We start from the raw sequence: 72,089 nt of genomic DNA, 5'->3' as shown, positions 1-72,089 counted from the left end.
CACTGTTATTGCTATCGATTTCCTTGTCAGAGATCTCATAATTCGTCGCTGCAAGTGGAGATTACCAAGTTGCCGAAGATTGTGACTTCCTTCGCAACACTGATTGGGAACCAGCAAAGCATTCTTTGGCAACTCCGACATCTCTAGCAACTCCGACGGCAATGTCGAACAGGGTGTTCGTTGCGGGCCATTTCTCCTCGTATTCATCGCACTGTGTATTCCTCCACTACCCAAACCCTCAACCAATCAAGCACACTAGCAATCGCCATGAGCATTTGCTCTGCATTTCCTCATTTCCGGCAAAGCCATTATTGGAACGGATAAGGTCCTTCCACTTCTTTCCCTCTGTTACGATTTCCTTTTTTGTTGGTTTGCACTTTGCTCTGATCATTAGGTTAATTATGGCTGAATGTAATATTGAGTGTGCTCTGTTACATTTGGTTGAGATTGAAAATATCAATTGGGAAGTCTAATTTTTGTTTTCTGTTATTACAATCCCCGATTCCTACTTATTCAGTTATGGAAGAGATAGGGAGAACGGTGAGAGGGACGAACCTGCGTCTGACATACTAAATGACTAGTTTCAGTATGCTCTATTGTAAATTTCATTAGTGCTTATACAACAATATTTTTTATGTGGTCAGGTTGGGTCGAGTTCATCGAGTTTGAAATTCATGAACTTGTTACCTATCCCAATTCTAATTGGGTGTACTAAATAAAACTGTTGAGAATAAAGAAAATAGGGATTGAGATTAATCTTCCTTGTGTATAAACCACACATAGGGTAATCTATTTATAATAGAGAGAGGTACAAGTAAAAAGAGTAACTGAAAATAAAAAAGATTAAATAGAAGATATTGTTTGATATTGTGGTTATCAATATCTAACAATATCTTAATAATATCAAACAATATCTAACATTCCCCCTCAAGCTAGAGCATACAAATCGTATGTGCCAAGCTTGTTACAAATATAATCAATTCTAGGCCCCTGTAAAGACTTAGTAAAAATATCTGCTAACTGATCACTTGAGTTAACAAACTCAGTCTTGATGTCTCCAGACATAACCTTTTCCCGAACGAAATGACAATCAATCTCAATGTGTTTGGTCCTCTCATGAAAGACAAGATTAGAGCTAATATGAAGAGCAGCCTGATTGTCACACACAAGTGTCATTTGAGTAACATCTCCAAATTGTAGCTCTTGAAGCAATTGCTTGAGCCAAACAAGTTCACAAGCAGTTGAGGCCATAGCTCTATACTCTGCTTATGCACTGGATCTTGCTACAACACTCTGTTTCTTACTTTTCCACGAGATCAAGTTACCACCAATGGAGACACAGTACCCAGATGTAGATATTCTATCAGAAGAAGATCCTGCCCAATCAGTATCTGAATAGCAAACAACTCTTGTATGGTTATTAGAACCATATAACAATCCTTTTCCAGGAGATTTTTTAATATACTTCAAGATGCGAATGACTACATTCCAATGATCTTCACATGGAGAATTAAGAAATTGGCTTACCACACTGACTGCAAAGGAAATGTCAGGACGAGTAATGGTAGGATAATTCAATTTCCCAACCAATCGTCTATACTACTCAGGATCAGATATAGGCTCCCCCTGATTTGGTAGAAGTTTAGTATTGGGATCCATGGGTGTATCAACAGACTTTGAACTCATCAACCCAGTTTTCTCCAGAATATCCATGGCATACTTTCTCTGAGATATAACAATACCATCATTAGACTATGCCACCTCAATACCCAAGAAATATCTGAGTTTGCCAAGATCTTTGGTCTGAAAATGGTGACAGATATGTTGTTTCAACTAAGAGATGCCATGGTTGTTACTCCCTGTAAGAACGATGTCATCAACATATACTATCAAGTAAACACATCCAGCACTCGAGTGTTAATAAAAGACAGAATGATCTGCTTCACACCGAGTCATACCAAATTGCTGAACAACATTGCTAAACTTTCTAAACCAAGCCCTAGGAGATTGTTTTAGGCCGTATAGGGATTTGCGAAGACGACATACCATCCTAGAAGACTCCCCCTGAGCAACAAATCCAAGAGGTTGCTTCATATAAATTTCTTCTTGCAAATCACCATTGAGGAAAGCATTTTTAACATCTAGTTGATAAAGAGACCATTGTTGAAGAGCAGCCATGGTGATAAATAAACGAATAGAAGCCATCTTTGCCACGGTGGAAAAAGTATCTCCATAATACAACCCAAAAATTTGAGTATAACCTTTGGCCATAAGACGAGCTTTGAGGTGATCAATAGTACCATCAGGTCCAACTTTGATAATAAACACCCACCTACAACCAAACACAGATTTCCCAGACGGCAACGGGACCAGTTCCCAAGTTCCATTGTTATGAAGAGCACTTAATTCTTCTGTCATGGCTTGACGCCAACCAGGATGGGCTAAAGCGTCACAAACAGTTTTTGGAATGGTCATAGAAGAAAGAGAGGAAAGGCATGTATAAAAAGGTAATGACAATCGATGATAACTCAAAGCAATATAATGGAGAGAGGGATTACGGATAGAACGCATACCTTTTCGGAGGGCAATGGGCAGGTCAAACTCATGTGTCAAAGCCGGAGGAGATAGAGTAGTTGGCACTAGAGTGGAGTCACATGGTGGTGGTTATGATCGATATGGCGACTATAAACCTGAAGAGGTGGTGGAGGAGCAGGTGACTGTGGAGCAGGAACCAAGGGTAAAGAAGACACAGTAAGAGGGTCACAAACAATAAGAACATTAAAGGTATTAGAAGAGTTGTCAGGATTGGATGGAGTCAGAGGTGAAGATTGACTCTTAAAATAAAGGGAGAACTCATTAAAAGTGACATCTGCAGACACAAAATAACAGTTAAGAAAAGGAGAAAAACATTTGTATCCTCTTTGTGATCTTGTAAACCCTAAGAAAACACAGTTATGTGATCTAGGAGAAAGCTTGTCAAGACTAGGAATAAAATTATAAACAAAACATGTAGACCCGAAAACTCTTAAAGGTAAGGGATGAAGAGGGTCATGAGGGAATAAAATGGAATGAGGTATGTTATTCTTTAAAACCGAAGAAGGCATACGATTAATGAGATAACAGGCAGTAAGAATGGCATCACCCCAGAAATGTTCAGGAACCTCGCCATGAATTAAAAGAGTGCGAGTGGTTTCCATAAGATGTCTATTTTTACGTTCAGCTACACCATTTTGTTGAGGGGTATAAGCACAAGAAGTTTGATGCAGAATGCTGTGAGAAGCCATAAATTGTTTGAAAGAATGAGAAAGATATTCACGGCCATTATCACTACGCAAAACTCTAATAGAAACACCAAACTGAGTTCTAATTTCAATAAAAAAAGATTGAAAGATATGAAATAATTTTGAACGATGTTTCATTAAAAATAACCAAGTGCATATGGAATAATAATCAATGAAAGTAACAAAGTATTGAAAACCTAAAGTAGACTTAACGCGGCTAGGACCCCAAATGTCAAAGTGAACCAAGGCGAAAGGGGACGAACCATCACGTGTGACACTACGAGGAAAAGAAGTACGAGTATGCTTGTCTAATTGCCTAATTGGACAAGGCAGGGACCAGTTGTTGTAACTTGGCAAGGCTTGGATGACCTAACTGAGGATGAATAAGAGAGGGAGACTCCATAACTGCATCAACGTGTGTAGAGGGACGGAGATGATAAAGATCATGAGACTCATATCCTGTGCCAATCACCTGTTTCGAACTCCGATCCTGTAAACAGACAAAATTGTTGGTAAAAGAAACAACACAATCAAGAGAACGAGTTAGGCGACTGATGGACAACAAGTTAAAAGGAGACCCACGAACATAAAGAACATTATCAATGGTTAAAGAAGGAAAAAGTTTAACAGTACCAACACCATGAGATGAGACTCTAGAACCATCAGCCAATGTAACAGAAGGTAAAGGATTAGTAGAGGATAAAGAAGAGAACAAAGATTTGTTACCAGTAATATGATCAGTGGCTCCTGAATCAAAAACCCATGGACCAGGAGAAGAAGATTGAGTCAGACCAACAAAAGATGTACCTGTGTGAGCAACAAATGCAGTGGAACTAGAAAACTGTTGATCCTTATACCATTTGAGAAAGTTGTTGAACATAACAAGTATATCGGATGAAACAGAAGAGATTTCAGAACTGAAAGAGGCAGCGAAAGACGCCATGGAGGAACTAGAAGAGACGCGACTTCGAATGGCGCGTGAGGGATGATCAGAACTACATGGTCGCCGATCGGAACTAACACTTCGGCAACGACGACTCGGCGGCGACGGTGGTGGCGGCTCCGGCGATGGTTCCGGCAGCGTCTCCGGCGACGACAGTGGCGTCGGCGGCTCCGGTGGCAGCAGAGGCGGATGCAGTGGTAGCAAAAAAAAAAACCTTAAGCTCTAGATACCATGTTGAGAATAAAGAAAATAGGGATTGAGATTAATCTCCCTTGTGTATAAACCACACATAGGGTAATCTATTTATAATCTATTTATAATAGAGAGAGGTACAAGTAAAAAGAGTAACTGAAAATAAAAAGATTAAATAGAAGATATTGTTTGATATCATGGTTATCAATATCTGACAATATCTTAATAGTATCAAACAATATCTAAGAAAAACCAACCTAAGTCACAAAAATGTAGTTGAGTTGGGCGGTTTCTCAAAGTTGGGTACAACCTTCTTACATCCCTGTTAATCATAACAATAGAGCTAATAGTTAGATGTGTTTACTTTGGTTATATCACAATATCTCCCCGTTTTAATATGTTCCAGAATTATTTATATATTTTTCCAACACATGCTAGAATGCCACAAAATATTAGTCTTGTTCAAATGAAGTATTGGATCTATATAATTGCTTAATATTTGATATAGCCTTAAGGGTACAGAGGAAAAGATAAATCTAACATAATTTGATTCCTATTTAAAGTATTGGACTTGTATTCCAAATGTTTTAAATTTCTAAATACATGATGGAAAATTTGATGATAATCCTTGAAACATCCGTAAATTTATAAAATCATAGTAGGAAATTGGAAGGTAATTGTTAGGTATGATAGGAATCTAGGAATGTCAAACATTTATCGGTACAAACTGGTACTTTTCCATTTTTGGAATATCAGTGCGCAGTGCTTCTAAGTGGGAATGGGTGGGGTTGGTTTCCTGCTTATTTGTTTTAAGTATAGTCTGAACAGAATGTTAGTTTGTTTGTGAAGCCAACACGTGGTCAGTTATGGTTAGCCGAGTTCAAGATTGGGTCCACTTTGGACTGGTCAAAACTCGTCAATAATAACTGGTTGAACTTGCTTATTTACACAATCTGGTTTGCTTTTAGATTTTCTTAGATAAAAAAGTTGTTTGCTCTGCATTCAAGATGTGTTGGATGGAAGTATTTAAAAAAATGAACTTTGAGTGGCTCAATCATCCAATACACACGCACATATGTTGTTGCATGAGGATTGTTTCTATGGCTCTTAATCCAGTTCAACCAAGCACTTTAAATGGTTGAACCAGAACCAGAAATATTGCCAGTCCTCTGTCTGGCATGGTTTATAAATTTTGCTTTTAAGAATCTCTTATAAACTTTCAAACTTAAATTAAGAGCTTGGGTTGAGAGTAATACACTGATTAGCTAGAGTTTTATAAATAATCTCTATCCATTACAGGATTTTTGGATTCTTGAAATTTGAGAATTGTTTTCTTGCTTATGAAATCCCATAAGATTGTCACCTTTTTGTGATTTTGGGTTCCTTGAGTGCAAGTGGTTTTCTATCCCAGTAATTTTCTTAAAGGTTTAGAATTAGATGTTCAATGACTTTCTATCACATGTATCATGACTTTGGCACCTTTCTGCAGAATGAATTGTGTCTTCTCCACTCCTGCTCAACTTTTGTTGATGATGATTTTGTGGATGTCCAAGCACAAGCTGCACATTCTGCTTGTTACATTCTGTGGTTGAAAGTGGTATGTAGATTATATGTCCATTAAGCTTTCCATTTTAAGATTGCTTAATTGAATTTCTTTCTCTGGTGTCTTCAATTTACTGTGTGCATCAGCAAGTCCCTGAGTCTCTGGTGAATCAGCTCCAAGAGAAGCTAAGAGATGATGATCTGAAGACCCTGCTGAATAAGTCATGCCTAGAGAGATCCTCAATGTTCAATTACTTCATGAACTAGAAGAAAGCGTATGAGCTACATGGGATGTAGTAGATCTTATTACTCATTCTAACAGTTAGTTTATCTTATTTTATGTCTGGTACATTTGTGTATGAATTTGGCTCCCGTGAGATGAACCTTGCACTTTGCAGGTTAAAAGCAGAGTTTAAATAACTCCATACATGTATTTGTAAGAACATCCATAGGAAGTTGCTTTCATAACAAGTGTTCTTGATGTGTTTCATATGAAACTATTTACAGTAACAATGTTAGTTTGAGGTCATATTTCATTCATTACTTGTGATTAAACACATTCGATAGTGACTCAACTGCACCTCAGACCCTTAATTTAAAATTTTACGCACTCCTACATATGGACTTGTAAAGAAGGGAACTATGCAGCCTATAACAAATTTGCCTACCTGGCAACAAGTGTGGGAAACATGTGATAAGGTTGGAGTCTACATGGGATCAAGGGAAAAGGGTTTGATGATCATTTGGGTAGTTGTGGGTAGCTGTTGCCACAAAGAAAAGTTTTCCTTCTCTGATTTGTTGTTTCATTCTCAATTTCTTATTTTCTGAACATTACCTTTGGCTTCTGTTTTCAATGTGAAAACTTTTGTATGGTGTTTCATGATATTAACTTTTTTAATATGAAATATGAATTATGAATGAAAGTATTAATGATAAGATGTTGTCTATGATTTTTTTTTAATTTTATGAAAATAGGTTCAATAATAATGGAAAACAGGTTACATAAAGATAATATATAAAAAAAATCACATTCAAATTATGGCAGTTGAAACATCGTATAACGCACCCGTACAGTTCAAATAATGATATTTGTAGGTGTTGCATTTCGCATTCTAATTCTTTAAAAATAAACAAATTAAGACAGTTTTCACTGTCTTTATTTGCGCACAAAATATGACGGTTCAAACTACCATTATTTGCACAATACATTAATTGCCGGGTGTTGCGGCGTTTTGTCCAAGATCGTCATATTATTCATTGTGGCGACAGGATATATGGCGGTACCTGTACCTGCCATACGCGCAAAATATGACAGTCAAAACCACCATTTTATACCCCAAATAATCGCCGTATTTAACATATTTTTTTGTAGTGTCTATTCTTTTTTTTTTAATTTAAATCTTTATTTAATTTTTAAATGCATTATTGAATTAAAAATATATGTACAATATGTAATGGACAAATAATATTCTTTTCAAAATTATTTAATTTTTTATTAGTATATGTTAACGATGTCCAACTCAATTCATTATTGACCGAGTTGTATTGATATTAAGTATATAAGGTGGCTAGCTTAGTGGTAAATTAGGAAGGAAGGGAAGAAGTTGTGGGTTCAATTCTCATACTAATATTTAGGAGTTATAACCTTGGTTTCAAGGTTTGGAAGGGAGGGTGAGAGAGGTTATGGGTTTAGCTCCCCCCACTAACAAATACTAACAACTAACAATTGTCGATAAAAAAAATAATATATATCCAATTTAAGTCAACTCAACAAAAGAATGCTCACAACCGGTATAGAAAGTGTTATCTTATTTAAAGTTATGGAACTTGGTCACTTATTATAGCAGGTGGATTATAACCGGTATAAAAAGTTGTTATAAAAATTTATTTTTGCACTATTGGTCAATTTTCAAGACTTCAATTCTAAATTAGCTGATACTCTTTAAAATATCTTCTATCCTTTTGTGATTGAGCTGAAACTTGATTTGAATTTTGATCTTTTCAATGTTCACAATTTGTTTTATTAAGGAAACTTTGTGCAACTTGATTTTGCATTTAATTTATTAGAGCAATATGACATTCAATCAATCAAACAATTCATTCATAGATTATGACTTTAATGCTTATATTTCTTAACCGTGTCATTTCAAAAACTTTCTTCTTGTAGAATGTAATTATCATAAGATAATTTTCTTGAACATTGTAATTCATAACATTTAATCTCTACTTCAAACAATTTGATCAATATATTAATTCACAAGAAGAACTAGAGATCAAAACAAATAACAGGCCATCAATGATGGAGCTCCAATGTGTGGTGGCTAGTAGGAACTCCATAGACAACGGAAAATGGCATGGAGACAAGTGTTTAAGGCTCTTGTAGCAATGGAATTTGGAGTGGTGAAAGGAGAACTAGACTAGAAACTAGACTAGTGGAAGGTGGCTAGAGGAAATGTTGTAAACCTCTAGCTTAGGTGCTCTCAAACATTCTATTAGAAATTTCAAGAGTGATTACAATAGCCTAAAATTTAGGCTTTTATATGAAACAAATACACATAAGCACTCTTAGCCCTTGGATGAGAAAGGCATTCAATCTTGGCCGTGGAAGATGACTTGGAGAAGGAGCAAGGCTCATAGCCATTGGATGATGCCTTGGAAAAGGACGAAACATTCCTAGCCCGTGGATGCATTGGATCCATGAGGTGTAGGAAGGAATGTTGACTTCCACTTAATCCACCTTGGACCTTTGGTAGCTCATGGCCAAATCTCCTATTGGGCTTAGTCAAGCCCAATTTTATCAATTCAACTACACATTGTTTGACTTATTATTCTAAAAAACAAGGCCTAAACAATGGGCTAATCTTATTGCTATTCTATTGTTCTATCTTCACATCTTCTTTGGCCCATGTGAAGAGTGTGAGAAGCCCATGTGGGTTTGCGCCATCTTGGATGAAGCCCAATTGGATCTCTTTTAGCATGCCCCTTGTTATTGGGCCTCTTGATGGGCTTGGGCTTGAAAGTGCATGTGGGCCATGGATTAGGCCTTGAGCATGATTTAGGCCTAGGCGTTGGCCCAAGCTATAAGCCTTGTTGGGATCACATCAATCAAAGTGCATTATAATTGTTTCAACATTAACATTGTTTGATACTTTTGTTTTAATGGGATAAGCTGCCTTAGGTCGTATATCCCTTGGTTGTGTAATGCATTAGTTAATGAAGGATTATCTTGTTTCTTTTTAGATTTTCGAATATGGTGAAGTTGATTAAGAAAGCTTTTTGAAAATTCCCACTAGACATTAAGATAACATGCTATCTAGATGTGAAGGTTCATTTCTCAAGCTCATGAAATGGAGAAGAGATTTGGATTCCAATTCAAATAACACACAAATTTAGCAACACTTAAAGAACAAAAATGAAAGAAGAAACAAATAAAATGGAAAGCATAGAAGGTGGTGCAATGGAGGAAGCACGCCACTCATAGGGGGGATCTAAGCCAACCAAACCCTAGAGATGAGTGATGGTGTCGCCACTTGCAAGCAAGATAAGGCAAAAGGTGAGTTCACTTCATGGAAGGATAGCTCACGGTTTTGGATGGTTGAAACACAAGTTTATAACATCAAAATGATCAACCCTTTTACAAGACAAGGAGCCCCCTTTAAATAGAAGCCCATAGGGGTCCTTTAGCAAAAACAACATGAAATGGATCAACTAGCAAACCCTAATTCCTAGACTAGGAATGCCAGACGGCCAAAATGAGAAGCATTGGTTGGTGGATAAATTTCTATGAGGATTCTAGGCCAAAAGAGGAAGGAGACCAAGTAGCCTTCAAAGGAATCAACCAAAAAGGCAAAAGGAGATAAGGTACATGTCTACTTTTGCTTTTACTTTATACTTTTTGCTTTCCTCTCTTTTCCACATGCTCCAATCACCATGCGTCACCTAGCATGCTCTACTTTCTTTTAATTACATACAAAAACAAGACAAACCAAGATTAGTATGTTGGTTTAAGTTAAGTTAATCTTGGTCAAAGGTCAACTTTGGGTCAAAGTCAACAAGTCAACCAAAATAAGTCAACTACAACCAACTTAGGGAATTCAAACTAAAGTAATGGAAAACAAAGATAAAGGTGATGGAATAGAAGACTCCCCTCTAGACATGCTTCTAGTGATCCTGATGGTGCTTCTATGGAGGTGTCATGGTTGGTCACACCTTCATCATTAGTCGTCTAATGCATTAGTCTTCTAACATAGTGACTTAGGTTGTCTGGAGACTTGGGTCGCCTAATTCCTTAACCAAATGATTGTTATTGTTAGACTCATCTAATACCTTAACTCGTCTAATGTTGAGACTTTGTGTTTGCATTAACCAGATTTCTTGCTTTCATTGTCACACACAATGTACGAATATCAAACATTTTAGCACATATAAGCAACAATGCATATCATATATTTTGATATTCAAACCACATTGATTAATTCCTTAATTATACTATCTTTATTAAACATTCTTTTTTAGTCTTCTAATCACAAATTCCCTTCTAACAAAAGACTTACTCATTTAGTAGAATTTTTTGTTATGATCTAAACCTTATTCATTGTTGGGGCTAGTTCACTTTAATAGATTTCTTCATAAAAAGTCTATAAAACATTGTGTGAGAGTCTTTGATGATTTTATGGAACATGTTCACAAGTCTTTTGAAAGGGATTTCAAGCACGAAACAAGATGTCTAACCTTAGAATAATAATAACACTATTTTTATACATGTTCACCCCAAGTTGGACTATGTCCAATTCTCTAATGCTAATAACAAAGGGTTTCACTAATCAAATAATAATGCAAGTGTTAGTATTGTAAAATCCGACTTACACCAAGTATAAAATGTCACTCTTGACTGTCTAAGTACAAGATGTCTGTAGTCTAAGTACACAAAGCTTTTCTAGGCTATCAACTTACACTCATATCGATTTTAACAAGTAGACAAGCTTTCTCGAGGCAAGCTACACAAATCCTCTAAAGTATACGACAATTAGTTGTTGGTTAACACAACTAATACTTATTAAAGTGTAATGCAAATTCTTTAAGAATATAGGAAATCCTAAGATAGAAGTATTGAAATGTAATGCAAATTCTAGAACATTGTAGATAATCCTAAGAAAGGTAGAAAATCGAGAACATTCCACATAAGTTGTGGTTGACATTTTCTAAAATAATCTATGAGTCTATAAATATCCATGTACACTAACATTTGATGTTTATAAGACGACACCTAACACAACTAAAACACACATCTACAAAATATACTTCTTTCAACTACTATTTCAACATTCTACTATCTCCACAATTTTCTCTATCCCATCAACTATTTCTTTCACAACCTCAAAATACTAATAGTGGTACCAAAACTACGTTTGATCATCTCTTGCGTGTAAATAATTTTTTCAACTACTTCAAAAAAATAATATATCTCCATTCTATACTACTTCCAAAGTATTTTCTCAATCCATGGCCATTACTAATCAAACATCATCAATTCTAATACCTATTTTCACGGGAGAAAATTATGATTTTTGAAGTGTCAAAATGAAGACATTCTTTTGCTCTTAAGATTTTTGGGATATTATAAAAGAGGGATTCATTATTCCAAAAGACAATTTCACTCTTACTACAACTCAGAAGGAGTTAAAGGAAAATAAGGGCTTTATTTTCTCTTCAACAAGTAGTTGATGACACAATCTATCCAAGAATAATAGGTGCCACAAGTACAAAGAAAGCTTGGAATACAATACAAGAGGAGTTTTAAGGAAGTAATGAGGTATGCAATGTTAAACTACATTATCTAAGATGAGAGTTTGAATTAATAAGAATGAAAGAAATTGAGAACCTTAAAGACTATTATTATAGAATAAAAGAAATAGTTAGTCAGATGAGAGCCAATGGGGAAAATATTCTTGACCAAAACATCGTTGAGAAAATTTTAATTTCTTTTCCCTAAAAATATGATGCAATCGCAATTGCGATTGAACAAACAAAAGATTTAGCTACATTTTTAGTAACACAATTAATGGGCTCTTTTGAAGCTTATGAACAAAGATTGAAAAGGTTTGAAGAAGACTCGGTCGAAAATGCATTTCAATCAAAACTAAAATTACAATTTCAGAATAAATAATATGAAGGAAATGAAAGTAGAGTAGAAATTTCAAGAAATAATGAAAATTCTATGACCCATCAAGGAAAATATCCTTCATGTGGCATTTGTAAAAGGACAAGTCACATGGAAAAAGATTGTTGGCATCATGAAAAACCTCAATGTCAGTACTGCAAGAAATTTGGCCACGTGAAGAAGTATTATTGTAATAAAAATAATCATCAAGCAAATTTTGCCAAAGAACTAATTAAGATTAACCTTTATTCTATGCTAATCAAGAATCTCCTAACGGAGAAGGAAGTTGCTACTTGGATAGTGGATGTAGTAATCACATGGCCAAAGATCAAAGCATCTTCAAAGACATTGATAAATCTGTCCATGTTAAAGTTCGGTTGGGAAATGGCACCACAATGGAGTCTCGAGGAAAGGAACCGTCATGGTGGAAACAAAGAAAGGTATGAAATTCATTAAAAGTGTGTTTGGATAGAGTATTTTAATGAAGCAATTCATTTTTTTGAAGAATTTAGATTTCTTTGTAATGAAATGCTTTGTTTGGATAGAGAAATTAAAAAGCATTTCAAATGCAAGTATTTTTTTGAAGGATTTCAATTAGCTAAATTAGTAGAAATTCAAATACCCTCAAAATAGGTGGCATTTGAAATTCTTCTCACTCAACCTCACATTCTAGACGATCTAGACGGGCACGATGACCCAGACGTGCCCGACGACCCGGACGGGCGCGATAACCTGAACGTGCCCGGCGACCCGGACGGGCCTGACGACCCGGACGTGTCTGAAATCCCAGACGTGCCTAACGATCCGGACGAGCCTGACGAACTAGACGTGTCCGATGACCTAAACGGGCCTGATGACCCAAAATGGTTTGACGACCCAAACGGGCTCGATGACTCGGACGGGCCTGATGACCTAGACGGGCCAAACAACCCGGATGAGCCCGACGACTCAAACGAGCCTGATGACTCAAAAGTGCGGGACAACGCGGACAAACCCAATGACCCGAACGAGCCCGACGAGCCTGACAGGCCCGATGACCAGGACGGAGACAATGACTCGGACAGTCCCGATGATCCAGACGGGCCCGATGACTCGTATGGGCCAAACTATCCGGACGTGCCCGACGACCCGGACGGACTCCAAGGTTGGAAAGGGCCCACACGAGTTGTCGAGCATGTTCGCATCTTGGGCCCGTCTAGGTCGTCAGGCCTGTGAAGGCTTCAGACGTGTCCAAGTCGTCGGGCACATCCAAGTCGTCGGCCCGTTCGGGTCCTCGGGCTTATCTGGGTCCTCAGGCCCATCCTAGTCGTCGGACCAGTCCGGGTCTTAAGGCCCATTTAGGTGTACGGGCTCGTATGGGTCGTCGAACCCGTCTTCATATTCGGACTCGTCCGAGTATTCGGTCCCGTCCAGATTGTCGAGATCGTCTAGGTCGTCGGGCCCGTCCAGGTCGTCAGGCCCGTCTTGATTGTCGAGCCCATTTGGGTCGTCAAACCCGTCTGGAGCATTGGGCCAATGACCTAGACGGGTTGGACCGGGCCATATTGACAAACTTGACGGCACAATCGTGTAGTATGGGCCATTAGGCCTCTAGATCATCAGGCCACCCAGCTTGTCTGGGCTTCCCAGTCGGTCCAGCTCGGATGGGTCGTCGGGTCTAACCAATCCGATTGCGTAGTTGGGTCTGCCCGACCCATCTGGGTTGTCGAGCATGTTTCCAAATTTATCATGAACTCAAAACATAATTAAGTGTAAAATAAATATTGTTAAAATTAAATTTTATCGTTAAAATTAAATTTTATCTCACAATAAATTCAAATTTTTTTCCCAAACAAGAAATTGAAATGTAAGGTATTTTAATTTCCTTATTCAAACAAGTTATTTAAAAAAATGAATGGAATTTAATTACAAGCAATTCAAATACAAAGCATTTCAATTTCTAAGCATTGTTGAAATGCTCCATCCAAACACAAGGTAAGGACATTTTACTAGTTCCCAATGCTAAAGATAATCTTTTTAAGTATTGGTCAAATGATGGAGAATGAGAATTCTCTTCACTTTTTTTAGAAAGATACAAGTAAAATCTATGACGGTAGAAGGTTAGAAACTGGCGAAGTAAAAATGGATGAGAGAAATAAAAGCTTTCCCATAAGCTTCAGACCTAAAACTAACATTTCCATAAAGGTAGAAGTTGGTAAGTTATGGTTTTGGCATACAAGATTTGGCCACTTCAATAAACATGCTTTAAAGCTTCTATATTAGAAAAAACATGATGAGAGATCTTCCATGCTTGAAAGAGAATAATGAATCATGTGAAATATGTCTCCTCAATAAACAACACTAATTACCATTTTCAACAAGAAAGCCATGAAGAGCATAAGAATAACTAGAGTTTATCCTTACCAATATTTGTGGACCAATGAGGACAACTTCACATCACAACAACAAGTTTGATAAATTCTGTGAAGATGAAGGCATACAGAGGCAACTCACGTCGCATATAATCCACAACAAAATGGTGTTTCAAAGAGAAATAATCTCATAGTCATTGAGAGGGCTAGATCCATCCTAAAAGAGAAAAGATAATATATTATTTCATCAATCAAACCACTACAAGCCAATAAGATAACAATATACATGCTCCAGAATCTCCTGCAACCCTAATATCAATTCAAACTCAAGAAGAATCATCCCTTGAACCCACTATAAGACGAGACAGATATCTGACAGACATATATGAATCTTGCAACTTGGTCATACAAGAGCCTACAAGCTTTGAAGAGGCCACAAAAAAAAAAGAATTAGTCAAGGCAATGGAGGAAGAAGATCAAACTACAGATATTTTCGTATAAGCATTACTAAGACAAAGGTTAGAACTACTACGTGTTATGCTTGGAGTTACAAAATTTGCATCAAGGAGGAGTATTAAAGTGTAATGCAAATTCTAGAAGAATATAGAAAATCCTAAGATAGAAGTATTGAAATGTAATCAAAATTCTAGAACAATGTAGAAAAACCTAAGATAAGAGGTAAATATCAAGAACATTCTACATATGCAAAAATATAGAACATTCCACATAAGTTGTGGCTAGCATTTTCTAGAATATTCTATGGGTCACAAATACCCATGTATATTAACATTTGATGTATGTAAGATAACATATAACACAACTGCAAACACACAACTATAAAATATACTTCTTACAACTAGTATTTCAACATTCTACTATCTCCACAATTTTCTCTATCTCATCAATTATTTCTTTCACAACCTCAAAATACTAACAATACTCAACTAAGTGAAGGATTTACCATATAGATCTCTTTCTAAGTTATCTAGAAGATGAACTACAACTCCAAGTCTCGATGGCAACCACGATGAAGAGGTTGAAGTGTTAAAGGTGAGTTTGGGGATGCATATATCATAGTGACACGATGACCCCAATCGGTGGAAACAACAGATGCATTCCAGTGGTGGTGCTACAATTCTACCCAATCATTTTTGAAGAAGAAAATTGGTGACTCTGATTAAAGGAAGATTGATGATGGTCTCGACATTGTCACAACGCTGCCCACTCTCATTTTCTCTCGTTGACTAAAGTAGCAACAGTTGCTGATGGCATAGGCGGTGCACTCGGTGGTAGACGATCTTTAGCAATGGCAGGGTGATCATGTTGAAGATCCACCATTATCCTTGCGTAAGAGCTATGGCACACAGTGGTTGTGAAAATCTCAGAGTTGCACTACAATCTCTCACACATTTGAGTAAGGCAACAATCTAGATTCAACAATGTGGAAACTTGTACAAGTAAGCCCATGCAATTCAAAAGAATATATTCAACATTCTAACCAAGTTATGCTATTATAAATGATGAAATTCATATCATTGGATGCACTTTAAGTATAATACTGAGGGAATGCACTATAACACCCATAACAACGATACCTTTCTTGTTCCCTGAGGGAATGTAGAATGTAGAAGGAAGATAGGAGTACATATACCCTTCTTCTTACAAGAATGCATTACCAATGGAGCCTACTATTGTAGCATGGAATTATTAGCATGGATTTGTGTGTATATATATCACACCTCTTGTAACATTTTATACACACTCAATAATACACAATCCCCTCTGTTATATTTATTTGTTTTCTACATGGTATCAAAAGCCCCAAATGATCCATGATTGAGAAGGGTTTCTTGCACTAGTTCCTCTTTTCTAAACCCTTAGCCCTAAGCTCTAAGCCTATTTCACAAATTTTATGATTGAGAAGGGATAATTGCAGTAATTCCTCTTTCCTAAACCCTAAGCCTTAAGCCTTTTTCAAAAATTTTACGATTGAGAAGGGATTCTTGCAATAGTTCCTGTTTCCTAAACCTTAACCCCTAAGCCTTTTTCCACAATTTTTCAAGTATTTCACCAGGTATTTACAATCCTCTAATATTGGGATCGTATTATGTTTTGTTTGTTACTTTCGCTGTGTGGTTTGCATTTCTATATCGTGTTTGATTTATTATGGCAACTCGTAAAGATTATTCTCTTCAAGCTATTAATGTGCAATTGGATGGTAAAATTATTCCTACTATAGTTATGTTATGAAAAGCTTTCTTCGTGGAATATGGATGTGAGGTTATATTTCAAGTGCTAAGGCAAAACCAATTTACACTAAAGTCAAAAATTATGTTTCTACTTTAGAGGCACAGGAAGTTAATAACTCTAAAATTATCACTTGGATAAATAATTCTGTCACACGCTCGATTGACGCTCAATTGGAAAAATATGATACTGCAAAGGAGGTATGGGATCACTTATCTTAATTGTATACACAGTCTATTTTTGCTAAACAGTATCAACTTGAGACAGATATTCATGCATTGAAGCAAAATCACATAAGCATTCAGGACTTTTATTCTGCCATGACAACCCTATGGGATCAACTTGCCTTGATTGAGCTTGCAGAATTGAATGCTTTTACACCATATATTGTTCGTAGGGAATCACAACGTTTGGTTCAATTTCTTATGGCCTTGCGTAATGATTTTGAAAGTTTGCATCGTTCAATTTTGTATCATAACCCTCTGCCTTCTGTTGATGATATTGTTAATGAATTATTAGGAGAGGAAATTAGACTTCAGACTGATGATAATCACAAGACCAGTCCTTCCTCTACTTCATCTAATTTTGCAACTTCAACATGTTAGTATGCTTTTGATAAGTGTGTTTACTGCAAACAGAATAATTATTAGAAATCTTAGTATGCTTTTGTTGCTAAATAAAGCTAGATGTTAACAACAATCTTTACAACAACATGATACATAACAACAACAATCTCACCCTTCTCAGCAATTTCACCTCAATAGTAGCAACAATTTCGCTCACAATAGTTTCATTCGGCACAATTAGATGATAATATTGTTGCACCATCATTAGATCAATATTTTCTCGATCAGTTTCAAAAGTTCCTTTCTTCCCAACCGCAAGCCAACATAGCCTTGCAATCTCAAGGTACATCATCACCAAATATATCTTCAGATAAATTGATCATTAATTCAGGTGATACTAATCATATGTTATAGCATTTGCCTTCTTTTTGTTTCGTTATCACCTAACTCATCCATGTCAATTGTAACTACTAACAGTGATTCAGTTCCATTATCTAGTATTGGTACCATTGTCACACCATCTTTGTCTTTGTATGATGTTTACTACATACTTGGTATTACTATGAATCTTGCTTCTGTTGGAAAAATCTGTGATTTTGGATATAATGTGTGTTTCTCTCTATTTGAATGTTTTGTACAAGACCGCACATCTCAGAAGGTGATTGGGATAGGTCGTAGGCAAGGAAGACTCTATGTCTTGAATCCGTTCAAGCAATCAATAGTTACAACCTCTAGTGTCGATTTATCTTTGTTTCGCTTGTCCTCTTCTTCTTTAACTTTTTATTTGTGGCACTGTCATTTAGGTCATGTGTCTGCATCTCGTTTAAAGTTTTTAGCATCTACTAGAGTCTTAGGTACTTTGGATAGTCATGATATTTCTGAATTTGTTGTAAACTAGCAAAATTTTTTGCTTTACCTTTTAACAAAAGTATTTCTTCTTCTCCTGCTCCTTTTGATCTTGTGCATTCTAATGTGTAGAGACCTTCTCCGGTATCAAGCAAAGGAAGTTCTAGATATTATGTCTCTTTTATTGATGATTTTAGTCGTTCCACTTGGATCTATCGTATGAAACGTTGGTCTTATTATCTCATGAATTTCAAAAATTTTAATGCTTTTGTAAAACACTCTACTACCATAACAACATTTCGTTGTGACTTGGGGGTGAGTACAATTTTAATTATTTTACCACTTGTCTATAAAGGAACTATACATCAAACCTCTTGCATTAACACTCGTCAACAAAATGGCATTGCTAAAAGAAAACATTGTCATCTTGTTAAGACTGAAACACCATTCTTTTTATCTACTGATGTTCTTATTGTCTTTTGGGGGCAGATATTCTTACAGTAACTCATGTTGTGGATCGAATCGCGACTTCATATAATTCTGGTTAGTTTCCGTTTGAAAAATTGTATGGCCATGCACTTGATTACTCTATTTTGCGTGTTTTTTAATGTACCTGTTTTCTTTTAAAACCACATGTTGAACGTACTAACTTGTCAGCTAAGTCTACTTTTTGTGTCTTTTTGGGATATGGTCTTAGACAAAAGAGATATCATTCCTTCGATCCAGATAGTCAAAAATTGTATGTCTCACGTCATGTGTTTTTAGAACATATTCCATTATTTTCTATTCCGGCTAACTCAAATTTTTTACCACATCTGATGTCATTAAAATTGATCCTTTTGATATTGATAACACTACACCTACTTCCATACCAACTCCAGAACCTATCTTCACACCAACTACAAACATCGCACCAGAGGTTTTACCTGTTCATGTGATATGACCCCAATAAGGCTTACATAGCATTGGACCAATGCCTAGGCCCATTCTTTTTTAATTTCTTTTTATGTTATTTTTAATTAAATAAATGATGATCTAATTTTGTTGTTTGTTAATTGTAGCTACTTTTCCAAACTCCCCAATTGGTATTGGGCCTGCGACCCAAATTCATTCATGCTAGTAGCCAACATTTTTCAGAAGCGGCATCAATTGGGCCTGCACGTAGCAGCCCAATTACATCAAGCAAAGTCTTCAATCTTCTATTACAGCCACGTGTCCATACCCTTTTCAACATCTTAAATATTGGGTCTGTATTGACATCACCAAGCCAGCATCACGCATTTAACGCTCTTTGTTTATGTGGGCATCATCTGTTACGTGCAGCCCAATATTTTTGGCACCACACCTCCAATGACTTAGCATAATCAGCATGTGTATTTCGAGCCATCAAATTAAGTCCAGGCCAAATGCTTATTGGAGGAATGCGAGCTACACATCACAAGCGTTGTTCAGTTAGGGTTTTTCACCTCTGTGTCGCGCTTTCTCTTGAAGCACCGTTAGGGTTCTCCTCTCATGCGTGCCAACCAAAGTCTGCATCCTACCCATAGTTGCTTGGCTCCTTCACTTGTTTTCACCATCTGTTAGGGTTTCCATCGTAGCCCTCATGAGAGACCCTTCTTTCTTCACTCCCTCCTTCTTTGCCGTTAGGTCTATGTTAGACGACATCTTTTTTGTTGGTTTTTCCGGTTGCCTTTTCACCTATATAAAGGCAAGCCAATCTCATGTAATAGGTAGCTGAGATGAATGTTAAAACTTGGTTGAGAACACTCCCCTTTCGTCTCTGCTCAAACCTTAAACCCTAGATTAGGTTTCACCTCGTCGGGTTTACCAATCCAGTGACAAGCCTGAGAGATTCAAGCGTTCACTTCAATAATCGATCTTCCGCTATGTTTTCCCGTCGATTCCACCGAACAATCGACGCTTTGAGCTCGTCTCTATCAAATGGAGTACATTTCTACCGATCAATGGTGCCCTTGGTCTCATCAAGTGGTATTCAAAGCCACTCGAACTTGGACCGCATTGAGATATGTTTCTTCTTTATCTCTGGTTTTTTCTTCTTAGATGTTTGCCTTCCATTTTGTTCTTGCTCTGCTTGCGTCTGATTTTTCGTGTTTTTAATTTATGCTATTGATGTTTTTCTTGCTGAAATTGATTCAAGTTTGCTTGTTCTGATTTGTCTGAATCAATACTATTATGAAATGTCTAGATTGTTGAATTTGCCGCTTCAATGCCATTCAATTAGGTTTAATTGCTTTTTCTTACCTTGCTTTCAGTTTTATAAGCTCAATTTTGTCTTAGTTTGTGTAGTTGCTTTTACTGTCATGAATTCCGTAGACATAGTACCTCTTTTTTTTTCTTTTGCTGTTCAAGTGTGTTGTTAATTGCATCTGTTCAGTTCATTGACTGTGTCTAGCTTCCTCTGTGTTTTGTTGAGTTCTTTAATTGCTAGTAGATCAATAGCAATTTTCTGCAGTGCATTTTCCACTGATCTGTGCTCTTCATGTTTTATTGATGCTTTTCAGTGCTGCTCCAGTTTCATTTTTCATGTTTTCACTACTTCGTCTTTGATTCTATTCAGTTTTGGTGTTTCTTTTTGCACCTACGTTTGTCAGTTTTCTAGTTGCATCTAGTGTTGTTCTGGATATTCAATTTCTGGCCAATGATTGTTGCTGATCAAACTGTATCTCAGTTATTGAAATCTGATTGTGTTCAGAGTTTTGATGAGGTTTTGGTTTAGCTGAAAGCATAGGCACTTGTTTATTGCATTATTCTATGCCTTCACAGATGCTTAAATTTTTGTTTTGTGCCAAATTGTTGCCTATGGATTAGTATCCTTGATTGAGTTGACTGCTGCATCAGTATATTTGAGCATTCACGGGTTTCATGTTCTTTCTGCAATTCGGATTTGCTTTGATCAATTCATATCCAGATTTTGAAACTATTGATTGGTCTCTGGCTATTTTAATCTAATTTCCAAACTGCATTCGTGTCTTTTTGCTTTGAGTGCCAGTACTTGTGTTTATCTTTCTTTCTAGTACTAGTTTAGTATCTATATGTCTACTTGGCCATGTGTGTGTTTAGCCTTTGCGTGAAACAATACTACTCTGGTTGAATAGTTGCATATGAATTCTTCATAATCTGTTGCGTTAAATCAATTGTTCTAGTGATGTTTCTAATTTGTTCATTGAACTGAGGCATGTTGAGTCAGTTTTTTATTTCTCCTTATGGCTTGATAACATTGTGGAGTGAACATTAGATTCACAGTGACACATTACGTTTATGCAATATCAGTTGCCTTGAACCAACAATTTTTTTTCTTTTCTGTTTCAATCAGTTTACGTTTTATCACATACATAGTGTGGCTATTTTATTCAGATGCACTGCCTGTGTTGTGATGCCTTGCATTGTGTTAGATTCAGCTGATGCTAAGTTGCGCTGACTACAATGCCTGCTAATATTCTGGTTGTATTTTGTTGCATCATAATATTAGTTCTCATTACTTGAATTTGCCTTTGATTTTTTGTTCTGCACTAGCTGAGTCTATTTTGTTGTCATGTATGTTTATGTTTGAATATTTTTTAGTTGGATCACTTGTTCTCTGTCATATGTGTTGATTACTGAATTGGAAGTAGCCCGTTGAAATTGTTGTGTGTTGTTGATTAAGATCTTTGAGAGTTAAAAGCAAGAAAGAAGTCCATTGACAATGAAATCTGATGAAAAAAAATACAATAAAAAAATAAAAAGTACATGCAAAGCAATTATGGTCTGCAATGTGACATTTTGATTCACTGATTTGAGTAAACAGCGTACAATTCCATAACATATTTGCTACTTTCCTCTTCAATTTTCATTTGCATATGCTTTTGATTCAATTTCTTTTGAGTCTTGTTTGATTTTAGTTTTTTCATCTTACTCTAGATATATTCCTTAGGTTCCTTTTTGTGTGCCTTCTTTCTTTGTGAGCTTGTTTTCTTGCTTGTCTTGCTTGCTTATTCCATTGAGTTTGTCATTTAATCTTTCAATTGATGTTGTCCCATTCTTTCATTTGAGCTTTTATTGATTTTTTTTCCTTTCTATTCTTAAGTGGATGCCCTTGCTTTTCTTGAATTTTATTTGCTCTGGACACTCACTATTGTTTGCTAGCCCTTATAGGTGCAATTTCATCTTGAAGGTTGAGTTCTTGTGAGTGACTCAGCTGTGAGAGTACACTGCCGAGAGGAAACAGGTGTGAGTGAGACTTTTGGAGCACTACCGTGACATTGGAAGGAGTGTACCACGAGAGATTTTCTAGGTGTGAGTTGGGACACATTTACACACTGGATTGAGAGGGAAAATAGCTAGCACACTACAGCTAGAAGCATAGTTCTTTTTGTATTACTTATGTTTTCGATATCACGGAATTGTGGTGTAATTATTTTTTTCTTATTTCAGTTTTTGTTTTATTTGGCTTAGGTGGGAAAATGCTTTAGAGCAATCCCATCCTTAGCATTTAATTGTAATAGTTTTTAAACGTGTAGTGTGAGATTCAAGGGTTCCAAAGGCCACTTGAATTTTCACTTAGGATTTTCGTCTAGTTTATGTTTTCAGTTTTTATGTTTTCAGTCTTTATGTTTTCAATGTCCAGATTTTGTGTGATTTGTATGATTGCTTCTTTGTTTTAGGTCACCGTGATATCTAGGTGCACTGTGTTTAACACTTAGTTGACCTTATTTTGGTCTTTAGGTTTTTAATTTATTCACACTGTTTTCACACAATTTGTCTTGCTTTGAATTTTTCTTGAGAATTTTTGTGAAAGAATTTTAGAGATCTCTGGCTAGGAAAGGTTTGGTTCCTAAGCTTGTCCATGAGACTCACCTCCCTTTCCTGGGAGTATCTCTAGAAATCTTTTCCACTATTTTCTCTTTAGAAATTCATCAACTTCTTTGTGAAAAAAAATTGTTATTTTGCCAAAAGTGTTTTAAAATGAGTTTTTCTTTTTCTAGCCATATGCATATAGATAGGCATACTAGTGTGCATTTAGGTAGTCATAGTAGTCATGAGTTGCATCATATCATTCATAGTGACATTCCATTATTTGGGGAAGATATAGGACCAATATCATTTAGAGATTGGATGTGGGATACTGAGAAATTGGTGCAACCAATGTTTAGTAAATATAGTCACATAAACATTCTTAGGCATGCTACTTTTAGGTTTGTAGGACATGTATATGAGTGGTGGAAAGAGAGGGAGTATAGAGTGAAAAAGGGGAGAACATCATGCATCAATACATTTTATGAATTAAAAACATGCATGTGGAAACATTTCATTCCCCCTTCATTTAGGATCATTAAAGCGCAGCAAGCTAGGATAGAAGACTTCATTGACATTGGGGATGCATTCATCCAAAACATCACTAAGTTTTCTAGATTAGAAAAAGATTTTAAGCACAATTTAGACTTGCTCTTGAGTGAACAAAGAAAGAGATAAAAATACAAGAGAGAGCAAGCTAAAGAAGAGCTTGAGAAGCTTTGTGCTAAAAGAGAACAAGAGGAAAAAGCGATAAAAGAGAGAAAGAAAAGAGATGAGGAAGAAAAGTCCAAGGAGGAGAGTCTAAGAAAAGCAAAAGAAGAGAATGAGAGAAAATACTTAGAGGAAAAAGAGAAAATAAAACAAGAAAGTGAGCTTGAAATACAATCACCAATGGTAGAGTTAAAGATCATTTCAAAAGCGAAAAGGGAACTCATTGTTAAGGATTTAGTGATCAATCTTTCACCAATTCCTTCCATTAAGTTCCAATTTTCAAAAGGAGTTCTCCCATCTTTAAACTCTATTCACTTTATCATTAAATCTTTTAAGTTGTTTTTCTCTCCAATATTTTGTTCCCCATCTCATTCCCTTATTTCATCCTCTTCCACATCTTGTGCAAACACACACTTTGACTCTAAAATTCTTTTCAAATATCATCTTAGTCAAAGTGCAAGCCATTGTTTTAGTGAAGTGGGCCTAATACCAAGTTTTTCAAAATTTATAAGCCCATTTTCACATATTCCCCAATCAATTTTACTGCATGGTTATTATGATTTTAATTCAATTTTATTTGATGACTACTGCAGATTTGTTTTTGATCCTGGTGGAATTCTAACTTTCGTTGTTGTGGGCCTTTAATAACCCTCTAGATCTGAGGACAAATCCTCTTCAAGAGGGAGGGAATGATGTGACCTTAATAAGGCTTATAGCATTGGGCCAACGCCTAAGCCCACTCCTTTTTAATTTCTTTTTCTGTTATTTTTAATTAAATAAATTATGATCTAATTTGGTTGTTTGTTAATTGTAGCTACTTTTCCAAACTCCCCAATTGGTATTGGGCCTGCGACCCAAATTCATTCACGCTAGCAGCCAACATTTTTCAGAAGCGGCGTTAATTGGGCCTGCACGTAGCAGCCCAATTACATCAAGCAAAGTCTCCAATCTTCTATTACAGCCACGCGTCCAGACCCTTTTCAACATCTTTAATATTGGGCCTGTATTGACATCACCAAGCCAACATCATGCATTTAACGCTCTTTGTTTATGTGGGCGTCCATCTGTTACGTGCAGCCCAATATTTTTGGCACCACACCTCCAATGACTTAGCATAATCAGCATGTGTATTTCGAGCCATCAAATTAAGTCCAGCCCATATGCTTATTGGAGGAATGCGAGCCACACATCACAAGCGTTGTTCAGTTAGGGTTTTTCACCTCTGTGTCGCGCTTTCTCTTGCACAATTAGGGTTCTCCTCTCATGTGTGCCAACCAAAGTCTGCATCCTACCCATAGTCGCTTGGCTCCTTCACGTGTTTTCACCATCTGTTAGGGTTTTCGTCGTAGTCCTCACGAGAGACCCTTCTTTCTTCAGTCCCTCCTTCTTTGTCGTTAGGTCTATGTTAGATGGCATCTTTTCTGTTGGCTTTTCTGGTTGCCTTTTCACCTATATAAAGGCAAGCCAATCTCATGTAATAGGTAGCTGAGATGAATGTTAAAACTTGGTTGACAACACTCCCCTTTCGTCTTTGCTCCAACTCTAAACCCTAGATTAGGTTTCACCTCGTCGGGTTTACAAATCTAGTGAGAAGCCTGAGAGATTCGAGCGTTCACTTCAATAACCGATCTTCTGCTGCGTTTTCCCGTCGATTCCACCGAACAATTGACGTTTGGAGGTCATTTCTGTTGAACGGAGTACATTTTTGCCGATCAACGGTGTCGTCGGTCTCATCACATTCCCTTACTATGCTTGCTCAATCATCTCCTAAGGTTGTGGCTCCTCTTCCACCTGTTCGACCCAATCGTAATCGTAAATCTACTCAACTCCCGGATTTTGTTTATTCCTCTTATTCTAGTTCATTTGTTGCTTTTATTGCCTCTATTCACCGTCTTCATGAGCCTTCATCCAATATAGAGGTTGTTTATAATCCACTTTGACATAATGCTATAGTTGAGGAACTTACTACTCTACATCAGACTTATACATGGGATCTAGTTTCATAGCCACCAAGAAAACGTCCTATTGGATCTCGTTGGGTATATAAAATCAAGACAAAGTCAAACAACTTAGTTGAAAGGTATAAAGCTAGACTTGTTGCTAAAGGATATACCCAAGTGTATGGCATGGATTATGAGGAAACATTTGCTCATATGTCAAAGATGACTACTATTTGTACCTTGATAGTTGTTACTTCTAGTTTTCAATGGAAGATTTTTCAAATGGATGTGAAGAATTCTTTTTTGAGTAGGGATCTACATGAGGAAGTCTACATGATTCCACCACTAGGTGTCTCTTACAAATCTGGTGAAGTTTTGAAACTTCAAAAAGCCCTCTATGGTATTAAACAACCACCTCGTGCTTGGTTTCAAAAGTTTTCTACATTAATTGTCTCTCTAGGTTTTGTTGTAGTCATCATGATTCTGTATTATTTGTCAAGAAAACCAATACAGGACGTATTTTGTTATCCTTATATGTTGATGATATGATTATTACTAGTGATGATTTTGATGGAATTGCATCTTTAAAAACTGCATTATCCCATCGTTTTTCTATGAAAGATTTGGGTGTATTGTGTTACATTTTAGGAAATGAGGTTGTTTCTTACTCCAAAGGTTATCTTTTGTCTTAGTCCAAGTATATAGATGACCTTTTTTAGCATGCTCGACTTACTAACAACAAGATTGTTGATACTTGAGACAAGTATATGATATTCATCATCAGATGGTGTTCCTTTGATTAATTCTACTTTATATTGAACTACTGTTGGGATTCTGGTTTATCTTATTGTGACTCGTCCAAACATTGCACATGTTGTTCATGTTGTTAATTAATTTGTTTAAGCTCCCACAACAGTTCATTGGGGTGTTGTTCTTTGTATTCTCAAGTATTTTTGAGACACTCAATTCAAGTCTCCTTTTGCTTTCTTCTACGTCATCTTTAGACTTGCGTGCCTATTGTGATGTGGATTGGAATAATGATCTTAATGATTGGAAATCCATTACTGGGTGGTGCATGTTTCTTGGTGATTCACTTATATCATGGAAGAGTAAGAAACAAGAAGTTACATTTCGATCGTTTATAAAAGTCATCACACCATGGCTTTGACTACCTGTGAGATTATTTGGTTGTGCTGGTTACTTGAAGATATGGGTATCTATTTGAAAGATCCTACGCCTCTACATTATGACAATAAAAGTGTTATTTATATTGTTCGTAACTCTGTTTTTCATGAGCGAACCAAGCATATTGAAACAGATTGCATTTTACTCATCATCTTCAACTTGGCACTATATTTACAATTTGTTCCTTCGGCTTTACAAATTACATATATATTTACAAAGGTCACATTCCGTTTTACGCTTTCGTTTTTTATTTGACAAACTCTCAATGCTTTGTGTATATATATCACACCTCTTGTAACATTTTATAGAGACTTAATAATACACGATCATCTTTTTCATATATTTCTTTGTGTTCTACCGGAACTACATCATTAGGGTTCAGAGCATGGAAGAGGACCAAATGGAGAGAGTGGTGATGTTGGCTCTCGGAGCATGAGAGCATGTTTGTCACACAGTGTGATGAGAAGAGTGCATGCATGCATGTGCTTCCATTATTTTTCAAAGAATAATTTCTACTGCAGCTTCATTTCAATAAATAAATGCATTAAACAATGTTGTCTTTTTATTCCACGGTCGTGCATATAATTAATGCCACGAGTTCTTTCTATTTATGAGTGCCAGATTAATAAAGACATAATAATGGGTAGCCTTGACCATTGAATTAACGTTGCCGCTTCACACATATAATAAGACATTGTTTTTTTCTTTGGTGTTTTCTAATCAAACATTGTTCTTTTATGTTAACCAGGGTGTGTTCTCTTTCATTTGTGGACTCTTAAACAAATAATATGGCGCTTCACTTCGTGTTGGTAAGTTGTAAGGAGAGTTACAAAATGGCATTGCAGAACTAACGGGAGCACATTACAACCCTGTGAAAGTGCCTGCACTATTCCGGATTAGCTTATCCAGAAACCATAATTGAGTTTCAGATTAAGCAATTCAAAATATACTTCAAAATCTAGTAATTTATTTTGGATTACTTATTCCGATAAACATAATTGCATACATTGAATCCAGGATAGATTTCCGAATACAAAATACATTTTGGATTGACCCTTCCGAAATGATTTCTAACTTATGTATCCCTTATTGATCATTCCGGTAATGACTCTGGAGGAGTAACCGTGCACGGTTGGTGTTCGTCTACTCCTACTAAGGGAGGTACATCTAACCATGAGAGAATGAGAGGCAGGTGGTGTTCATGACAGAAGGAAAAGATGGATGAGAGAAAGTAATTGGGAGCTTTTAATTTGAGTAGGATAAAAGGGGAGTTTCAAAGTTAGGGAGGTGCAAGAAGAAAAACAGTGGATGCAGGAAGAAATGGCATTGCATGAATTCTTTGTGTGGTATGGTTAATGAACTGACGATCTCGAACACAAATCTTACACAGTTCGAAAAAAATAAAAGAAAAAAATGCAAGTGTTTTTCTCTAAATAAATTCATTTGTTCTTAAATATTGTAAAACCCTCTTCTTTTACCCTAAAATTTAAGGGGCGTAGCCCCATCTGCTGGGCCTAAGGGCTGGTCCATAGGATGCCCAAAACCCCTAAACCAGTTCTAACTCCTTCATTCTTGCATTTTCTTAGAAACAATTTCTCTTTCCCTCTCCCTTGAATGCTTCATGAGCTCTGCTAGGGTTTGGCCCCATTCTTCATTTAGTTAAACTCTAGTTCCATCTCACTAAGTTGTTCCTGGAGCTGTGGTGCTCCTCCGAAGTGTGCTCGTGGTATTTACTATCCTCTATCCAGGCAAGGGAAGCTAGAACTCCTTTTCTTTGAAATACAGTGTACTTATTTTTGTTCTGGAATGAGTGTGTTTGATTGATGTGGCGCTACTTTAATTTTACACTGCATACTTTTCGTAAAATGAAGGTTCCTACTTCGTTAATTGTTGGATCGAGCTGAAATTTTAACAAGTTGATCCTTATCACATAGTTCCTGACTTTGACTGGTCGGATCTTGAATCGAAGCTCTTTAGTGAGAGCCGTGTTTATCGCAAGATCACTGTAGTTTGGTTGTTGATAGCATTGTCCTTTGTTGCTTGTTTGGTGCATAACTTTCTTTATAGTTATTCAATTAAGTTGGTTTTTGTTTCATTTGGTTCTTGATTCAATCATATTTAATTTGAATATAAATAAAACATTTTTGGAGCTCTACACAAGCTGTAGTTTTATTTCTAAAATCCCAAATTGTTTGCATAATGTGTTGTTAAGTTGGATTGGATAAAAGTTATAAGAATTAGTTATTTTCCAAGAGAGAAATATGTTGTATGATTTTAATATGTGTCTTCAAATGCTTGTGTGAGAATATAGGAGATTCCATGGGGGAGATCCTATTTGATTTAATTGGTAGTGTCTTCATTGGTCAGGATGTAATTCAAGATCTCATGGTGGTGCCTCATTGATCAGGACGTACTTCTACGATAGTTTCGTGGTGGTGCCTCATTGGTCAGGGCGTAATTCTATGAATCTCTAGGTGAGATCTCATGGTGGTGCCTCATGGTTAGGACGTCATTCCATGACCTCTGTTAGTGGGAGTTTCATGGTGGTGCCTCATTATATAATTTATTAAGGATTTAAGGTAAGGATTGCATCCTGACACTCTAAGGAGTCAGTTAATCTCACGTAGAGCGTACTAACTCAAGTGGTAAGAGTAGCAGGAGGCATGGGACACTTTAAGGCTAACCTTATGAGTGGTAGGATGAAACCCTTTGACAATTAGCTCAGTAGAGCAGTAGAGACCACCACAAGTGCAAGCATCCAGTGAATCTGACTAATTATATGTATCCGGATAAGTCGTGTCTTGAGTCGTAGAGGCTTGTTTACGAGTCATAACATGATTGGTTGATATATGTACCTTGGGCTATGAAAGTGTATGCGATTGTAAGATAAAAAAATATTTTTCTATTTTAGCTTACCCTTTCTGCTTGTTTGTATGTTCTGTGTGTGATTTTCTCTTTATGCGATGATCATCAATTTATTGATGTGAGCAGATGCAAGAACTCCTCGTGCTCAACAGGGTAATGAAGATTCTGCTGCTTAACTCGTCTTGGGTCAGATCCCGCTTCTTCGAGTTCTCTGTTAGGATTGTAGTCCATGTTTTACTTCGTTCCTTGAGAATTCATTGTATGTATTGTTCAGCTTTTATCTTGTTTAGTCTATAGCATCGTGGTGTACATTAAACTTCTCTCTAAGTATCTGGAACTTTGTTGTAATGAGTGATATTTATACTTCCCATCTTTACTCTTTATTTTACCTTGTGTAATGTTTTATTTAATTATATTATTATTTAAATGAAAAATTACAAATATATCCAACGTCACCCAACGGAGTAGTTGTACTTTGATTTTGGTGGAGAAACCAGCAGCGAAAAAAAATTATGAATGAAGGACGAACAGGTTTCAAATAAAATATTAACGGTAAAACGGTTATTTTAAATTTATGGAAGTGGAAATTGCAATTCACTCGTTACAAGAAGTAGAAATGAACATGTTCAGCAAACGTAAGTGTTCTTTTTTGAGCTATTGCTTGTTGCCCCCTATTTTCTACCGGCCTACCATTAGCAAACGAAATGTCTAAATTGTCCTTATGAAGTTTTAGTGAATAAAATGTCTAATTATCCTTATGAAATGTCTAAATTATTCTTATGCATTACAAAAATGTCTAAATTTGTTTTTCGTTTAACTTCTGGAATGGAGCACATTTACTATTTGGGATTAGTTTGTCCAGTAAACAAATATTTCTATTTCGGAATAGTCTTTCATGAGAAAAAATTGAATATATACTTCTGAATACTTTTTCAGATTGTACATAATTTGTACCTCCCACTATTGTTCTAGATTTTCTTTTCCTAAATGTTCTTCCAAACTCCCGGAAACATACTTCCGAACTCCCGAGTAACCTGAATTTCACCATTTCGAAAAAACTCCACAAACACTACCTCTCGTTGTCGATACTGGTGACTTCAAACTTTAGAATTAATTCATGAATTAATATATTATGTGATTTATTTAAAATAATATGATGAACTCAAAATATGATTTAATAAAGTATAAGATTGAATTTAATGTAATGAACTTCGATTTTTGAAAGAGATTTATTTGGTCATAAAATTCTTTAATAATACGATTAAAGATGTGTAAAAGGAGAAACAGATTAAGATAAAAAAGAGGTTGAATGATAGAGATCGAAAAATATATTTTCATTAAATTTTTATGATCAAAATAAGAATCTATTATGACTTTTATATATATATATATATATATATATATATATATATATATATATATATATATATATATATATATTTATATTTATATTAATGTGTGAGAATAATGAATCTTAAAATTCTAAACTAATATTATGGAATGAATTATGATGTGTTTTTCTCGATTTATGATAAATTGTAATTATAACTTTAAGAATTTCTTTACACGATGAACCCTAGTTTATGTTTTGCCCCCACAGTTTTATGAATCCTAATTATTATATTTAGAGGTTTTTATGCTTAAAGCCGCATATGATAATCGTTTGAACCGCTGCACCTTTCAAATTAATTGGAATCATGTATTTGGCTTTCAATTACAAAATCCTCACTGTAACGATGAAGGTGAAATATGAAAAGCATTTTTTTCCTTTTTGTTTTTTTTAAGAAAGATGTCGTCTTGCTTCGTAAAGTAATTGCATGTTATGTGAGTGGATTCAATTGAAAGATTTAAAAAAAAATGCTTTCCGCTGCCATTAGTGAAATTGCATCTCGTGCTTTAATTTTAATTGGAATCGAGTGAATTGAATTGATGTTTTTCCAAGTGATATTAACGCATATCCTGTCAGTGAATGAGCATTTGATTGGAATTAATGGAAGTAGAATGCTAACTATAGTTAGTAGAACACTCATTAAAAATAATTAATGTGCGTTAGATTTATTATTTTTATATTTAAAATTGAAATAATTAATTCTATTAATTGAAATAATTTAAATGTATATAATTAATTTTATGAAGAAAAAAAATGTAAAGCCCACTTTATTTTTCTGCATTTTTATTTTAGAGGTTGTCCCAAACTCTTGGGCCTAAGGACTGACCCAAAGGGAAAACAGACCCTAAGTCTGCCCTAATCCTTCCATTCCCCTCACCTTGCAGAAAACACAACCCTCAACTCTCCCCTTTCGCAACAAGAAGCTCTGCTAGGGTTTGATTCCTCGTCCCTGTAAAGTTCGCTCAAAGCTCCTTCCTGCTCAACGTAAGTTATCCTTCGTCTCGTACCATCCCTTCCTTGTCATATTTTCGTGTTTTCCCAGCTAGGATTCTGTAGGGAGCTCCTCTTATGTTTTGTTCCGTTGTTTTTCCAATTCCCTAAACTATTCTGGAGCTGATGTGCTCACTCTTGTGGTGTCGAGGTCCTCTACTAAACCCTTTCTAGATAAGTGAAGCTAGAGCTCAGTGTTTATCTCGATTTTATGGTGTTTTGGTTTTGTTTCTAAGTTTGAGATGATTGGTCGTCGTTATTGTTGCTTGAATATGTTTAAGAATATTGTTTTGGTTGAAAGGGTTATTTGTGCACGCGAGAACAGTGGAGAACCCTGATAATCTCGCCCAGGCGAGCCAGCCTCGCCCAAGCGAGAGTATCAGAGGCTAGTCCCTAAAACCTGTGCAAACTGTCGCTCAGGCGACGCACCTCTATTTTGAGCGAGAGTCCATCTCACTCAGGCGAGAAGGGCTCGCCTAAGCGAGAGGACGCGAAGGCTATTGTTCCCTCTTTTTGAACCCTCGCCTAGGCGAAGGGAGCTCGCCTGAGCGAGGGAAACCTCTCGCTTGAGCGAGACTCTTCAGCCTTAGCGAGGATTTGGGCGAGACTGTGCGTTTGTTTGGTTTCCTCACTGATCTTACAAGTTTTACATATGTTTTGAATGAATATTTATGTGGTAACATGATGTGGGTGAATATACATGATTAAGGGAGGTTTATATATGGTGAATTGTGAGTTTGGCATGATCTATATATGAATTATACATGAGAGGTTTATATACGGATGTTGGTATGGAGTTCCTATGCATGATATATGTATCTATTTCTTGGCTGTTTGTATATGTTCGGTAAGTGGTCAGTACGTAATTTCTTGAAATCTCTAGGTGAGATTTCAGGGTCATGCTTCAGTGGTCGGGACGTAAGGATTCAAGGTAAGGATTACATCCTAACACTCTAAGGAGTCAGTTGGTCTCACTTAGAGCGGACTTACTCTTGTGGTGAGAGTAGCAGGAGGCCTGAAACTCATTAACGGCTAACCTTGTGTGGGGGGGATTGATTCATTGTAACACTTGTAACGCATAGCTCGGGGGTGAGCAGAGGTATCCACCACAAGTGCAAGCATCCACTGAATCTAACCAGATTATATGTATCCGGATGAGTCGAGTCAGAGTCTAGTGTATTGCTTGAGAAAGTCATAACATGTTGGATGATTTACAAATACTGCTTGGATTGGGTGATAGTATGTGACTGCATGATAAATTGTTTTCTACTCTAGCTTACCCTACTATGTGTTTTTGTATGTTCTGGGGTGTGGTCTTTTCTTTTGCAATGATCATCAATTTGTTGATGTGAGCAGAGGTGAGAGCTCCCCGTAATCATCAGGGTGATGGAGGTTCCGCTGCATAGTCTGCTTGGACTGGATCTATTCTTTTTGGGCTTTCTTTTTAGACTATGGCCCATGTATTAGTTTGCTTTTTAATTTCCTTTTGGAATTATTGTTGAATGTTGCAACTAGTTTAGTTTTGGCATCGTGGTGTGCCTAGGATATTGTAGGGGTTGAGTTTAAGACCGCAGGACTGCACTACTATACTATTTGTGTGTGACGCTTCCTTTAATTACGCTTATTAATTAAATGGGACGTTACATTTATGGTATCAGAGCGGTCATTCCTTAGGTCTGTGGACTTGGATGTTCGCTTAGCTTTCTCTGTGTTTCTCTGAGTGTTTTTAGTTAAAATCTTGTTTTATCAAGCCTAACCAAGTGATTTTCTGTGTGCTAGTGAACTATGGCACCTCATCGTAGGACCTCCCAATCCTCTAAAGGCGACGTACCCGATATCGCCAGAGCGATTGAAGCGATGGTAGCTGCTATGACCCAACAGAGCACAACTATGATGCAGCAGCACGAGGCATCAATGAAGCGATAAGCAGCGTTGCATGAGCAGCAGTAGATGGTGATGCAGCAAATGGAGGCTGCTAGGGTAGTTGCGGAGGATGCTCACAGGCAACATATGGAAGCTCTCCGACAGTTGGAAGAGAACAAGACGGCTGCAACCGCTTTCGGTCCGTAACCACGACCTACAGTTAGGGAGTGGAGCCTGGAGGACTTTTTGAAGCACTACCCCGTGAAGTTTAACGGAAAGACTAGCACTGATGCAGCAGACCAATGGCTGAAGGATTTGGAGCGCATCTTTGATGCGAAGATGTGCTCAACGGAGAACAGGCTGGCTTTCACAGTATACATGCTCACCGGGGAGGTTGAGCGTTGGTGGATTAGCATGAAATCCATCATGGAGTAAAGGGGAGAACCTGTTACTTGGGAAGCTTTCAGAAGAAAGTTTCTTTCTGAGTACTTTCTTGACAGCGTCAGATATGCCAAGGAGGTGGAGTTCCTCCAACTCACTTAGGGAGGGAAGTTTGTAACAGAGTATGCTGAGAAGTTCAAGCACCTCAGTCGCTTCTATACACTGCCATTTGATGAAGAGTGGAGATGCCACAAGTTCGAGAATGGTCTTCGCGACGATATTCGCTTGATGGTGGCCCCATTATCCATCAAGGACTTTGCTGCTCTGGTGCAGAAGGCCAAGGTGATGGAGAAGATGAAGAACGAAGTGGAAGGTCAGCGCCCACAACAGCCACAAAGGATTGGTAGACCATTTGGGTCCAAGCCCAGACATGAGGAGCGGAGGAGACCGTATGACAGACCTCACCATCAGTCTCAGGGGTCTAGGAGCCTTCCTCCCCAGCAAGGCCGAATGCAGTGCTACACATGTAGGGGCCCTCATTTGCGGAGTGTCTGCCCACGCATGGAAGGCTACCGTAGATGCAACAATTATGGCAAGGAAGGCCACTTCGAGAAGGACTATCCCACCCTTGCCAGGACAGCGGCACACCCTCCAGTACAAACTCCTACCCAGCACCAACAGAGGAACAAAGGCAACAAGCCTCAGGCGATGGGTAGAGTCTACTCTATGACAGAAGCAGAGGCTGCAGGCTCAGGTAACCTTGTTATAGGTTATTGTGTTATGTTTGGGATGAGATGTTGTGTGTTGTATGATTCTGGAGCGACACACTCCTTTGTGTCAGATGCTTGTGTGAAAAAGTTGGGTTTGTCGGTGTAGTGCGAGCTTGTGGTGTCTATTCCGGCGTCGGGTTTGGTCAGGACGTCGTCCTTGTGTGCAAGGTGTTCGGTGGAGGTAGAGGGACGCAAGTACAAAGTAAATATGATATGCCTACCTCTAATAGAGCTGGAGTTGATGTTAGGAATGGATTGGCTCTCTGCCAATCGCATTCTTATAGATTGCCAAGAGAAGAAGTTGCTTTTCCCCGACTTAGAGGAGGCTGAGTTGTTAACATCACAGGGGGTTGTGAAGGAACTACAAGCGGGCGCGCAGTGTTACATAGTCTTCACACATCTAGCAGTGGAGAGAGGAGAAGACTATCATACCAGTGGTACGGGAATTTGAAGATGTGTTTCCAGATGAAGTGTCAGGGTCGCCTCCCAATAGAGAGGTGGATTTTTCTATTGACCTAGTGCCGGGAACTAGACCGGTGTCGATGGCTTCGTATCGTATGGCTCCGGCAGAGTTAGTGGAACTCAAGAGATAGATAGAGGAGTTATTGGGGAAACAATTCATTCGACCAAGTACTTCGCCATGGGGAACACCAGTATTGCTAGTGAAGAAGAAGGATGAGAGTTTACGTCTGTGTGTGGACTACAGGTAGTTAAACAAGATGACCATCAAGAACAAATATCCGTTTCTGAGAATTGATGACTTGATGGATTAGTTGCAAGGGTCATCCGTGTTCTCAAAGATTGATTTGCGATCAGGGTACCATCAGATATTGGTAAAGGCTGAGGATGTACAGAAGACGGCCTTCAGGTCCCGGTATGGACACTATGAGTACGTGGTTATGCCTTTTGGTGTTACCAATGCTCCTGTAGTGTTCATGGATTATATGAATAGGATTTTCATACCATTCTTGGATAAGTTTGTCGTAGTCTTCATAGACGACATACTTATCTATTCCAGGACTTAGGAGGAACACGTAGAACACTTGAGGTTGGTGTTCGGTGTCTTGAGAAAGAAGCAACTATATGCCAAGTTGTCCAAGTGCAAGTTCTGGATGGATGAAGTTCATTTTTTGGGGAACGTGATATCTGCACAGGGGATTGCAGTGGATCCAACGAAGGTTGAGGCAGTGGTTAAGTGGGAAAGTCCCAAGTCAGCAACAAAGATCAGGAGTTTCGTGGGTTTAGCTGGCTACTATAGGAGATTCATAGAGGGATTCTCCAAGATAGTGGCACCTCTGACACAACTTAGTCGAAAGGATCAACCTTTCACTTGGACGGACAAGTGTGATGAGAGCTTTCAGGAGCTTAAACGGAGGTTGACGAGTGCTCCTATATTAGTTATCCCAGATGTGAGTAAACCTTTTGAAGTTTATTGCGACGCCTCTCATCTGGGACTTGGTTGTGTTTTGATGCAAGAAAAGAAGGTGGTGGTGATGAAGGATTATCTTGTTCCTTTTTAATATTATTGAATATGGTGTGAGTTGATTAAGAAAGCTAAGTGAAATCCCCACTGGACATTAAGATAGCAAGCTATCTAGATGTGAAGGTTCCTTTCACAAAGCTCAAGAGAAGAAGATGATGGATTGATTCAAAACAAAAAGGAAATGGAAAGCACATAAACCATAGAAAACCAAGAACAATTAAAGGAAGAAGAAAACATAAAATGGAAAGGGAAGAAATGGTAAAAATGTGAGAAGCACGCCACTACAAGGCTAGGCTAGAAGCCATGGCAACCTTGAAGATGAGTGGATGTGTGCCGCCACTTGCTATGCAAGATAAGGCTTAAAAGTTTCACTCCCAAGGGAGGAAACTCTCACAAATGGTTGAGACACAAGAGTGTTTTTACTTCAAAATGTTCAACCCTTTTACATGTCTAGGAGCACCCCTTATATAGAAGAGTTTAGGGGCCTCTAAGCAAATAAAAGATACCTAAGGATGTCTCTACAAAAACCTAACCCTAGCTTTTAGAAACTAGGTCAAATAAGGTTACAAAAATGAGAGACAAAAGAGCCAACTATGGTGTGTGCAAGGCTAATTTCGTTCTAGCACAAAAGGAGACAAAGAATGTGTCTCATATGTCTCCAAAAAGTGGCCAAAGTGTGCTAAAAACAAAGGAGACCAAAGGTACATAGGTACACTTGTTTTATGCCTTTTACTTTATGCTTTATGCCTTTGCTTTACTCTCTCATCCACATCATTTATGCTCCCCAATCACCATGCGCCACCTAGCATTGCTTTCTTACTCCTAATTAGCCTACAAAGCAAATAAACATAGATTAGCATGTTGGCTTAAGTCAAGTCAACTATAGTCAACAAGTCAAACCTAGTCAAAGGTCAACAAGTCAACTAAAGTTGATTCAACTAAGTCAACTTAGGGAATCAAAAAATAACAAACACAAATGAAAGGGATGAAGGATTAGTGAACTTCCTTCCTAAACATGCTTAGTCTTCTTAAGCATGTGCCTTCATCCTTGGTTGGGGTCAATCCTTCATCATCCTCCCCTTCTTGGAGAGAATTTGACCACAAATTCTTTAAGCCTTTGTAGATGGAGCTTGACTTGATTTGGAAGAGGTTTTGCGCCTCCCTTTTATGAGCTCTTGTTCCATCTTTTCTAAGGGTACTACCCCTACCTTTGGTTAGGCTATCCCTCTTTTCTAGACTACTCTTCCTCTCTTGCTTATGCTTTGGGCCTTCCTTTTTGGCTTGGGAAGAGAAGGAAGAGTGATGCACATCTTGCTTTGGAAGAATTTTTTTGTAGGCAAGTAAAACCTTGGTGAAAACTTGCCCCTTTTCTTTTTCTTCTTTATCTTTTCTTATTATATTTCTATCCTTATTAACTTCTTGAGGTGATAGAGGTAGTAAAGTTGTCTTTTCCCCATTTTTGAAGAAAATGTATTGGTTGGTATAGCCATCATGTAAAGTTTGTTTATCAAATTGCCATGGCCTACCTAGTAAGATATGTGTGACTTCCATGGGAACAACATCACATAGCACCTCATCTTTGTAGCTTCCTATAGAGAAGTTAATTAGGACTTGTTTATTGACATCTATTTCTCCCTCTTTACTTATCCAAGCAAGCTTGTAGGGCTTAGCATGAGGAATGGTCTCTAAGCTAAGCTTTTCCACCAACCTTGTGCTAGCTACATTGGTACTACTTCCTCCATCAATAATTAGAGAGCAAACCCATTTGTTAATTTTGCACCTAGATTGAAAAATGTTTTCTCTTTGAGTTGGCTCAAGCTCACTTTGATCTTGACCTATCATGCGCCTTAATAACATAGGGTCTTTCTCAAAAATTTTAGTTTTACTAGAGGAAGAAGATTCTTTTGAAAGAGAATGGGGAGATGAGTGTTCACTTGCAACATCATTACTCTTCTTTAAGATCATGGTCCTTTTGGTTGGGCAATTTAAAGCAATGTGATTATAACCCAAACATTTAAAACATTTAATGGAACTTGATCTTTGAGAAGTGGAATGGTGAATGTGATCACTTGGTGACTTACTTTTACTTGGTGGTTCTTTATGAGAGTTAGAAGGGAACTTATCATGTTTCCTTTTATCATTTCCCTTCCATGAGTGACTAGAGTAGTGGTTGGGTGAGTAACTCTTTTTTGCACTTCTTTTTCTTTTCAATTGAATTTCAATCCCAAGGGCAAGTGTGAAAACATTTTCAAGAGTGGAGTACTCATACAACTCTACTTGGTCTTTTATGTCTCTCATAAGACCACTCACAAATCTTTTTATTTTCTCTTTATTAGTTTCTTTTATTTCAACCCTACGCATTTGAGACTCTAATTCTTTAAAGTACTCACTCACACTCATAGAACCTTGGTGAAGCCTTTGGAGCTTCAAAGGAAGTTCCTTCCTATAGGAGGGAGGAACAAATCTAGCGCATAAGAGTTTTAATGTCCATCCAAGAAGCCGCGGGTGGCCCTTGGTCATAATTCTTACAAACTTTATGCCACCAAGTATTGGCATACTCCAAAAATCCTAAAACTACTAGACCAACTTGTGCTTGATCCTTTACATGATTTTCATTGAAAATTTGATCAACTTTAGCTTCCCAATCAAGGAAGATTTTTGGATCACTTCCACCATAGAACTTAGGAATCTTTGGAGTTTGCTTCTCTTGTGATGGGTTGCGCCTAGAATGCCCTTTTTTCCTAACCTCTCTTTCTTGCTCTTTAGCTTCAAGCCTTTAAATGTGCTCTTGGATTCTTAGGTCACTTTGCTCCTTTTCTTTTCTCAATTGTTCAAAGGACTCCTTCCTAGAGAACTCCAAATCCCGAAGTAATCTCATCAATGTATTGTTTTTGTTTAGAGTAGGTGCATTTGATGAACTTGCCATGATTCCTACAACAAAACACTCAAAGCCAAGACAAAATAAATGGATTAGGAGTTAGACAACATGAAAACCGAGACCAATTCCAACCCAAAATGTAACCCAAGTGTTTAGATCACTCTCCCAAAGTAATAAGGCAAGGCTACACTCAAAGCTCCTCCAAAGGAGTGAAGCAAACACTTTTAAAAACTTGTTCAAAACCTTTCAAATGCAAGGCAAGTGATTCGGCCACAACATCCCAAGAGTTTCAAGAAAAGAAAACTACTAAGACAAAACGAAGAACACCTAGTGACAAGCAAGAAAAGCATAAAAACAAGGAAAGCTAAACTCTAAAGAAGAAAAGTTTGAGACAAAACTTTTAACAAGACTAAAACAAGAAAAGCACATTTTAAAGACTCTATGGAAAGTACTTGACAAGCATCTTCAAGTCTTAAATCATGCATACACCAAGAAAGATCATAACCAAGTTAAAGCATGGAACTAATTTGCCAATATCACCCACTTCTCAAGCATGAAACTTGTAGCATAACACTTAGTGAAAAATACACTTTTAGTTCACCAATGAGCAAGATTGCTCTCGGTTTTTAGACAATATTTGGTGCAAAAATTTTCTTCTTTTCACAACTAGTTTCATAAAATGGTGAGAAAGAGTTTTAGGTGGCTTGAACACTTAGTTCCTCAAGTTTTAGGCCAAAATCAATTTCATGAAGCATACATCAAGCAAGACATAAAGTGAAAGCAAGATTCAAATACTTGGAAAAACAAGAATAAGAAAACTTCAAGCTAACATATGACATATGACTCAAGCAAAAGTTAGGCACATTTAAAGACTCAAACATGTAGCTATCATGCATTTAAACTTTTGGAAATGAAGGTCAATGATTAAGCACACAAAGACATGTTATCCAACAACATTTAGGAGTAAGAAGAGTAACAAAAACAGTAGCCAAAACTGTCCAACATAACCTGAAAAACATTGATTCGCGGTGATCTCGGCAGCTCTGACCTTTGCTCACTATTTCAATCATAACTCTCTCCACAGAACTCCAAATGCATTGGTTCTTTTTTTGTTAAAAACTAGACTAACAGAGCTTTCTTTGGACATCAAGAACATAATTTTTGGACCACTGAGCAGGTGCATTTTAATCTTTTAAAATCGTGAACAGTTTTTGCCAGCATTGTTTTTATGTGAACCATTAAAAGATAGCTACACAAGACAAGGTTAGAACATGAAAACACCATATTCAAGGACAACCAAAGCTCTAGATACCAAATGATGAAGGATTATCTTGTTCCTTTTTAATATTATTGAATATGGTGTGAGTTGATTAAGAAAGCTAAGCGAAATCCCCACTGGACATTAAGATAGCAAGCTATCTAGATGTGAAGGTTCCTTTCACAAAGCTCAAGAGAAGAAGATGATGGATTGATTCAAAACAAAAAGGAAATGGAAAGCACATAAACCATAGAAAACCAAGAACAATTAAAGGAAGAAGAAAACATAAAATGGAAAGGGAAGAAATGGTAAAAATGTGAGAAGCACGCCACTACAAGGCTAGGCTAGAAGCCATGGCAACCTTGAAGATGAGTGGATGTGTGCCGCCACTTGCTATGCAAGATAAGGCTTAAAAGTTTCACTCCCAAGGGAGGAAACTCTCACAAATGGTTGAGACACAAGAGTGTTTTTACTTCAAAATGTTCAACCATTTTACATGTCTAGGAGCACCCCTTATATAGAAGAGTTTAGGGGCCTCTAAGCAAATAAAAGATACCTAAGGATGTCTCTACAAAAACCTAACCCTAGCTTCTAGAAACTAGGTCAAATAAGGTTACAAAAATGAGAGACAAAAGAGTCAACTATGGTGTGTGCAAGGCTAATTTCGTTCTAGCACAAAAGGAGACAAAGAATGTGTCTCATATGTCTCCAAAAAGTGGCCAAAGTGTGCTAAAAACAAAGGAGACCAAAGGTACATAGGTACACTTGTTTTATGTCTTTTACTTTATGCTTTATGCCTTTGCTTTACTCTCTCATCCACATCATTTATGCTCCCCAATCACCATGCGCCACCTAGCATTGCTTTCTTACTCCTAATTAGCCTACAAAGCAAATAAACATAGATTAGCATGTTGGCTTAAGTCAAGTCAACTATAATCAACAAGTCAAACCTAGTCAAAGGTCAACAAGTCAACTAAAGTTGATTCAACTAAGTCAACTTAGGGAATCAAAAAATAACAAGCACAAATGAAAGGGATGAAGGATTAGTGAACTTCCTTTCTAAACATGCTTAGTCTTCTTAAGCATGTGCCTTCATCCTTGGTTGGGGTCAATCCTTCATCAGGTGGCCTACTTTTCGAGGCAACTCAAGGTACATGAGAGAAACTACCCCACTCATGACTAGGAGTTGGCGGCTATTGTGTTTGCCTTGAAGATCTGGAGGCACTACCTCTACAGCGCCCAGTTTCGTGTGTTCAGCGATCATAAAAGCCTTAAGTATCTGTTTAATCAGAAGGAGCTGAAAATGAGGCAGAGAAGATGTGTGGAATTCTTGAAGGATTACGATTTTGAGCTTTTGTATCATCTAGGGAAGGCGAACGTAGTAGCTGATGCTTTGAGTAGGAAGACAGTACACACCGCACACCTCATGATCAAGAAGGTGGAACTGTTGGAGAAATTTAGAGACATGAAACTGCAGGTGGAGTTGGAATCAGGATTCATTAGGTGTAGTAACCTGACCATATCTAGTGACTTCCTGAACTCAGTTAGAGAAAGACAGTTGTTGGATGCTAGTCTGAACAGGGTTAGAGAGCAATTGGGGTCAAAAGAGGCAAATGACTTTGCTTTGGGTAATGATGGCATATTGAAATTTCAGGGCAGAGTGTGTGTGCCTGATGATGTTGAAGTGAAGAAATTGATCCTCGAAGAAGGACATAAGAGTCGTCTTAGCTTGCATCCTGACATGACTAAGATGTATCAGGACCTCAAGGAGACTTTCTGGTGGCAGGGGAGGAAGAAGGACGTGGCACAGTTTGTATCCGCCTGTTTGACGTAACAGAAGACGAAGGTGGAGCATCAGAGACCTGGTGGGATCTTACAGCCCTTGAAGATACCAATGTGGAAATGGGACAGCATCTCGATGGACTTTGTGACCCATTTGCCACAAACTTTTAGAGGACATGACACCATTTGGGTCATAGTGGACCGACTAACTAAGAGTGCCCATTTCTTGGCGATGAACTTGAAGATGTCAATGGCCAAGTTGGCCCAGTTGTACATTAAAGAGATAGTAAGGTTGCATGGAGTACCTTCGAGCATAGTTTCTGATAGAGACCCACAATTTACATCACAGTTTTAGTAAACCTTACAGGATGCCTTGGGAACCAAGTTGACTATGAGCTCAGCCTACCATCCCTAGACCGATGGTCATTCTGAGAGGACGATTCAGTCACTTGAGGATTTGCTGCGGACATGCATATTGGATCATTTGGGTCCTTGGGACGAAGTACTGCCTTTGATAGAGTTCACCTACAACAACAGTTTTCACGCGAGCATTGGTATGGCACCATATGAATCTCTTTATGGCAGGAAGTGTAGGACCCCTCTATGTTGGTATCAAGATGGGGAGGCAGTGCTGGTTGGACTAAAATTGTTGGAGCAGACCATAGAGAAAGTGAGGATGGTGAGAGATAAGATGCAGGCTTCTTAGAGTAGGTAGAAGGCCTATGCGAATCGCAAGAGGAGACCCTTGGTGTTCGCGGCCGGCAATCACGTGTTCTTGAGGGTGACCCGGACCACTGGTGTGGAAAGGGCTCTCCGCTCAAGGAAGCTCTCTCCTAAGTTCCTTGGCCCCTATCAGATCACGAGGAGGATCGGGCCAGTAGCTTATGAGATTGCTTTGCCCCCTTAGCTGGCAAATCTTCACTCAGTGTTCCACGTCTCACAGTTGAGGAAGTATGTGTTTGATCCGGCTCACGTGTTGGAAACGGAGGATATACAAATTAGAGAGGACCTCACCGTGGAAATACCACCCATCGCCTTAGAGGAGAGTCGAGTTGAGGAGCGTAGGGGAAAACCAGTCAGCCTTGTCAAAATCATCTGGGATCGGAGGATAGGTGACTCGACTTAGGAGTTGGAGGAAGATATGAGGAAATCACATCCACATCTTTTTACCTGGTAAGTCTTCATTTTCGAGGTCGAAAATTCTCTTGTTGGGGAGAATGTAAAGCCCACTTTATTTTTTTGCATTTTTATTTTAGAGGTTGCCCCAAACTCTTGGACCTAAGGGCTGGCCCAAAGGGAAAACAGACCCTAAGTCTACCTTAATCCTTCCATTCCTCTCACTTTGCAGAAAACACAGCCGTGAACTCTCCCCTTTCGCAACGAGAAGCTCTGCTAGGGTTTGATTCCTCATCCCTGTAAAGTTCGCTCAAAGCTCCTTCCCGCTCAACGTAAGTTATCCTTCGCCTCGTACCATCCCTTCCTTGTCATATTTTCGTGTTTTCCCAGCTAGGGTTCTGTAAGGAGCTCCTCTTATGTTTTGTTCCGCTATTTTTCTAGTTCCCTAAACTGTTCTGGAGCTGTTGTCCTCACTTTTGTGGTGTCGAGGTCCTCTGCTAAACCCTTTCCAGGTAAGGGAAGCTAGAGCTCAGTGTTTATCTCGATTTTATGGTGTTTTGGTTCTGTTTATGAGTTTGAGATGATTGGTCGTCGTTATTATTGCTTGAATATGTTTAAGAATACTAGTTTGGTTGAAAGGGTTATTTGTGCACGCGACAACAGTGGAGAACCCTGATAATCTCATCTAGGCGAGCCAACGTAGCCCAAGGGAGAGTATCATAGGCTAGTCGCTAGAACCTGCGCGAAATGTCGCTCAGGCGACGCGTCTCTATTTTGAGCGAGAGTCCATATGGCTCAGGCGAGAAGGGGTCGCCTAAGCGAAAGGACACGAACGCTATTGTTCCCTCTTTTCGAGCCTGAGCGAGGGAAACCTCTCGCTGGAGCGAGACTCTTCAGCCTGAGCGAGGATTTGGGCGAGTCTGTGCGTTTGTTTGGTTTCCTCACTGATCTTACATGTTTTACATATGTTTTGAATGAATATTTATGTGGTAACATGATGTGGGTGAATATACATGATTAAGGGAGGTTTATTTGTGGTGAATTGTGAGTTTGGCATGATCTATATATGAATTATACATGAGAGGTTGAATACATATATACATATGTTGTCACGAATTTGGCGTGGGCTATGATGAACATTGATGGTTGGTAATCAAGAGGCATGGTATTAGTATGAGAGGAAGCCTTTTACTCATGGTTTGGGAATAACGAGTTGGTATTGATTTAAGATTTGATATAAATGAGGATTGCTTACGGATGTTGGTATGAAGTTCCTATGCATGATATATGTATCTATTTCTTAGTTGTTTGTATATGTTTGGTAAGTGGTCAGTATGTATTTCCTTGAAATCTGTAGGTGAGATTTCAAGGTCGTGCTTCAGTGGTTGGGACGTAATTCAATGGCCCATGTTAGTGGGTGTCCATGGCGGTGCCCCATCTATATAATTTGGTAAGGATTTAAGGTAAGGATTGCATCCTGACACTCTAAGGAGTCAGTTAGTCTCACTTAGAGCGGACTGACTGTTGTGGTGAGAGTAGCAGGAGGCCTGAAAACTCATTAAGGGCTAACCTTGTGTGTGGGGAATTGATTCATTGTAACACTTGTAACGCATAGCTCGGGGGTGAGCAGAGGTATCCACCACAAGTGCAAGCATCCGCTGAATTCGACCAAATTATATGTATTCGGATGAGTCGAGTCAGAGTCTAGTGTATTGCTTGAGAAAGTCATAACATGTTGGATGATTTACAAATACTGCTTGGATTGGGTGATAGTATGTGACTACATGAGAAATTGTTTTCTACTCTAGCTTACCCTACTATTTTTTGTTGTATGTTCTGTGGTGTGGTCTTTTCTTTTGCAATGATCATCAACTTGTTGGATTGAGCAGAGGTGAGAGCTCCCCGTAATCATCAGGGTTATGGAGGTTCCGTTGCACAGTCTGCTTGGACTGGATCTATTCTTTTTGGGTTTTCTTTTTGGGCTATGTGATGAGTCATTATTTTCTTCCATTCCACTAGCCTTTGTGTACCCATTTGACAGTTGTTCAGTGCTTAATTGTTCATCTTTATAGTGTTTTTCATCTGTTGGGCTTTATTAGGTTACTGTTCCGAATTTGGACTAATTTCACATTATTTAGCCTAATTTTCACTTTTAATAATTTTTAGGTATTTGGGTGAAGCAATTTTGGAGCTTGGAAATCAATATTCAGTTGAAGAGAGTCGCCACATCATTTCCACATCATTTCCACGTCATCTGAGTGAATGGGCCAACATTAGAACATTAGAGGCGCAGGAGTGGCATTTTTGTAATTCTGCAGCTCATAATGGCAATTTTATAAATAATGCTGGAAGACATGAGGTGACCACGAGAATAGGGTTTCTTTTCCATGCACCAGCCGCACACTTCATCTTCTACATTCTCTCCAACCACCATTTTCGTTCTCCAAGCTTCCATGGAGGTGCCCCTTGCAGTTTTTCACGTTTTTGGCTAGTTTTTACCGTTTTTATGCACATTTGACAGCACCCATTGAGGGTTTTACGTTTTGAATTCGTTTTCTATCTTGGGCAGCTCGTTTTGTGGGTTTTATACACTTGGAACAACACCCATTAATGGGGTTTTCGTGTTTATATATCACAGCACCGTTTTACATTCTATTGAAGCTTTGAAATCTCTCTTTTTGCTCTTAATTTGCGTTTGAGTTTAGGGGTTTTGAGTTTAAGGTTCTGTTTCAGATTCGAAGTGGTTGATTGTTCCATTTTCCATGTCTAGCTAAGTTTTTCGTATTTGTTCCTTGAAGAAACTGAATTGAAACCATGAGGTTGATGTTTTGCAGTGCAATCCATTCCTATTTTCTCTTCATCCTATTCAATTTCATATCTTTGAATGAAATGGAATTTGTGATGCTTAATCATGGGTCCATGTTTTCCACAATTTTAGAACCCTTATCATGCTTAGTGAGTTCGGGTTCTGTCACAGTTGCTTAATCTGTCTGTGTGTGTGAAATTGAAAGAACGATGTGTGTTATGCTTAATGGCATAATGAAGCTGTGTTAATTTTCACATAGTTGATTAATTCAGATTTCATGAGAGTTAATTGGATAAGATAATTGATTTAGTAACCTGTGATTGGTGGATTTTCAGTGGAATCAAGGAATCAGTACTTTTGAATTGTGTGTTTAATTCAGTTTCACTATTTCTATTAGAATTTAGCAATTTTGTGTGAATTTGCCAACCCCCCCCCTTGTGTTATTGTTGTGTTTATCTGGAAATTGAGGCTTTGAACAAGAACATTGGTCGTTGGGAGACGACTTGGTTCACTTTCATATACTGCATTTTATCTGTTTTAATTTGGTGGGGTACGACCTTGATCACTATGGCCCATGTATTAGTTTGCTTTTTAATTTCCTTTTGGAATTACTGTTGAATGTTGCAACTGGTTTAGGTTTGGCATCATGGTGTGCCTAGGATATTGTAGGGGTTGTGTTTAAAACCCCAGGACTACGCTGCTATACTATCTGTGTGTGACGCTCCCTTTAATTATGCTTATTAATTAAATGGGACGTTACAAAAAATATCCTTTAAAATTTGTAATCAATAAAAATAAACATTTTAGAAACTCAATTAAATTTTAAATTGATATTTTAATTTCTTTTTTGTAAATCTTTTAGATGTTTAATATTTTTTTATTGATTTTTTTGTTTATTTAAATCTTTTATGTTTAATTATGTACCACACCTAACCAAACTCAATCAAATAAGTAAGAAATGCATCAAAGCAGCCAAGTATTCAACCTAGGCCGAGTTAGTCTAACTTATACCGGACCTAGTCAATTTAACCATATAAATGATAAACCTCAACGAACATACCAGAGACAACCCAAGTACATGACCCGGGCCGCCATGGTCTCAAACTTAACTGAACAAAGGCTAAAGTAACAACAAAATGGCCAACACGGATAGTACGTGGCCAAGGACGACATCTGACTAGTTAAGAAGTAAACGGATCAGACCGCTCTCGAAGACTTAGTAAAATGGAGGTCCCCGCGTTCGATGGACCTTAAGGGCCTGGGTTAGGGCCCGGGCCCACTCATAACCCAAGCCAAGGTCCGGCCCATTGGATAAACGAAAATCATTAAATGCTCTATAAATACGCATGGACCCCACAAATTAAAGGTACGCATTCATTAATCACTGATTTGACTTTCTGAGAGCTTTGACTTACTTGAGCTTCGGAGACTCTTCTGCAGGTAACCCCTCCTGGGTTCAAGCTGACATGTATCAACCGGGGAGAGACCAACTGAAGAGATAGCGGACTACATGGTAAGGTGTCACTTGTGCCTAACTCATCTTATTTGTTCTCTGCAGAAACAAATTATATTTTAATTTTTAATAACATTAAAATATAATTATTTTATTGGTAAATATTAAATAAAATATTATAACAACTATACAATTCTTATGGGTATTATTGTCTTTTAAATAAAATAATTGTGTTAATTGTGATTAGCTCAAATTTCATTTAATATCACAATTAACTATTAACTTTTGTATATTTCAAGACTATTAATTGTGACATCGCATTAAGTAGATAAATCTAGTTAAATAAAACATCGCATAATTTATAATATTTAAAGAGCACGAGGCTTATAGTATAAAAGATTTTACAGTCATCCAAATATACCAAAAAGGAAAGCAAAGGCACTACACAATGCCAACAACAGAATATAAAAGTTCAACAGATGTCCATAAAGCTTGCTCATAGAGCAAGAGATTACAAAATAACAAAGCCCCAAAAGGTACTCCATAAAGCCTGATCCAAACCATGCATGCTACACTGCATTGGTCCCATCATCCTGACGATCACTTGGGGTTTCCACATCTGCTCACACTAATAAATTGATGATCATTGCAAAAGGAAAAACCACACGCAAGACAAACACAAGCAAGGAGGGTAAGCTAGAGTAAAAATATTTTGAACGTTATAGCAAACAAATACTTCATATCACAAACATGCAACAAGGTAGGCATACAATCATGTGATAGCAAACAAGCAGGACTCTAAGACTCAATTATCTAGATACATATAAGATCAGATTCACTAGATGCTTGCACTTGTGGTGGCCTCTACTGCACTGCAAAGCCATAGCCAATGGGTTTCACCCTACCACGCACAAGGTTAGCCTTCAAACATCTAAGGCCATTATCCTGCCAGAGACTAGGGCCTCCCGCTACTCTCACCACTTGAATCAGTCTACTCTACGTGAGACTAATTGATTCTTTAGAGTGTCGGGATGCAATCTTTACTTGAATCTTTATCTAATTATATACACTACACACCACCATGAGATCTCCCCACAAGACTCATGGAATTACATCTACCTCACACCAAAATCATGTTCCTCATACCATAACCACAACTTTTATCTCAAGCATTATAATGTCATGTCAATGCTCAACCAACCAGCCAACCAATCCATATTTCATTTCATGCCAAACACAACATATAATAATCTCATTTCATCCCATTAAACATATGCAACATCATACTTCAAACTTTTACAGTAAATCACTCTATCACATAGGCAAATAATTAAATCAATGAAGAAAACAATACTAGAGCACTTCCCTGCGCCAGATCTCACTCGGGCTGGAAGTACTCGCTCAGGCGAGAGAGATTCTCTCGCTCAAGTGAGCTCATTTCGCCTAGGTGAGAGCTCGAGCAGTGGAACCGTGGGGTTTCTGTGTTTTCTCGCTTAAGGGAGGCCTCCTCGCCTGAGCGAGATCACTTCTCACTCAAAACTACAGTTCGTCGCCTGAGTGGTAACTCGAACAGAAACCTTAGAGAGCTTCTGATACTCTCGCTTGTGCGAGACTCACTCGCCTAGGCGAAAATACCAAATTTTCTCCACTGTTCACGCATGCAAAAACATAAATTCACCCAGAATAATGCACAATGTATTTTCATACCGTCATAAGCACCACACAATCATCAAAAGCACGAAACTAAACTAAAACAAGCAAAACAAGTTAAAACACGAAACTCTAGCTTCCCTTGCCTGAATAGTTGCAAAACCAACGACATCACACAAGGGAGAACACTGCAGTTCCACTATAACTTATGAAGCTTGCACGGAGGAATAAGAAAAATGAAACTGAGACCCTAGTAGAGATTAAAGTGGAACCAAAGATTTCAAATGGAATAGAAAAATAGTCTTAGGGGTTTAGAGATCTACTTACGCGGAGGGAGAACACATTACAAGCTTAGAGGAAAGGAGGAGCTTACTGAAACCCTAGTAGAGCTCTCTATTACAGGTGGGGAAGAAAAGTAAGTGGTTGTTGTGAGTTGAAGAGATAGAAACGTAATGGGAAGGCAAAAATGAAGTGGGAAGAATACTCAAGAGTCTTTCTGAACTTGGGAAAAGCTAATGGGTTGATTTGGGCCTTACCACTTGGCCTGGCCCAACTCATACAATAAAATAGGGTTTCACATTAATTGTCATTAACAAGACCCTTAATGGAATAGTGTAATTGAATAGAAAGTAATGTGCAATTAAGTTTTATATATTAATGTCATGAAATTAATGAAATTATGAATATATAATTTTTGAAAATTGTTCTTATTATGAGTAATGGACGTTATTGAGTCACGATTTCAAGGTACTTATTTATTTAAATTAAAATTCATGATGCTATGTATTTTTACTAGCAATTAAAATTATTTATTTATTCAAATTATTAATATTTTTTTCAATTACACATAGTATGAATCCTAAATTATAATTAATTGATTTATGGGTTTATTCTCATAAAACATTTGACAATTGTCCAAAGGTTGATTGATTGTTCTTATAATTAATGAGCATGATGATAGTTGTTTTTGTATGCGTCACTAGTTTGATTTATATACCCGAAGGTAGTAGGTGATTCTAGTTTATGTGTATTTTAATATCAATAATGTTATAATATGATTAGCATCATTATGTTTATGTATTAGTGGATCTCCCAAAGGAGAACATTAATATGTATAAAATGATTATTTATATATGGATCTATATTTATGTTTAGTTTTATGACCAAAAACATTAATGTTAGGCATATGTTAGTTGAAGTCTTTGTTTTTGTATCTTTACATTTGTTTGCTACGTCTGTTTCAGTCTTCAATGAGTTGAATTTCCTTAACTAGAGTTTATACGAATTAGCATATCAAGCAATATTAAGTTTGCTATTCCCAAAACTAAGAATGCGAAAGAGATTATGAATGTGGAAGAACGCTCTCAAATTGCTAACAAGTCCCTCGTTGGGACATTGATGAGTACTTTGACCACCATGAAGTTTAATGGTTTATGTACTATTCATGAACACGTTAACGAGATGACAAACATCGCAGCAAGACTCAAGTCTCTAGGAATGGCAGTAGACAAAAATTTTCTCGTGTAGTTCATTTTGAACTCATTACCGTTTGAGTATACATTTCAAATGAACAACAACATCATGAAAGATAAGTGGCACATCCATGAATTGCATAGTATATTAGTTCAAGAGGAGACCATACTCAAGAATTTAGGAAGCCACTCCTTTCATTATGTGAGGAATCAAAGAGTTGGGAAGAAAGTTGTAAAGAAACATGGAAAGGGTAAAGGACCATTAAATATTGACGAGTCCTCAACCAAATCTAGAAGAAAAATGACAAATGTCCTTTCTATGGGAAGTCTGGACATTTCCAAAAGGATTGCATAAAACATAGAGCTTGGTTCGAAAAGAAGTTGAGCATAATGCTTACGGAGTCCTTTCAACCCGAACCATAAACTCAAATGAGAAGTTCGTCTTCATGAGGAATAGAAAGAAAGTTCTTATGAAAGCTGTCGGGACTTATCGTTTAATCCTTGATACTAAATATCCCTTAGACCTGATGGGTACTTTTTATGTATCTAGTATCACTAGAAATTTATTTTCTTTGTCTAAGCTTGATGTTGCATATTCTTTTAAGATTATGAATGGTTGTTTTTGTTTGTTTAAGTATACTTGTTTGATTGGATCTGAAACACTTTATGATGGTTTATATAAATTAAATTTGGATAATTTATATGTTGAAACTCTTATGACATTGCATCATAATGTTAGCATTAAACGTAGTTTAGTGGATGGACGATTTTCTTACTTTTGTCAAAAGAGTTTGGGATGCAATTCTAAAGAAAGGATGCAAAGATTAGTAAAGAATGAAATCCTTCCAAATTTAGATTTTACTTATTTGAATATGTGTGTGGATTGTATTAAAGGCAAATAGACAAAACACATAAAGAAAGAGCCATAAAAAGCACTCAGCTTCCTGAAATTATACACATTGGTACATATGGTCTGTTTGATGTAAATTATTTCAATAAAGGAAAGTACTTCATCAACTTTATTGGTGATTTTTCATGTTATGGACATGTTTATCTATTGCATGAGAAATCTCAGTCAGTGAATGCCTTCAAAGTTTATATAAATGAAGTGGAAAGACTAGATAAAAAAGGTGAAAATCATAAGGTCACATAAAGGTGGTCAATATTATGGAAGATATGATGAAAGTGGACAACACCATGGTTTGTTTGCTAAGTTCCTTAAGAAACATGATATTTGTGCTCAATACACAATGTTAGGCACACCACAACAAAATGGTGTGTAAGAAAGGCGTAACCAACTAAGATGGATATGATTAGGAGTATCTTAAGTAATTTATCTTTAGTTGTATCATTGTGGATGTATGCTTTAAAGACTGTCATGTATTTGTTGAATATGGTTCCAAGTATAGTAGTTCAAAATACTCCTCTTGAGTTATGGACAAACAGGAAACCTAGTTTGAAAAACCTACAGGTTTGGAGTTGTCAGGTAGAAGTAAGAATTTACAATATGCAAGAAAAGAAACGGTATGAAAGAACAATCAGTGAATATTTCATTGGTTATCCAGAAAACCTCTTGAGTTATAGACAAATAGGAAACTTAGTTTGAGAAACCTGCATGTTTGGGGTTGTTAGGCAGAAGTAAGAATTTACAATCCACAAGAAAAGAAACTGTATGAAAGAGCAATCAGTGAATACTTCATTGGTTATCCAGAAAAATAAAAAGGGTATATGTTTTACTGTCCTATGCATTTTGAAACTGCAAATGTTCGGTTCATTGAGAATGGTAAAACCAGTAGGAATGAAGCTTAATGAAATGTGGAGATTAAGGATGTTAGAGTACAAGTTCCTATAGCTAGTACTTATTCTTCAAGAGTTGTTGTTCCACATGTTTTAAAAACTCACAACAATAAAGAAGAACAACAAGTTAATGATCCCGAGGTTAACAATGATCTTGTAGTAGAACAACCACAATTGTATGAAAAAGATCTCACAAAGAAAGAAAGTCTGTTATTTTGAATGATTATGTGGTTTATCTACAAGAGACAGAAAATGACTTAAATATTGATAATGATTTGGTTTCATTTTAAGCCATTAATGGTGATAACTCTAATAAGTCTTTAGATGCTATGAAAGATGAACTTAAATAAATGACATAGAATGATGTGTGAGACCTTGTGGAATTACCCAAAGGATGCAAGAGGGTTGGGTGTAAATGGACCATTAAGACTAAGTGTGACTCTCAACGCAATATCAAATGTTACAAGGCCCGACTTGTTGCAAAAGGTTTTACTCAAAGAGATGACATTGACGATAACAAAACATTTTTGCTTGTTTTTAAAAAAAAGATTCTTTTAGAATTATCATGACGTTAGTAGCTCATTGTGATCATGAGTTGCATAAAATGGATGTTAAAATTGCCTTTCTGAATGGGGAATTAGAAAAGAATGTTGATATGGACCAATTGTTGGTGTTTATGTAAGTTTCAAAAGACTTTCTTAGCCAAGAACATGGGTTGAATTGGTTGTGATGGAAATTAGGTTCAATTCAAATGTATAAAAATCTTTTACTTTAAATCAGATTGACCAAGAAATCAATATTAAATCATTACTAGAACACACATTTTCAATTGATGGGAAACAAAGTTAACATATCGATTTCACTTAACATATAGTCAGACAGATAGACCAATATGATTCAACATATAAATCATCAATTCAACATATTGAAATACTGGGAAAATTACACAAAAAAACGCAGTTGATGATAAACTCATAAACATCTTGCACAATCAATCAACATTAATTTCAACCAATAGAACAAACACAATTACAACTCCAGATTATATCAATTCACCAGAATACCTTAAAAAGATTGCTTAAAATAGATTTATTGAAACCGTTTATCAAAGAACAAAAAAGGAGTGGAAGATAAGACAAGTGCACATGAAATTTTTATACTAGTTCACACAAAACTAAGCTACATCTAGTTTGTCAAGGAAACCTTGCCTACCTCTCCACTATATCAAAAGCTTTACAAAATCCACAAAAATTACACTTTTGAAAATGTGAAACTACACCAAGACCATTGAATCCCACAAGAATCTGAACAAAGCATAGTAAGACTCCCACCTGCAGATCTAGAATCACACTAGAAAACACACAAAAACTTAAGAAAGACAAGGACAAGAAATGAGATTTTAAAAGTTCTTTGTACTGATATTGTGTAAGTTATCTTTGTAATGTTTTCTTTTTTGGGAGGGGATTAAGCAATGCATTCTCCACTTCATAAATTTACCCATTTGTTACGAAGTTATTGTTGCATATAATTTCTGTGAAAGATAATCCTTCTTCTATTTGTCATTGTGTCTGTTGCCAATAATGGTAACTAAGAATAATTGTGTTCTTAATCTCATGGTGAAATCAAGAAGTATAACTATGAATAGTTTATGTACACCCTTTGTAGTTCCTTTTGAGTGGTGGAACCTTTAAGAGTTTCTTAATGAAATGGATGTAACCTAGGAGTTATAAGTGAACTAGTATAAACTATATGTTGTGGTATACAACGTACCACTTGAGAAAACTTCTCGTGACTTTATTCAACCCTTTTTTGGTTGCATGTTAGTTAAAAGGGTTGTACTTCACCATACAAAATGTGCTTAACAATGAAAGTTGTTAGTGTAAAGTCAAGAACATTATGAAAAGACTCTAACACAATGAACAAGTAAAGAAACTCAATCAATTTTTTTTTTCGTGAAACTTTTAAATAGAAACAACCCCATGCAAAGCAAAGTTGTTGGAATGATTGTTGAATGTTCATTAAATGGTCTATACACGTCCTATGTGATTCATTTTTCTAACTTCTAAGTGTTTTGTATATGTTTGTGTTCTAGATGACATAAAATGAGATTTTTTTTTAAATCATTCACAAACGTGAAACACGGGCTATAAAATCAAGGAAAGTTACATTTTCATATTCTCTATGTTGAGAGTGAACCTTGCACTTCAAACTATGTCATTTGTTTAGATTTCATTCAAGTGTTTTGGTTAAAAGTCTGAACGAATCCAGATATTAATCTGATTTGAAGTCTAAATTTTTTTTTATGTGTTTACATAAATGTTGGAAATGGTGTTTTAGTTTTAATCTTAGGTTAATTGGAAGAAATCTTTTCTTACTATTTATGAGAATTCATTCATGTATTCCTTTTTGTTATGAACCTGAATTGGAATATTTGTTTCGTTTTAGTTGTATTATGTTACATAAAGTAGAAAGTTTTCTTGCAAAACCTCAATGTGAAAAGTTTTTGGTATTAGGAATATCTTATAACCACTACATGATTGATACAGAAAATAAAATAGATATGTTGTTGTTATGAATATGATATGAAATTTTATTTGTATTTGGGAGTATGATAAATTTTATCTATTGGTAGAAATACATAGGTTTTGAACCGGCCTTCTTTGTTTATTGGGAAAGGAAAATTTGTCTTAAACACTTCAACTTTATTGATCCTGAAGGAAATGTGTTGGCCATACAAATGGATGAATCATTATTGGGTGAAAGAAAGTTCTAGGACCTTTGAAGTAATAAGCTTATATAAATTGCGATTGAACACATTTTTAATCATCCGTTATTTAGGAGACAACTTTTTTTAGTTAAGAATTTTTCATATTGACTGGACTGAGATAGAATACCCTATTCCAAAGATACCCACCGGCTTTCCTAAACCTCACAAATTCGTTAAGTTCTTCACCTGTTTCTCTGTAGATTTGTCAGTGCAAAAGGTAAATTTGAATTATTCGCATTTTAAAATATTCATGTTAATATATGTTGTGATATCTTTTGTTCATTCTTCAAAACAGGAATTCATAATATTTCACAATGTCTTTTCACACTTTTGGGGACAAACATTTAACTCCAACAACGTAGACACATATATGAAAGTAGAAATGATTGACCCATCAGGGAAGCATCATGAAGTCTATATTCAGGGATCATATACTAGAAGGATCTTTGTTAACAATGGAATTCCACAAATCATATCTTATTATCATATACATGAGGATCATGTGATGTATCTTAATTATATGGGGGACTACAAATCCCCATTTAGAATATTTTCTTTGATAGGGGATGAAATAAGTTACAATGAACGCCCAATGGTCAATGATGGTCCAGGAAATGTAGAGAATGATGATGAAAATCCATTTTACTACTCAATGGAGAAGACTTTAACTAACTATGATGTGCAATGTTCTTCGTTTGTATGTATGTTTATCTATCTTGAATTTTTCGAATCCTACTTACAATATTTTTTTAACATAATATACTTTATTGTTTCAGTATTTGGATGCCCAGTTTGTTATAGTTGCCTTGGTCAGGAACAGGAAAAACCATTACCTTCGAAACTTCTTTTGTTGGTCGTTGAAATGTATATTAAGATGGACCAAAAGAAGATCATCAGAGTGTTATTTAACTTGTGGATGGAAGTACTTCTGTTGGGAAAATGGATTCAAAGCTAGAGATGTTATATGCTTGGGGGTCAATTAAAAATGTTCAACAACTATTAATGTTATAAAAGTTTAAAACCCTACTTACATTTGAATGTATTAGCATACATTAAAGTAGGATTTCTATTTTGTTTTTAGTATTTTGTTGACATTAAGTACTTTATGTTTATGAACTTGAAATTTGAAACCTTTGTCGTTAGTTGAACTCCTACTTCTAGTTGCAGATTACTTATATTATGGTTAATGTTGTGAATTAATTTATCTGGAAAATGTACTGATTATAATGTCAGATTTTTATTTAATGTTGATATTAAAATAAACATAAGGATATAATCGATCATATGACAATAACATTATAATCGCTAAATAATTCAAATGTGTTTCATTAAATTTTATATATTTGTTTACTAAAGTTAAAAACTGTATTAAAATTTGATTGACGCTACTACTAATGGATGTATAATAAATTCATTCTTTGTCCACACTGAAATAATTTAAATGTGTGTTTCATTAAATTTTATATAATGGTCTACAATATTTCATTTCATTATTTATTATGTTAAGCTAATGATGTTGTAAATTTTTTATTCATATGCATAATTTAACGGTTAAATTATATTCAAATTGGGTCTAATTTTTGTAATCAACCACATCTTAGCATAGTCAATTCATCTTCTTACATCAACAACGTTATGTAAATATTAAAGCATCACATATATTTACAACAAAAGATTGGTGACCTTCCAATCCAAAATTAAACAGTTAAGAAGTTTATCCACCATGACCATAGTTAAATCTATTTCAGAAGCCATTAAAGTTCGAAGGCATCATAATTCAAAACAGACGAACAACATAGAAAGCTTAATTATTCTCCTTCTTAATACTTTTGACGCTATTGGTGGATGATAGTTGACCAGAATCAATGTCCTGGGAGGAATCACAACATTCCATATTACCAGCCAAAATTTTCTTAGCCTGAGTTTTCAATACATCATTATCAGGTTCATTATCCGCTGTTGGGCTTAAACTCATTTGTAGAAATATTTAATTGATGTCATCATTTGTAAATTCATAACAATTACCAAATTACCAAAGCTCAAATTGTATGATACTTACTATGTCATTATTATTGTCTGCTACTAAATTACATACAACTTTGCCATACAATTAAACAGTCTAAGGAAACAACAACATGAACAAAAAAATTAATTTAGAAATGCTGAACTGCATTAACAAATTTTTAAATTACTCAATAAATTTAATAAATAAGTATAAATTGAATATAAGGACTTACAATGCCAATGGAATTGTCACCTTCGATATCAATTATGCTTTTATCACTGAACTCACCAATCTATTAAGAATAAAATGAAATAACAACACAAGTTATATTTATTTAATTTAAAAAGCAGATATTAAAACAACCACCATATTTAATTAGGTTATTACTTGTACTGGTTGTATCAGACTTTTTATATGTTTCACTATATCAGGAACGTCAATCATTTTTATCACAAAAGCACATCTAGTTGTTGGTTGGGTTCGGACTTTAAATGTGAAAGTACAACCTAACATTACATCAAATCATTAGGAAAGCACTTTGGATCATCTTCACCTGCCTATTACCAATCCAAACACAAAGAAGTTCTATTACTTTCGAATGAGAAAATAAATAAAACAATTTATATGAGAAAAATTATCTCAACCATTTTCTTTTGTAAATCTGTAGTTGATATACCAATAATGTTTCTACATTCTTGATCCCACACAACGAAGTTGGCATAATTACACGAATCATCACATACTTGTAATTGTAACCTATACCTAAAGCAGTTTTAAAAATGATAAGAATTCAAAAAAATATGCATGAAATATTCAATGATAAAAAGAAATATTTACTAACTTGAAAATAGGCTTGACATTTTTCAGGTCATAATACGTGCATTTGAATAAGTTCTTTTATTTCAATGATTGCAAAGAAGGTAGAACCAACCATAATTATCCAAATTACAAACCCTATATTGACCATCATTCTTCACTATTTTGAAATTGTACATTATTCATGTTTCACCCTCAACCAACTTGTCATCCCACACATCAAATTCTTCCTTTTTAACTACGCAATGTATCTTGTCCCCCTAACAAAAATTAACAAAAATAAAAACAAATACAAATTAAACACCTTAAAAAATAATAATGGAAGGATTATTAATATGTACCTTTTGATCAATCAAGATCATCTCAAAGTGCACATTGGAATCATGGTTATTAACATACCAGTGATCAACGACTCTAACACCAAGCTTTAGAATCTTCATCTTACCGTCAATATCTTTGATCATATAGAACTTTTTCACCATTACAACCTACGTAAAATAAGACAAATAAATATCACAAAAAATTGAACTGCAACTTTAGAAAACCATAACAAAAATGAAGTTATTTCATACATACACATAAAATGACATAAATGTAAAAAAAAAAAAGGAAAACTGAATGAAAAAAAAAAGATTTAAAAAATCTAGGTCAAAACGAAAAAACATTACAAAGCATTAAAACCAAGACAAAACCTTCACAATAACACAAACAAAAATAGCAAAAAGCCATAACAAAGATTTGTACAAACATAAAAGAAGAAGAAACAAAAAACAAATATAAAGATGAAGGGAAAAGCCTAAATCGAAATGGGTAGAAGAATAAATCATCACAATATTCAAAACCAAGACAAAACCTTAACAAAAAAAGAACATAAATACCATAAACTCATCTTCGAAACGCTAAATAAGAAGCAAGATAAATATAAAAAAAATAATAGTGAACCACAAACCCATTTCAAAGATGAAGAAAAAAAGCAAAAAGAAATGGAAACAAAGCAATAAATGACCAAAACAGCATACCCTAAACATGATCGGTAGAGAAAAAAAAACAAAAGCACATAGTAAAAATAGGTAATGAGGTATAAAAATTAACAAGTAATGCAAAATGGAAAGAAAGAATCACCTGAAGAAGTAAAAAAAAAGGACCTTAACAACAAAACCTATAAATGATCGGTACAAAAAAAAACAACAAAAGCACCTGGTAGGTTTAAAAATGAAAAAGGTAATGCAAAATAGAAAAAAAGAATGACCTGAAGAAGTAAAAAAAATACCTTCACAAGCACAACAAAAGCCAAACGAAAATAGAGAAATGAGGTTTCAGATGAGCGGAATGGAAAAGGAAGTAACTTTGCAAAGCTCAGACAACAAAATATAGCTCCCACTACTTCCTAGAAGCTTCTTCAACCAATACCGCAGTTTGAAATGAAAGCCCATCATTTCATATACAGTATTCGCGCCATTACATGAAGAGTGAAAGTGGAAATGATCCGGGATAGGGGAAAAGTCTGATAAACCAATAAAAAGGACAACTATCACGAATTTAGATAGGGTTGTTTTGGTAATATCTCTACCAGTTTATTTTCTTATAGTTATAGTAGATAGGACAAGTGGAGTTCACTATGGAAATTTTGATGAGTTAATTTTGTTTATGGATGTTGTTTTGAGTAATAATTTAGGTGTAGAATTGTGGTTAGGTGTATAGTCTATATTATAAGGTTGTGAAGGTTATAATTTGAGTTGATGAGTGCAGAATTATATTTGGTTCATTGTGGTTGTATGAATTGGTAAATGAAATGGATTCTCATAAGAGCATGGATTAATTGAGTGCATGATTAAATTCTATGTGCAAGTTTCTCTTCATATTTTTAATTAGTTGATTGAATCTTTGTTGCAGTGATGTGAAATGCACCTAGAATGGATGATTGAAAGGTATGATTTGAAGTTTTGTGAATGATTAAGTGTGGATTAGTGTGGATAGTGCTATTTGGTGTATTTCCAAGTTGGGTGTTTAAAAATTATAAAATTCTGCAACTTCACGTTAGTTTTCGTATTCTGGCGAGGGAGTATTTTTTTGGTCTGTGCAATTTTGGAAAAAATGAGTTGGATTGTACTGAAGTTTCGGCAATTGATCAGTAACATGTAGGTCTTCAATTTGATCGTTTTGATCTTTGTTTGGAGGTCTGTAGTTTAAGAAATGTTTCATAAACTATTGCCTGATGTTGGTTTACATATTTTGACGAGTGTGTATTTTTCTGGTCTGCGTAGTTTTGGAAAAATTAAGTTTTTTGATTCATTAACTGTTTGATTGAACTGAAATTTTGACAGTTGGTCCATAGCATGTTATTATTTGGTTTGACTATTGGATCATTGATTGGAGGTTTGTAGTTGGAGAATATGTCACGCACTATTGTAGTGTTTTTTGTGTGTGTGATGATAATTTTTTATTTGAAATTTTGGTGAATAATTTTGGTTGTTGTTTCTGTGTAATTTTATACAGAATCTCTGGTGTATTATATGTTAAAATCATTAAGCACAAAGAAATAATGCTTGGGTTATGATATGATGATGAGGTATGGTTGATCATATGATGATGTTATAAACATGTACGTGTGTATGTTGTGATGGTGAATTCTACGTTAAAATCATTAAGCACAAAGAATCTCTGGTGTATTATATGTTAAAATCATTAAGCACAAAGAAATAATGTTTGGGTTATGATATGAAGATGAGGTATGGTTGATCATATGATCATGTTATAAACATGTATGTGTGCATGTGATGATGGTGTATAGATTCTCTTGTAACCATAAAACCAAGTTGGTTCTTTTACCCATAGGGCTTTGGTGAGTGGGGTAAAAGAGTTTCTTTCAGTCATAAGGCTTTATCATGAGCTTAGCAAGAGTGTTCTTACCTAAGGCTTTGGTGAGCAGGTAAAGTTGTTGCTTGTAAGTCTTTTAGAAAGTAGGGGAAAGGCCCTTTCCAAGAGGCGCTTATGCAGGAAAGATAAATGGTTGATGTATGAGAGAATGTCATATCATGTGATACTACTTGGTGGTAATATGAATTGGTTGTGTTATGAACATATGTGACCATGTTATTTGAGTTGTATGCTAGTTGAGGCCTCTCATATGGCTTGGCCTATTGCACCTTACCTTTTCCCCTTGCAGACCCTTCATGGTGGCAAGCTACTTGGCTAGATGATCCCTCTAGCTTCTTTACCAGCCTGTCCTTTTCCACTAAGGCTGGCGAATCATGTACGCATATAGGGGTTATTGTCCTCTCCAACTCAAGCCTTAAACCTTCCTCAAACTTCCTACACTTCCAAGCTTCATAAAACAACTTGCACATATAACCTAGCTAGGTACTCAAACCTTGAGGCATAGGCTACCATTGACATCTCACCATGCTCTAGATGCGGGAACTCTACTTCACTTGCTGATGAGTTCAAATTTTTGCCCTCATTTAATATTTAAATTTGGGGATTTAATTGAATTTTCTGTGCTTAAAGATTGATTTAATTAGGATTTGTGATTATTGGATTTATTAAGTAAGTTTGGTAAAAGTGGCATAAAAATTTATTTTAGTTGCATAAAATATTATTGGATATTCTAACGTTTGTTAATGCAGCTGGAATTTATTTTTGGTCATTAATAGTGTGGATTTAAAATATTCAAAGTTACAAAATAAGTCCAAAATCAGGAAATTGTGGAAAAGAATAAATCAGGAGCTAAATGCACCCCTAGATTTTATTTGCACACTCCTCCTGCAAGTGGACCACAAAAACCTGTTCTGCACCCCCAATTTTTACTAAATTGCACCCCTCCTACCACTTAAACTACACTCAACCAGATCACGCCATGTGGTAATCCTCAACTTTTAAAATTGGCCAACCAGAACAAGCCACGTGGCAACAATCCTTGCACTAACAAGCTGTCCAATGGAAGGTTGCCACGTCATCATCTTCATCTCCAAAACAGAAACCCTAATTTTCCTCAAACCCTAGCCGCCACCATGACCCACCATTGCCGGCAGCCACCATGACGGCGATGCACCAGTCACGACAGCCACCACAAATCTGCCAACACCATCACCGCATCCACCATTTTTGATCTCCATCTTCTCGCTGTCAACACCACCACCGCATCTGAACCTCGCGCCACCATGAGCCACCATCTCCGTTCGCAACTGCAGCGCGCCTCCACACACCTTGCAGCCACGGCCACTACGAGTTCTTCTTCCTACGAGTTCAGCATCCGGAAACGCGAGTTCCTACGACCACCACACTTCACGTGCAGCACCTCCATTTTCTCTCCATCATCTTCAGTGCAGCAGCAGCGAAAGAACCACCGCACCACAGATCTCCTTCCATTGACGCACCAGCAGCGACCACCGCGAGCTTCCCTGTAACTATCGAAACATCCTCGTTCATGCCTGCACCTGTGAAACCTCCATGCAGCAGCCTCCGCACAGCCTTATCATGGGAGAAGAACGGAGAAGCATCTCGCACCATAACCACCGTGAACGAAGCACCTATTCGAGCCTCCATTACAGCAGTTTCACGCAGCCACCATGCCTTCTCCGCTGGAGCAGCACCTGTTCGCGCAGCCAAAGGAGTCCATGAAACCCTAAACGCAGCAAATCCTAGTCTGGAGAGAGAAAGTGCACTCTGCACCACGTGTCAGGCTGCTATTGGACAGTCAAACTGGTCAACACTGGTCAACTGGTCAAAGTCAGCAGTCAACTCTAGTCAAAACTGCAAAAATGGTTAAATAAGAGGGGCAGAATTGGAAATTGGACAGAGATTAAGTTGCTAATTAATTAAATAAAAATAAAATATTTTAGCAACCGATAGATAAAGCCCAAAGTCCAGTTGAAGCCTATATAAAGAGACTTAAGGGAGCAGAAACAACTGACGACTTACAACTTAGAACTCTCTGGTTTTGGTAGATACCGTCTCCATCACATCTCTCATTCTCTCTTTTCTTTTATTTTCTTTCTTTCATCATATATTATCATGTATTCCATCAAAGCCATGGAGGGCTAAGCTTTAAGGGTTGATTCCACTGTAATTTCTTAACTGGATTCTGAGGTTAGATGAATTTATGTGTTTGTTATTTTGATTATTGTTGTGGTTTTTGTTTATCTATGTCTTTTGCTTCTTAGTCGAATAGAAAATAATGATTTTAAATCTACATGCATGCTAATCATATGAGTTAAAAGGTTTTAAAATTAAATTGAGACTTTACTTTGATTTTATTTAGAAACTTTCATTTGATTAAATAAGTTTTTGCCAATAATTGAGACTCTACTTTGATTAGAGGTAATTACTTTAACTAAAATTAGTCAAGACTTTACTTTGATTAATTAAGTTTTCTATTTGGTGAAGAAACAAAGAAATGGACATGATTAGGCATAGTAAAATTTAATTGAGACTGTACTTTGATTGAATTTACTATGGATAATCTAAAAATTCTCACTTTTAATTGAAACTGTACTTTGATTAAAAGTGAGAATGCCAACAAATGAATTGAGTCTTTACATTGATTGATTTGTAAATTAACAACAATAATTAATTTAACAATAATCTCTAGATAACCAATGAAGAATCTTATTTAGAAAAAGCAATGAAATTTACCTATTTACTATTATTGTGTTTACGATCTTTTATTTGCATGTCATTCATTCTTTGCGTATCAAAACCCCTATATTTTTATTGTTACTAGTTTTAATTGCATTTTTCTAATAATCAAATATTTGAGATCAATTCTGTATTCGTTGTGAGACGACTCAGGGATATCTTAACCCTAACTATTTTGTTCACTACTTACTTGGCAATACTGAAGTTGCTAAAGTTAAGTAATGGTAATTTGATCGCCTAACGATAGCGATATCACTTGCATATCTTGATTGTTTGGGAAAAATTTCTCCAAGAACAATAGCTTGAAGTATTCCCAATTCTCTAAATTTCCCTTGTTGCTATTAGTTGATTAGCTCCCATTCTCTAAATTTCACTATTAGTTTCTAGTAATATTTTGTACTCTTGATATACAATTTTAAACTCCATTGGAGAATATATATCATTATTATTATTATTATTATTATTATTATTATTATATATATATATATATATATATATATATATGTATATATAATATTTTAGTATTATAAATGTTTTCATACACCCAATAGTCCTATATCGTTTAACAGTCGAGGTAAAGAAAAGTTAAATTTCTCTTTTTCTTTAAACTCTTTGAAGTGTATTTTAAGGACAAAACAATGACAAAACTCCAGATTTTAAAGTAAACACTACCTCAGATACAATGATTGACTATAATGATATTATCTGATCGTGGGATCGGATCAATAAAAATTATTTTTAATTATCTTAATATGAAAATTAAAAGTACTAAATATTGTTAAAGCATTCCATTGTAAATTTAAATTTGTATCATCGGTAAAAATATCAAGTCTACTTTGTAATATATTGTATTTTAAATTTGGGCGGTGCACAAATTCAGTTAATTATAATAAATACTTTATATAAATTCAATTTAAAAATATTCGATAACATATTAATTAATTACATTTGTAATGAATAAAGAGACGTTGTTTTACAATATAAGTTTAGATAATGTTTTCTTTACTATAATAATGACGTAATTCTTGTTCATAATATATAAATTAAAAGAATTATAATAAATACAAAATTTAAATTTTAGTATTTATTTAAGTTAAATTATGTCTTTGGTTTCCATTTTCATAGAAAAATATCATTTTAGTTCATTTTTTTTTATTTGTCTCAATTTGGTTCCTATTTTGAAAATTTTGATACAATAAAGTCATCTTCATTAGTACTGAACTAACGACGTTAAAAAGCTGTCATTTGTTAGTTTATAGTTTTTTTTTTTCATTTTTTTTATTTTTTTTTACTTTTTTTAATTAAAAGTTTGCCACGTGTCAAGTTGACGTCGTGTCACGTGACAATGACCGTGTGATATGGCAGTACCACATGTCACTGTTACCTCACGTGTCATTTCCTAGTTCTCAACTATTTGGTCCATGTATTTTATTTTGCCTCAATTTAATCTCAATTTTTGCAAATTGAACAAATTTGTTCCTCTCCAAATTGAAATCAAATTTAATTTTTATATAAATGGTATACAAATATTTTTATTAAAATTGATATTTTTATTAAATGTTTTTAACAAGACTAAGTTTATTTATATTTATATTTTACATTGAACTTTATTTAAAATTGTTTTAAAGTTGTTAATAGAAAATAATGTTAATAGAAAAAAAAATCAAATAATTGTATTGATATTTTATTACATCAATCTTTAATATTGTTTTCTTATTTGAATTTATATTTCAAATTATTATATTTTTAAAATGTGTAAGGTTAAATAATTTATATACAAATGTTTGAATTGGTGTAAAAATAAAAATTATCTAAATTCAATAATTTCTATACAAATGTTTGAGTTGGTGTAAAAGCAAAAATTATTTAAATTGAAATGTAAAATTTTAAAATAACTTTAAACAAATTATGTAACAATTTAATACATATAAATTTTAAATTTAAAAACAATTTTAAATAAAGTTGAATGTGAAATAAAAATTTAAATAAACTAAGTTTTGTTAAAAATATATAATAAAAATATCAAATTTAATAAAAATATTTGTATAATATTTAAATAAAAATTAATTTTTGTTTCAATTTGGAGAGAGGTGAAATTGTAATTTTTACAAAAATTGTACTAAATTGAAACAAAATAAAAATATTGGGACTAAATTGAAAATGAGGAAATGATACCTAGTGTCACAATGACATGTGACACTGCCACTGCACATCACACTATCACTTTCACGTGGCACGTCGTCAGCTCGACACGTAACAACTTTTTATTTCTTTTAGAAACAAAAACATCATAAATTTCTTTTTCAAAAAATAAAAAACTACAAACTAACACATAACATCTCTTTAACGTTGTTATTACAATACTAACGGAAAAACTTGATTACATTAAATTTACAAAAATAGGGATTAAATTGAGATAAATAAAAAGAAAGATCAAATCGATATTTTCTTACAAAAATGGGAAGAAAAATATAATTTAACCTATTTATTTATCTTATTGTTAATATATATATATATATATATATATATATATATATATATATATATATATATATATATATATATATTGTACCTATCATCTATATTATTATAATATAATGATATAAATTGGTAAAGCTCATGTAGGCCTAGGATGTAAAAGGATTCAATAAATATGATCCATGTAATTATCCTTGAATAAAGTAAATATAATTTTTATGAGAACATGATAATGTTTTATGTGATATAAATATAATTCATTCATGATAGTAGAATTTATTTATTACAAGAATACAATTCATCTAATAATCATTTTTACTCAGATATTTGTCCACAAATTCAGATGAACTTTAGTGTGAGAGTTTTTGTAGGTGAATTTTTTCTCTTAATGATTTGGAGTTTAATCCCACATTAATAATCAGGTCAACTCACTTTAGAAATTGTTCAGTCAAATTTAATAAGAACATTAATAATAATAATCAATATAATTATAGAGTTATTAATAACTGTGAATTGTAAAATACTCGTATTTTCATCTCATAAATTTAGACCATAAAAGAACCAGATGTTGTGTATTATAAATATAAGCCCACTGGAAGTGCTTTATAGGATTAGACGAATATAGATTTATGAAAATATAAATTAATAAATTAAACAATAAAGATAGTAATAGACAAATTTCAAGATATGAATGTTCTAATAATGTTACGTCGTCCAAAACGGCCAATAAAAAAATGGTTCAAAACTTAGTATCACCAAACTAAAGCTAATGCCTTTAAAATAATTCAAGAAATCAATTTAAAGTATTTTTAAATAAATTAATATTCAAAACTTATTAATTAAAAAAAAACATAAACATAAATAAAAGACTGTATATGTTTCTATCAATTCGTCTAATAAGAGAGTATGAATGAGTATTTGTAAATAGGTAATTATCAAATCGACTGTGTATAACATACAGTTATAGAATTTTTAGGTCCTTAACATATATATTATAATAATATATAAAATTTTTAGGTCCTTAACATATAGATTATAATAATATATAAGATTAAATATATTTTTTATTCTTCAACTTTTACACTAAAATTTGGAATTAATTGACATTTTAAATATGTTTCTAAGATAATATAGAAGCGAACATATATCAAACGATATAAACAAATTAAAATACTACAATAAAATGTGTTTGAAAGGTCAAATAAACTTAATAAAATTTAGTTAAAATGATTAAATTCATACATTTACAGATTTAAAAAATTAAATTAATTTAAAATTTTCAAAAAAAACTAATATTCAAAACTAATTCTAATATATATATATATATATATATATATATATATATATATATAACAAATAAATTATGTTATCACACACACACACATATTGATATTATTAAGATTATTTATATTATATAAAATATTAGTTTAAAACGCTAGACACTAGACCAATATTGTAATCTTCATAAATGTGATTTTCTTTTTTATTTTTATCATTTTACAGTTTAATTGTATTCAAGAAAATCACGAAATTTAAACTTACGAAACTCCTCACTACTAATAACTTGATATTACCTTTCCAACCACATGTCACAAGGACTTTGACTTCTACTTTACTGTTATTATATAGTACTTTAGAAATTGGTCAATGGAAGACAATAATACCGAATTCCCTCTCATTTGACCTTTTTATTCCTAGTCTTTCATGGATATACATGAAATATGAATTTTCACACCTCATTTGCATCGGCGTCCATTGCCGATATATTATGAAAAATAAAATAATTGAATTAAATCCATTCTTTCTCATATAGTGTATAAATATATATTTATACACATTTAATTTTAAATATAGATTTGATTTCATAGCGATGTTAAATTAAGCAATTTAATCCAAAATTAATATGTTATTTAATTTTTAATTGAAAATATTAAATGTATATAAGCGATAATAGAATTAATTCCTGATCTACATAAGTAATAGCGAAATTTAAGAACAAACTTGAATGCATGTAATTGTAATAAATATTTGATTTTATTTTGTTAACAAGTGGATAATATATTAAAGTTATTTAATTTTAGAAGTTGGAAAATTAAATATATAATTAAAATTTTATAAAGATTAAAAGACAGATGTAGAGAATTATATTATAAAGAAAGTAGAGATTTAAGCCAAATGAATTTGATAGACATGGCATGTCATAAGTTGCATATTGTTTTGAAGAAATGAAAAGGAAAAGAAGAAAATAAAGGAAAGCTGGAGTATGTATGTGTATGTATGGGGGCAGTGGCAATGAGAGTTAGTAGTGGGACTTGGTCTACCAACCCCTAACAAAACGGCATTTACTTCTCGTGGAATTTGAATACCCCCCCCTTCTCAAAGGAAGGACAGTTAGTTTCTTACCCATTTCTCACCCTTCATTCCCATCACACTCTTGTTCAACAAAAAGATCCAAAATTGAAGGAAACCATAATCGATCTCAACACCACAACATTCAAATTCTCAAGAACACACAAAATAAACATATATTCATTCATTTGGGATACTTAAATACTATTTGAAACTAAATCAAAGATCATCCGCAAGCTAAACCTACCATTGCTCACAATTGGATCTCAGATTATCTATCTACACATAACCAACACAATCAAAACTTCTTATTCATAATAATAATAATAATAATAATAATAATAATAATAATAATAATAATAATAATAATAATAATAATAATAATAATAATAATAAATTAATTAATTAAGTTGCAAATAACATTATCATAAACTAGTATTTGCGAGATCCATTTGGTATTAAAATGACACGTGGGTGATGTGAGTTACGTGTAACTCTTCCTTTCGACGGTTGTAGTTTATCCTTCAGTTCAGTGACGTTGGAAACTGAACGAGGTCGTTTTGTTTCTGTCATTAAAGAAAAGAAGGTCCTCTTGCAATTTTATTCAGCTTCGTTCTTGAAACAGAGATCTCTGTTAAATTTCGAGAATACCCTTCGTTATATTTCATTTAAAAATATGTAATTCATACATTGACCGGTATTAAAGCAGTCAATTATTAAAATTAATGAATTATAATAAATAATATAATTTTTGTGCATTGTTATTGAATGATATATATTAAATTCATTGACTTTCATTATTGAACGTAAAGAAACTGAAAACCGAAAAGGCTCTTTCAATATAAGAAACAGAAAAAAAAAATTGATGGGAAGAAAATCAGAAAATCAGAAAATGTCATTTTCTATTATAGGAACAGCGTGTGGTTGAGTTTTGGTAAGTTTCTTGATATGGTGCAAAAGGGTAGGTTGGACAATGGAAAAAAGGGTTTGAAAATGAATAAAAAGAAAAGGGAGATTGAGTGGGGAATAAATACAGAAACGGGCAAGTGTGGCATGTTACATGTTCTCTTTCTCTCTCTTGATGCATGCACATCTTTAATTAAACCTCAATAAATTCAAATTTTAATTCTTTTTACGGTTTCCGTAAAAAGGGAAATAAAGAAACCCCCCATTTTAATTTTCTCTTCCTTTTTTTGACTTTTTATTATTTGTTCTACATTTTTATATCTCTCGGTGGAGGAATGCTTGTCACCTACTCCTTTCATACTTGGTACTCCATCCCTTCCCTTCTCTCTTTTCTCTCTCAAAGCGCAACACAACAGCAATAATCAGAGCAGCGCAATTGAATTCACCAAAATGCGAATACTGTGTTGAACTCCGTTCCGTTGATTCGCCATGGACAAGCACAAGTGCAAGCTTTGCTTCAGGAGCTTCTCCAATGGCAGAGCCTTGGGGGGTCACATGCGCTCTCACATGATGAACCTTCCTCTCTCGAAGCCCGAAGAAGCGTCACCGCGAACCATCCAACTCAGCTTCGAAGCCGAATCAGCTTCTTCTTCTTCATCTTCATCATCCGATGATGACGAAGACGGTGACAAGAGTCTCTGTTACGGCCTCAGAGAGAACCCCAAACGAAGCATTCGCCTCGTCGATCCCGAATTCTCGTTCGCAGCTGCAGATACTGGCTCCGCGATCGTCCATGACAGAGAGAGCGAGTCCGAGTCATCCAAGAGCAACCCAACTCGTAAAAGATCCAAAAGGCCATGGAATAACAATAATAATAATAATATTAATAGCAACAATTATTATTATTATAATGATCTTAATAATGATACTAACAATTATACCACCCCCAGCATCAAGAAGCAAGTTTTCGGAACCGAACATGAAGCCCTGATGAAGAAGAAGAGTAAGACAGATTCGTGGGTGGATCACGAACCTGCGAGCTCGGTCTCCGAAGCAACTACCGAGGAAGACGTGGCGTTTTGTCTGATGCTGCTTTCCAGGGACAAATGGAAGCGACATAAGGACCAACCGCAATTCATGGAGGTGGAAGATCAATACGAGGAGGAGGAAGAGGAGGAGGAGGAAGAAGAGGAGGAAGACGAAGCGTTCGAGGAGAGCGAGGAATCCCAAGAGACGATGAAACTGTGCAAGAACCGAGTACGAGGAAGGTACAAATGCGACACGTGCAACAAGGTGTTTCGATCGTACCAAGCTTTGGGGGGACACCGAGCGAGTCACAAGAAGATCAAAGTGAACGTGAAAGTGGACGGTGAAGAAGCGGAAGTTGAGCACAGGAAGAAAGGTGGGACGTGTGGCGTGGAGAAGAAAATCCACGAGTGCCCCGTTTGTTTCAGAGTCTTCGCTTCGGGTCAAGCACTTGGTGGACACAAGAGAACCCATGTTACTGGGTCAGCACCCGCAACAGTTCCATCAACTTCAGCAAAGTTTGGAAACAGCTTCATAGATCTCAACCTGCCTGCTCCGATTGACGAAGACGAGGCTAGCCAAATCGAGAACTCTGCTGTTTCCGATGCAGAATTCGTCAAAACCCGATAGGTAAAGGAGAAAGGATCAAATTTTTTGGTGCTCAGAGATAAATTTATTTTTGATAAGTTTTATATATGTTCTGCAAATTAGATAATATGGTTACTCTATATTATTCATGTAATGTTATAAATTATAATCATATAATTCTTCCAAGATTCTAACCGTAATGCAGTTCTTCTGATCTGTCCTGTATCTCTGTAAGAAATGTCATAAGGAATCAATCAATGGAGGATTCGAAAGTTATGCTTATTTGTTCTGTTAATTTAGATTCAGAAGACCTTTTCTTTTCCCCCTTGCTACGGAGCAAGTAGTGCACAAGAATTGGCCCCGCATGCGTGTTTTAGTGGGCTCTGTTTCAGCTTCCAAGCAAATATAAAGTAACAGTTCTAGTTTTCCACTTCTGACTTCAAGGAACATTCTACAGTTCCATGAAAAGATATGTGTTTCCCTCATCGTTCTTTACATTCTTTTATTATTTTGTTAAATTCCCCTCTGGGCATTTAAGAACTTCCGTATCTTTTCCCCCCTTTTCTTCCTTTCATTTTTTTTTCGACTGAAAGGAAGTGCTGTCCCAAGTTCTTTTTTCTACTTTTTGATTCCAACTTTTCAACACATCTTTGTAGCTAGAAGAGGTTGCAAAGGTGAATCAGAAAATTAATTGCTTCGACTTAATCTGGTTGTCTTTGATGGTGATTTGTGTAGTTGTGTTATTGGTATTTTTTTCTAAATGAAAATAAACCTGATCCTTATTTATTTGGTGATGTTAGATCAATTT

General features: G+C 35.7%; 1 protein-coding gene and 1 pseudogene across 1 annotated transcript; both read left to right on the top strand.

Moving 5' to 3' along the window:
• Window positions 1-33,950: 33,950 nt before the first annotated feature.
• LOC114184539 (uncharacterized) lies at window positions 33,951-35,120 on the top strand. The gene is made up of 3 exons (XM_028071847.2): window positions 33,951-34,062; window positions 34,159-34,256; window positions 34,407-35,120. The coding sequence occupies exons 1-3, from the start codon at window positions 33,951-33,953 to the stop codon at window positions 35,118-35,120; spliced, it is 924 nt and encodes a 307-aa protein (XP_027927648.2).
• Window positions 35,121-69,977: 34,857 nt separating this feature from the next.
• Window positions 69,978-71,481, top strand: LOC114185778 (zinc finger protein ZAT9 pseudogene; annotated as a pseudogene).
• Window positions 71,482-72,089: the final 608 nt, after the last annotated feature.

The sequence above is a fragment of the Vigna unguiculata genome, chromosome 5 (assembly GCF_037176805.1).
Source record: "Vigna unguiculata cultivar grain cowpea cultivar isolate G323 ecotype 2 chromosome 5, ASM3717680v1, whole genome shotgun sequence".
NCBI classification, from domain to species: Eukaryota; Viridiplantae; Streptophyta; class Magnoliopsida; order Fabales; family Fabaceae; genus Vigna; species Vigna unguiculata.
Note: the sequence above shows the minus strand (reverse complement) of the source record. Positions and strands in the feature narration are given on the sequence as shown.

Excerpts from the sequence above, each read along its gene's own strand:
- LOC114184539 (XM_028071847.2), top strand. The coding sequence starts at position 33,951 with ATGGTGATGCAGCAAATGGAGGCTGCTAGGGTAGTTGCGGAGGATGCT. Across the intron at positions 34,063-34,158 it reads GACGGCTGCAACCGCTTTCG|CAGACCAATGGCTGAAGGAT; the intron begins GTCCGTAACCAC and ends GCACTGATGCAG. Across the intron at positions 34,257-34,406 it reads TATACATGCTCACCGGGGAG|GGAGGGAAGTTTGTAACAGA; the intron begins GTTGAGCGTTGG and ends CAACTCACTTAG.